Source organism: Amblyomma mixtum, chromosome 7, assembly GCF_055824585.1.
Source record: "Amblyomma mixtum isolate Tamu chromosome 7, ASM5582458v1, whole genome shotgun sequence".
In the NCBI taxonomy this organism is placed as follows: domain Eukaryota; kingdom Metazoa; phylum Arthropoda; class Arachnida; order Ixodida; family Ixodidae; genus Amblyomma; species Amblyomma mixtum.
Genome location: NC_143018.1, coordinates 128,275,223 through 128,347,311, shown reverse-complemented (window position 1 = coordinate 128,347,311; position 72,089 = coordinate 128,275,223). Strand labels below are relative to the sequence as shown.

The 72,089-nt window shown below is 46.7% G+C and overlaps 1 protein-coding gene across 1 annotated transcript; it reads left to right on the top strand.

Annotated features, from left to right (window-relative positions):
- Positions 1-31,591: 31,591 nt before the first annotated feature.
- Positions 31,592-34,381, top strand: LOC149337562 (uncharacterized). Its single transcript, XM_089554457.1, has one exon. The coding sequence runs from the start codon at positions 31,592-31,594 to the stop codon at positions 34,379-34,381; it is 2,790 nt and encodes a 929-aa protein (XP_089410583.1).
- The last annotated feature ends 37,708 nt before the right edge of the window (positions 34,382-72,089 follow it).

Genomic DNA, 72,089 nt, shown 5'->3' with positions numbered 1-72,089 from the left:
TACTGTGCGATGTCAGTGGACGTTGAAGAACTCCAGGTGGCGGAAATTTCCGGAGCCCTTCACTACGGCGTCGCTCATAGCCTGAGTCGCTTTGGGACGTTAAACACCATAAACTAAATAAAACATATCACCAGACTCGTAGGCAGGCGCCATAAGCTCAGGAAGTGCGGCGACAAAAGCACGCCATTGCTTAGAAGTCGGTGCTCAGCCCACCGCACTCTCGCCTTCTGCTCAAAGAGCTTTGAAACCGATATCAATATAATTTTAATAGTATACACATACTATATCAATAGAATAAAGTATTCCTTCTATGTTGACTGGTTCCTGGCACATTTTGTATAACTCTTGTCTTAAACCTGAAAGATCCTAGTACGTTTTAAGGGTTTATTACGTTGCAAATTCTCTCTTGTAAGTTCGGTATATGTTGCAAATTGCCTATTTAATTGCCGTATATTCTGTATATTTTTATTTGCTTTTTAATACTGTTAAAAGTGACCTTCCGGCTTGGACGTAACCATAGTCTGCGGTATGTCCGTAAACAAATAAATAAAATAAACGCACGCTTATTGCACAGAAGCTCTGCTTCTGTTCGTCCTACTGCTCTTGACTGCGTCTACGTCTATGCGGTCCCGCTTTGAAGCAAGTGTATATATACGCTGCTAATGCGTGAGGACCGCGTAGAAGAGGTCAACACAGATGGTCTTATAGAGCCCTCAATTAACTCACACCAAAAAGACATTTGCAACCGAAAAAGAAAGCGCAATGAACTTTACATTGTTTAGAAACTTCCGGCCAGCCCCTTGTCGATGAAACGTAGTTCATGAGATCCTCTTGCTTCTTTTCCATTTCCGGGATTGCGCAAAAAATCCCGTCTTCTTTCAACGTCGGCGGCACATTCCCCGAAGGCTGCCGCTGAGCCATTGTTGGAGCTTGGGACTTAATCGAACTTGGAGTTGAAAAGGAACCCACTGCTTTGTTGCACGAAGTGCTTGCTTTGTTCCGTCAACTCACCCGGATCATTATACTCGGTCCTGAGACTGCGGTAGCATATGTGAAATTAAGTTGCAAGTAGCAGCTCTGACAGGGTTTTTTTTTAGCTATTAGGCTTTTCACAGTAAAGAGCGCTTGGTTTCTTTTGTGAAGAACAGAGGAAAGTGATTATTCTGGATGCTAGATAAGATGTTCCTTAGAAATGAAGTTCCAAGAAAAAAACAATGACAGTATTTTGTTAGTTATTGCCGCTTTTTTCACATATAAAGGCGCCTGGGGTTTTTGTAGTGAATAGTGTGAAGTAGTATTTTGAAGGCTAGACAAAAACCTTCTTTTGAAATTAAGTTCCCACATAAAGAACTGGCAATCTTTTGGTAGTTACGATTCTAACACAAAATTATACTGGGGTTTTTATCGAGTACCGTATAAAGTGATTATTTCGAACGCGAGAATAAAATCTTCTTTTGAAATTAAACCGTTTTGAAAAGCACTGGCAGTGGTGTGTTTTTTACACTTCTTCGCACATAAACTCTCCCAAGCCTTTTTTCCCCAAGAGCAGTGCAAAGTGACCACTTCGAAAGCTAGATAAAAATCATATTTTGGTTTTGGGCCTTAGCGGAAGGTGTGGATGTGCAAAATGTCTGTAGTGTTTCCGGAAAGAAAAGTGAATGCTTTGTGTTGAACTGAATGAAAAGAATAAACTTCCTCCAAGTGTGGGCGGAAGTTTATGCGGTTTTTCAAGATGATACATACTAAAAGGCATGTTGTTTGAATGCCAGACTTTACCCTGATTCACAAAACTACCTTTGCCCCGCCGCGGTGGCTTACTTGTTATAGCACTCGGCTGCTGGCCCGAAGGACGCGGGTTCGATCCCGGCCGCGGGGGGCGAATTTCGATGGAGGAGAAATTCTAGAGGCCCGTGTACTGTGCGATGGCAGTGCACGTTAAAGAACCCCAGGTGGTCGAAATTTCCGGAGCCCTTCACTACGGCGTCCCTTATAGCCTGCGTAGCCTTGGGTCGTTAAACCCTAACAAAACAAACCAAACAAAACTACCAAATTTGAATGCCTAGCTGGCTGTCTACCTGTAGTAGACTCTGCCTGGTGAGCATGTAACCTTTGCGGACCAGGCTAGACTGAAAATTACTAGACTAATCTGGGTTCAGTACGCTGAATGGCCGATCGAGTAACCAGCTGTCTAATCAATCACTACGTTGTTACTCAACACTTGAAGAGAAAACGGCAATTTCCTCGCTGGCGTCCCAGAACCCTCCTCGCAGCGCCGCCCCTCCTCCTCCGCTATCCTCCTCCTCCTCTTTTTTTCTTCCACGGCTGTTGCGCTCTTCGGTCTATTCCTCCCGCGAGTCTGCCTCCGCGCACCGCCACCGCGAATCTGCGCGTCTTCTGGACCACGCGGTCTGTGTTCTTTAATATTTTTCATGCTTTATAGTTTAATTTCTTTTTTATTTTGTTTCTTTTCATACTCGCAATTTTTTCATTCGTTTTATTTCACTCACGAAATCCGCGCGTTCACTAGATCTGCCTTTATTCTTGCTCAAACCGTGTTCGTGGCGGAGTGGCAGCGACTACCCTTGAAGTGCCAAACGCCCTGGTTCGATTCCCAGTCTCAATAAAGTTTTTTTTTCTTCGCCGGAACTCGAACACACTTGCTAGAATTCCCTGCTCACGACAGTATGAGGCATTAAAGGCTTTCGCCTTAATAAAGCGATTCTGCTCGTATTTTCTTTCACAGCTGTTCTGCTCCTGGCGAGCTTCTAGGGCAGCCGGCTCGCGATTTTCGCGTTGCCCTTCGAGCCATTCGTGTGGCTGGCACGTTCCTCGCGCAAAGAAGGCGACTGCGCACGTACTTAAAATGGCGTTAAAGGGCGATTCACACGACGGTCCGTTCGCCCGCTGCCCACGCACTACCTGGTCTCCTTCCGTGATATTCTCTCGTATTACCGAGACAAACGAAGGGAATACGCACCCCCCGTTCCGTCCCTCACCATAGCGCAGGCTGCACATTGGCGACAACTAGAAACCCGGACTGCTCAATACCCAATACTGCTGCATGCCCGATACCCAGACCAATTCTCGTCATCATGCAAACTTTTGCGGCAAACCAGGCGCCCCTACGATTTACATCATTGGCAATGAACGTTTCCACCACCACCTACGTGTTCATGCATCAGCACATTGAGAGGCGCGCTGACCAGGCCGCAGTCCAGAAGACGCGCAGATTCGCGGCGGCGGTGCGCGGAGGCAGACTCGCCGGAGGAATAGACCGAAGAGCGCAACAGCCGTGAAAGAAAAAAAGAGGAGAAGGGAGAAAAACAGGAGGAGGAGGGGCGGCGCTGCAAGGAGGGTTCTGGGACGCCAGCGAGGAAATTGCCGAGAAAACTACCCCCGCCTGACATTCGCCACTAAAAACACAATTCCGCTGTACCTAGATTCCAGCTCGTTTTTATGCATTAAGGCGCTCGATGTAGAGGTGGAAGACCAGGATACATGAAGCACGGCCATCCGGTCCTCACTGCTCTTAGCTCTCAGGGTTTGGTCTGGTCGCTCGTCTACTTAGGCTTGCTCTGCCCTTGGTGCTGCAGGACAGCATTTGGAAGACGCCTAATTGATATGACAAATGGTTACACAGTTAAGCTCATAATATTGCGATTACTTTTATACTCTTTAAAAGTTTTCTTTTTGCACTACACATTATTGTTTTGCAGAAGCTTTGCACATTTCAGAATGGAATCTTTCCTACAAAAAAGACCTGGCATATTTTCAGCGGAAGGCTCTAGTAATGCGTCCCAAAACCCTTTGAAATTGTGATGTGGTGCGTGCTAATTTTTGGAAATAGTGCAAACAGACACAGATGAAACAAAGGAATGAACCAAGTAGCTCTGCAGGATTGGTATTCTTTAAGGGTAAGTAAATACTTGTCCAGGCCACATGCGTCTTCTCCTAATCGTTCGTTCTTTTACTTCTCATTCTACCTTCTATTGTAGAAAAAGATTCACTTTTAATTCGTGAGAAAGACATAATATGCAGCTGCGATGATCTCGAAAGATTTCGCTTCGACCGTGATTCCAGAAACTGGCCCATTATTTCCCTCCTCTTCATCCCCTACCCCAAATGAAAGCCAGTGTGAGGCCTTTGGTGGGTGTTTTTGATGCACTCGCCGGAGAAAAAAAAATTAAAAGAACCATATGTACAGCGCGATGAGCTGAAAAGAACGTCATATTACTTTGTTCTGTGTCCTTCTCGTTGCGCTGTAGTTACGGAATACCGTCACTACCTCAAAGAACAAATTCTCAAGGTACAACTTTGACAGCAACCTTGTCAGAGAAAAGACATGTTAGGAAGGAATTCGAATGCGAGTACAGCCCCTTTCGCACGGTCCTGCCCCCCCCCCCCTCTCCCAGCCACCTTGATGGTATGCTGCGAGCGACGATAGAAATTCGGGAGTAATCCTGAGGGTCCTCGAGAGAAAACGAAACTTCACTCCTGCCGCAATGGTTACTCACCTATTAGCGCCTCCGCGTGGTTGCAGTATGTTGGAGCGACATCTTAGCCTGCGCCGATAAACATTAACGGCGCACTGCTCCCTCACAACCGGGCTTCGAAGCGGCGGAGAGTATGTTGACAGGCGGAAGTTTCGTGCTTGTGCAAGCGTGACATAATAGAGTCCCGTGTTTAAAAAAAAATGGTTTCTAGTGTAATTTCCTCGGTTCCTGGTAAGGCTCCATTTTTATCAGCGATAGATAATAAAATCAGACGGAAAATTAGTTATTTATTCTTGTGCTTTTATTAATCTACCATTGATAAAAAAGCTACAAATTTAAAAAAAGACATCCCCTCTCCCCCTTTATTTCGGTGGCTGTTGGCATCCTTCAGGCAAGGACTCCAGAGTACACTATTTTATCAGTGAAGCTGAAGACAGGAATATTTTTTAATGCGCCTTTCATAAGTGTGAGGAAAATGCAGTCGTTCATAGTATAAGCGAGATGTCACACGCACGTACACACATGCGCACTCGCGAACACGGGGATACACGTGCTTATGAGCAATCGCACCCGCTGCTACACACTCATGCACATGCACGCACACAAACAAACACGCACGCATGCGGCACATAGACCACAGCGTTTCGCCCAAACCGACTGTATGATACTCAGTGCAAAATCGGCCGCTTCTGCCGGTGCTTCAACTCGCGCGAGGCAGCCGCATGCAGTTGCTCAAGGAAAGGCGCACACCTTTGATAACTCCTTTTCTCGCGTGTGTGGAATGAACGATCTGGCTGCGGTCTTCCAGGCTCTCCTTGATACCTCTCCGGGCAAATTAATGAGGTCTCCGCAGCGCGAAGTCATTAGGTCCTCTCTCCCATATTCCGCGTTGCTAAGAAATCGACCGCTGACTTCTACCTTGACGCCTACCGCGACCTGTGCGCACTTAGTTTCCTAGATGTGAGAGGAAAATATCCTCAGTACCACCTTCTTTTTCTTCCGGCTAACGACACCAATCCTTAGTAACGCTATTTTTTTTCCATCCAGTTCCTTGTGCTTGGAGTACTTATGTCCTCATTCAGTTTTGTTGACAATTCTGCGAAACAGCGCATTGTAGATTGCATACAGATACAGGAATCAAGGATCATGAAAAGAAGTTTTATAGTGTGGCCACAGCACAAGTATTCAGAGAAATTTATTTAAGCTGTGACAGATCAGTAGTAGTCTATATGGCCAGAGAAATTCGCAGTAGCTGTGAACCGCGGCTGAGCGATCGAAAGCAATTTCGCAACTTGAGTAGCATTTCAGTTTCAAGCCGAGCTCTTGCAAATATTCATTTTATGAAAACCTATAAAATGAGAGAATTTAACTCAGATGATTAGTTCGCTGGTCACAGTTCGCTGGTGCGTGAAATGATATGCAAAATGATTAAGCAATGTATCATAACAATGATGACGGTTGCTGTCGTGGTGGAGTCCATGGGCAACCATCTAATGACGTGAATGCGTATGATTTCTTTTCAGCCGTGCAATGCTAGATCATTTTAGGTGTTAGTTTCAGGCATCATACATATATTCCTCATCTGCGCTATAGGAAATGCGTGGGTATGTGGAGAATTGATTTTGCACTTCACTACTTGACAAACTCCAAAGCGCTTCACGCATTCGGTGGGGTGGTCGACTTCGCTGGACTGGTTTCGAGAGCAAAGTCCCTTACTGCTTGTGCTTCATGACGTAGACGTTGAAGTCTGCAGAAAAGACGAATGAACCAATTCGATCCAAGCGCTCGTGGCTGGACCTGACGATTTTTAGGATTTTGTTATAGGCGTTTCGAGGAGTTTGCTGGTGTCTTGTTGGTGCTCGGCGCCCAACATGACAACATGACACCATGACAACGACAAAGACAGCATGAGGGGCTACGCGTGAGCTGCGCGCATGATGCGGAAACGTAATCTTTAGCGATCCCCCTCCAACCAACAACGCAGAAAGCAACGCAAGGACTCGAGAAACGAGGCACGATGCGGGCATGACAATACCGACGACAATTTAATACCGGAGCGCTAAGTGAACCGAGCTATCGCGGTAAAAACGACCAGGGAAAGACACCAGGACAACTAAGAATTATGTCAGATTACAGGCGACACATTCTTCTTCTTTCTCCTTGTGTTCCTCAGATTGTTTTCTCTTAATCTCCACGATGAAACATGTCGATGGCATCAGATTCAGGTTGGTTGCGTGGTAGCAATGTGCGAAGGTAAAAGATAACATATGATTTTCCGTCACAGGGTGTACAAGCCACGCTTGTAAAGTAACGATTTGATCCCTGGGGTAGTGTATCTTTACGATGTATGCCAATAAGTATGCTCAAAATAACTTATTTTGAAATGTAAATTTAATTCAGTCGTTGGATCTCGTCGACATACGGGTATAAAGTGCGCTCCCGAAATATTGCTATGTGCAATTCCAGTGGACTGTGCATAAAGGTGACGACGACTATTATTCTGAATAGAAAAGGGGTTAAGTTCCTTTTTGTTTGTTCCATTAATTATCAATAATATAAACACATTTCAATTCATTTCAAACTTTATTTCCAATATTTTCCCCCATCGTTGTTTCTGTTCTGTCACGATATATTTCGAAGGGTTTCCGAGATCTTTGTCTCTAATTATTGAACTAATCACGCTACTGACATCAATTTTTTTACACATCAATATCGATTCATCCCCTATAGGTTACAACCATTCCTTTGATTTCGGCTATTCTGAGAACGCCAGAACGTCTTGCGACACGTTTTGCTGACACGAACTCGCCGACATAGCCAAGGAATGCTTTGGTATTAATAAACTTGGCCTTACAGAGCAGGTGTGCTCCGTGCAGCCTCTGTCGCTAGTTGCATGCAGCCGAGAATCGCTAATTTTCCTGCAGGGGTAACGCTTTCTGTTCTCGATATCCCTGCAACTAGTTTTTAAACGTTGAAGAAAGGAAGTAACGGATTAAGATAGGAGTGTGCGAATAGAGCTTTTCAGAAACCGACCCGAAGGGAATTAGTCCAGCTTCGGTACCGAATCTAATACGAATAGTGCGGTTACTAAACACCGAATCGAATACGAATCGAACATTGAAAGGGCAGAATGGAACCCGAACCGAATAATCAAATTATTATTCCATACTACTGCTCTGCTAATAATCGTATAAACAAAGTTTTGAACCAAAACAGCGAACAGCTTTCGGTTCCGCTATAGCACATGGAATTAAGCAGAAGTTAAATCTGTCGAAGAAAACAACGGCATGCCGGTTTCAACTCTGCGTCGGGCATTTCAAAAGTGTTCGAAAACTTAGATTGTTTTGATGAGGTGTGAACATCTTTGGCATATTTTGCGCTTAATACATTGCAGCGTGACTGAATATAGATTTTAATGAGAAAAAAAAAATCAGTAAAACTTCAAACATGCCATGGGGAAGGGATAGAGGAAGGAGCGAAAGAAGGAAGAGTGAACAACCCACCATATCTGAGGCGTCCGGATTAAATTTTGCCAACTGATGTTCATTAACATGCACTCACAACGCGCAGCACATGGGCCTGCGCTTTCGTAGTGAAAAATCACCATGTTTAAATGCATAAAAAATAAGGCTTGGCGAACAATACATGGGAAACAAAACGCACTTCGGCTCATCTTTATTGTGTGCTAACCGTTCTTTTTATGGGTTCAGACAGCGCGGTTGCTCACTATGAACCATTTCCATGCATTGAAACAGGGCCGCCGCTGCAGAGATTGAAACCGCGTGTTCGGGCTTGGCAGCTGAGTGTCCTGACCACTACGCCACCGTGACGGGTCTCACATTACTCTCTAGATGTGCGCACTTAAGAGAAGGACGCTGTAGCGCACGAACTCTTGTCGCACCAGTTCATAGTTACGGAAAGCAACGCACTTTGTGTTGCTTCTGAGGCGCCAGAGCAAAAGCCCTCAAACATAATATTTCGTTGGGCCGTTGGTGCGAACTGCGCAACACGAGGGGAGTCAAATAAGGGCTCTTTGAGGTTGCATGTCCAAATATCCTCACATGCGCTGCTTGCCTGCAGCCAGACTGTCTCCTGGTTGTTTGTTTTTTGAAAGAAAGAGTTAAATATTACCACATTCGACTCCTGGAAAACAATATTATGGTTACCAAGCAATGTTAGCCTTTGCAAAAAAGTAATCAGTGCATTAAAAAACCAAAACAAAAGAAGATAATTTCAAGCAGTGCCTCGTAACTCTTTACGTGCATCTCTGCTGGTGACTTGGTCGTGGCTCTTGTTTTTTCTCGCCAACTTCTGGCGCAAATTTACGTCCTCCTGGGATGGCGATTAGCCATCGAAGTTTACATGCTTTGTGCGCTTTGATTCGGTGTTCGTTGGTTAACCGGAGTTATAATTCGCTTTCGGCGGCAGCATCGTTGAACCTCCCTGTCCAGCAACGTTCAATAATCTGCTCAAGTCAACTAAAAATACATTTACAGATTCTTTCATCCTGAACTTTTCTGTACCATAAATTTTATGGATCTGTTTGAAAATGTTTGGGGGGCTGTGCTTGCCCTTTACTCCAGCGAAAAAGAGCGCTGAAAATAGCTTCGCAGAGCATGCAGCCATTATTCACGTCTTCGCTACGAGTACTGCAGTGCATAGCGAGGTCTGCATAGCACGGTCAAAACCTCGCCGAACGTTGGCTGCCACTTCTTCACAGTACGTTTCAAAGCTCGTTTCTTTTTTTTTCTAGTTATAAGCGGGTTTAGCGGGGCATAATAGGGATGCTCGGTCTGATTCGCGCCGAACTCGGTATATGCGCAAGTTCACGTGCATTTTCCTTCGCAACGTTTACGTGCTCAATCTTGTTTGCAGCGCAGAAAAACTGCTTCGAACTAAACGTCTAGACCACCCTGCACAGAAGCGCGTTAAAGTCTGCAACAAAGCTGGTGCTATTTCGGGTGATTGTTCAGGAAAGCTTAAAATGCTTTCCTTCATACATTATTTTCCTCTAGCTCTAACACTGCAGGAACTTCGACAAGCTCCACCTCCACAACGAAATAGTGGGGAATCTTGCGACAGTTTTCTTGTTTTCTTTTCATTTCCGACCTACAGCCGCTCCCCCCCCCCCCCCCCCCCCCCCGCCATCTAATGTTGTATAGATTAGTGGAAGGACAAACTTTGTTGCAATGCGCGTGGGACTTAGAGCTGTCGTTCCTTTACAGTCATGTATGCCGCGAGAAGTTCTTGAGAAAAAGTTTGTTTGAAAGTGCCACCTGAACTTTGCTCTACTTCATTTTATTTGTGTCTCCAACGCTTTCCTCTGCATGCTTTTCTTCTCTCTTGCATCATGTCCGAATTGCAGCGGCCCGAATAGTACGCATGATAAGAAGGAACGGACAGTTAGTTTTTCCTGCATTTAAACAGGCAAGGCAGCATCGTGTATGCCCGAGCAAATCCGGAGAGACATGAAAGGAAACAAAAAGAGTGCAGGTAATATTCCGACACAGTACATTTTCAGCCGCTTGCCTTGCACTTTCAGCAACCGAAAAAGGAATCGCGTGAGACTAGAGATTAAATTTTAACTGTTACTGTCCTTTACTTTCTAAACATCTTCAGCGGCGCGGGAATCTCTACACATCTCTTGCTCATTACTGGAAGAAATCACTACGCCATATATGTAAACACGTCAGAATTGATAACGCTGACTGTCATTATTTCTATCTTATCTCCAGCCTTCTTCCTTACGAGGGGAATGGCTGGCCGGGAGTGGAACGCTTAAAATTTCTGAAACTGAACTTTTTCAGAACAATCCTTGATTGCTGCACTTAAGAAGCAATGCCAGGACAACAAAGCAGATATCTTTATTTTGGGTTTTTCTTATCATTCAAATGCAAAATTGATTAGCATTGATAAAATGGCTGCTCCTCTGCCACGTCACCATGACTATCTAAATTCCGACAATGAACTACTCAACAAGGCGTGCACAAATAAGCCCTGAATATTTAGGTTATTTCAGCAATGAGGAGTCGATTGCCATCAACGCCATGTGTACACAGGAGAGCGCGCTTGTCGAGAACGCTTGAGCGGCCCTCTGCAATGTAAACGAATACAAATTTCTGAGCTGGTGCACGATTTTAGACACAATTACAAGTCAAGCGAAGCAGCACAGATAAGCGTGATATTAGTAAGTCCGATCGCTGTTGCCAAAAGAGAGCAGCTGCGCAAATAATTCACTGCGTCCAGCAGCACACCTTTAAAGCAATCTAGGCAAGCCTGCTAATGTCTGTAATAAATACATCTATCAAAGTGCAGCTATGCAGCTAGATAGGATAGCTACAGCAGTTGATGAAAATTGCTTATCCAGGGCACAAACAAGGCCCCACGCCACATTGCTGGAGCAGTTGCCTTACCAGTTATGCTAACTAGGATGTCTTCCTGTTCCCTTATATGAACAAGGGAGGGGAAAACCTCAGGTTGCTGGAGCCAACGTTTCGACAAGGGGACTTGTCTTCGTCTGGGCAAAGCAACCTCCAGCAACCTCCAGCAGCCTGAGGTTTTCCCCTCCCTTGTTCATTTTTGTGATCGCAAAGGACCATCAACGACACCCTCTCTCTACCATGTTCCCTTATATGAAAGTCTACTTCATATTGCCATATTTTTTTCAGAGCAGTGACCTTATTCTTAACCAACTTACGCAGCTTTTCTTCGCACCTTTGTGACTCCCTTAAGTGGTCATTAATGGTATATACTCTCTTCGTAGCATCCACGGGGAGATGCATGGGGTCTAACTATAGCAGTACTGTTTGTCGCAGATAAAAACAAAATATTTCTCGCTTTGGTTTCGGTGAGCATGGCTCGCGGCGATGTATTCTGTCACGTAACATTGCACCGAGGTCACAGGCGATAGACCGGTTGCATTCTTCCTTACCCTGCTTATTTCATTGCTTTCCTTCTTTCTCCGCAAAACGGCATTTTCTTGGAACCTTACAACTCACCGTTCCCATGGATACATTCGACGACAGCACTGGAAATAATTGTCAGAAAAAAAAATCGCTTTCAGAATTGGCGTCATTAAGCCAATAAAACTTTTTTCGTTGCTAAGAGAGCACTGCAAACAGACGTCGGATGACATGCCGCAAGCGTAGATATAAGATCATAGCTGCAACACAAGCCTGGTGCAAAATATCACATACGATCACTTCTGCCTAGCATTTTGTTCAACAAATGCGTATTTCACTGTTCGGGTTCTCTGTATTTGTGTTTCCTATCTAAGTTCCCAGCTGCTCAACCTTGGTGCTTCAGGCTGGAATATAGAACAAGTTTGCAATGGCCATCTGCCTATTCTTACCGTTGGCTACAGTCGATTTACATGGCGGTATCACAGCTTCTAGGCCGCAGCGGGTGACACGAGTCAAGAGCTGTGATTTTTCTTTTCTTTTGAAAAATTTACACTGGTCAAGCTCCTGTGCATCGTTTACTCCAGCTTCACAAGACCATCAGGCTATAATGTGTCCTACTTGCGAAAACACTGCTGCAGGATGCTACGTTCTGCTCAACGCTCATAGAGTGTTTTTGTCAAGCTTTTTCAAATATTACCCGAGGGTGTGGGCGGTCAAGAAGCCTGACAACTAAAACTATGCCGGATGTAACGGGAGAAGGTCACACGCCGGCAGTCATACGCTGATGCAGAAACGTTTCTGTCACGGACGCCCCAAAAGGGCCTGCACGCGAAATTTTACGATGCGGTGATGGAAGTACCCTCAATATACAGCTGAGTCCATTGTCCCAACCCGGTCCGCTGGTGGACAGTCTATCACAAAGCCTGCTTCAGAGCAACGAAACAGGCAGCAGATGCTTTCTTTGCATGCTCCCAGCGGCCTTTTGTACACAGGTAACAAGAACCCAAGATCATTAGAGGTCAGATAGTGAAGGGGGAAGGAAATGGGGGGGGGGAGGAGGAGGCCTGAGGTGTTCCCCAACTGATAGGGCACCCGAAATTAATGACTGCGCCCGTAGCCGCGTGCTCATTTATCCAGCCAGCTGAGATCGCTGCGGGTCCTTATTCCGAGGCAATCCAAGGAGCACGCAGGAGGCAGACACACACACCGCGTGAGGGAGCCGGAAGCTTTTGCCGCTATCGGGTGAACAGCGGACCCGACTGAGGGTTCTGGCGCTGCGGTAAGGAGATTCACTAAGGCGGCGCGATCAAACGCGAGATATGGTTTGGAAACCAGGCCCACGCTACTAACCGCGAAGCGAACGTGAGAGGTATACGCAGCAAGGCGCTGATGCCGCTGGCTGGTTACTTCGTCGCTGGTGCGAAGTTGATTAACGAAGGCCGCATCGGTGTCTTTGTTCTGGCTACTGCCGGTTGGCCGCGCTTTTATGAGCATCGGATACGTGTAGGTCAATCCACTGCGACCGATTATTACTTCACTCCGTGCCGAACAATGGCAGTGTAATGACTTAAGTAGTTTTAATGGACTGGCACTTATAGTAGTCATTCCACGCGTTCAGCCGTTGTGTGACTGAGCCTTATTTTGAGCCTAGCCCAAAAGTAAAAAATTGCCAGTGGTTTAGCTCTGGTTAAACCTGGAGGATTGCGAAAGCAACGAGGAGAGAGAGAGAGGCGACGGAGAGCGCGCGGCAACGCCGGCGGCCCCGGCACGCTAGCTATGCACCGCTACGGCGCATGCGCAACTGGCGAACGCGACGGCAGCACCTCTGGCTCTGTTATACTCAGACGTTCTCGGCGCGCTCAAGCGCGGCGGTTGTGGTCGGACACGTCACGTTGGTCGGACACGTTGGTAGGACACATCCGTGCGCCTAGTTCTTCGCGTTGAGTGAACGTTCGCCTATGCTACCGGCTATCTCGAACCCTATGCTGCTACGGTTGTATGTAAATAATCATAGAACCACCACCTAGTATCATCGGCTTGTGACAGTCATTTCGCTTATTTCTCTCCGTAAGTTATTTATTTATTACAGATACCTGCAGCGCCCAAGGGCATTATTGCAGGGGGGGAAACACAATAACGTCTGCTCATTTGGCCGAAAGATACACGTAATAACAGAAATATAATCACACAACTAATAGATGAGAAAAAAACATGCAGTGAAGGAAGACAACCACGCTCCAGAAATAAAATAACACTAATGAAATGAAAAAGACACGCGCAAGACAACTGCGCGCCACGTCACACATCAGATAAAAATGCGCGTTCAGGTTCAGGATACCTAGTTCAGGATACCGTAGCGAACTCTGGGATAGCATCGGTGAAACATACATGTAAACATATGGCGCAGTGTGACTCTTCTGAAATCGTGGTTGAGTGGACTAGGCAGCATGTGCTCTCAAAGGGATGGAGTGATGATTGTCATTACTTTACCTTCTTTCCCACTGGAGAGACGCGGAAAGTGGGTTTTTTTTTTGGCTATACCTCCGAGTTTACTCAATCTTTTTGCTGCTGCCCAGCTGAAACTCTGTCCTATCTAAGTTTTCTCTGCCACAGTGCTCTTTAAAAAAAGGCTTAAATAGGTGAACGGCATCGAGTGGACAGTCGTTTCGATTCATGAATTAGTGGCTATGCGTTCATGACTTCTAAGCTGCGTGACTCTTGAAAGCGTGTTATGGAATTTTAGAATGTTAAATCTTAATAGCTAGTTTATCAGTTTCGCACCATTGGTGTCGGTGCCGTCCACAACACAGACCTTGCCAGCACGCCAAGGTGCCAAGGCCCAGTGATCGCACGGACAATCGAACGTTCTCGTTACGCATTCGTAACTATACCATTCTTTTTTTCCGTCATTATGACTAGAGCAGCAAATGCAAACACATTGAAAAGTCTGTCCACTTTAGTTCAAAGCTTACGCATGTAACTACGTCTATAAACACAACTAGAGACGATTAAGCAAAAGACGGGCGAAGCTGAAAAGCGAAACAAAATACGCTCGCTGCAGTTTTGTCTCAGCATAATTCCCGATGTTATGTAAATTATTCGCGGATAACGTAAAAGCAGGACTTCAATGAAAACTTCCTTTCTCAGTGGTCAGTGTATGCGGCATTGCTTCGACATCATGGAAACAGAAGTGCAGAGAGTTTTTCCGCTTCCTCTAAAAGCCTACTAGGGAAGAAACAGAAAGAAAAACCTCAATTTCTTTTCTAAAGGACCAAAACAAATGCTCGGAAATGTTCCTGACAGACCATTTAGTGGTCAGCGACACCCGTAGACGATGAACATTTTCTTCTCTTAGTGAAACAACAAATGGCGCCCAGTGCGCTGACCACTGAGAGCGGCATTCAGGGAAGCGTCGGAGAAAGAAGAAGGCAAGTTGAAATTGTGCATAGCGAGAGCCAGGGGGGTAAAGCTGAGCTCGCAAAGCGGTCCACGCATGTAAGTCGCCATCTTGAACGCCATCTTACAACGCACTATTGTGGCCAGCGCAGTTTTTTCTCGCAAAGTCAAGGATGGGTGAAGTTTGAGTTTGAATTCGGAAAACTGCGTCAGAGAAAATAATTATATGTCACCCTTAAGCGTATTTTCAATGTTTTAAACGCATTTTGTAATCTTTAGCATACTGATTGTGGTCATTTCTTTTAATATCTGACAGTTGCGATATAAACGAAATAAACGCTCTCGGAGTTTCGGTTTTAAACTTCTGCTTTCGAACCTGATTTCAAGGCACTTAATTCAAGGAGCTGCATACGACAAGGAGTCACTCGCGCTCTCGTTCACCGCGATGCCACCTTCGTGCGTCAATGCATGGCAAAAGCTCCAAAATGATCGGGCACTTTGCATCATTTGTGAGTAAACGTGGGAAGAGATACATATGCGCATTTCACGACAACTGTGTACTGTAAAGCGTGTGAATGAAAATCTCCCGCTCTTGGAACTCTCTTTAAAGGCGGATGACACCAAGCGAATGAACCTTGCAGCCGTTTACTTTTTCACATTATTCGACTTTCTTAACGCGATTGCCTCAATCTGCTTGACAGAAAACACATTGGCGATAATTATAAAGGATGCAAGTGTTCTTGCTTAAATGCGTTTTATTACGATTTTCATCACGAATGCATGCGGTAATTAAGGTAACACTGTTGAAATTAATGGCCGCGCAACTACAACGGCACAAGAAGGACATGCGCAGTCTACCAACTGTTTATTTTTGCGGAAAAGAGGCACACTTATGAACCTCAGCTCAAGCATCTCACAGCGCATTATTGCTCCGAACACAGCCAGTGGCAGGAAATCGGCATGTAAACAAGATAGCATACATGTAATCGCAGGACTCTTCTTATCCCGTGCGTATAAAGTACTTGCGGCACTAGCTTCTAATAAATGGGTTTTGAAACCAAACAGAGGAATAAAAAATATCTCAGCAAAAAAGCAGTGTCACACATTAGAAGCAAAATCAGTCATAAACCTAAAAAAACCAACTCAAAAATAATAACAAAAACCCACCACAACAACCAACCAAGCACCCACAATTTAATGCGCACAATGCTGGACATGAAACGAAGGTTTCTCGAGCGGTACATGGCGTTTCATGCATTTCTGCCTCCACCTTGTTTCACTCGTTCGTGATGAAGCTCTGAGCGTTGCTGCGTACGAAAAATCCCGTTATGAGCTCGTCTACCGCCAGAAAAGACACGGCACCGTCTTCCTCGGAGACGGTGCCGGAGAAAGATAAAAAAAAACGCGAGAGGCCCGCGGTATTCTAACAAACCTTCGACATTTAATATAACAAAACACTGAACATTTAAAACAAACCAGGCAGAGCAGTTGCTCCATTTACCTCGGGCATTCGTTTCCTTCGCCCTTTTGAGGCCAAAGCAAATTTCCGACGTGTATTTGCACTCGACAACAGAGGACATGCAAAATCCCGTGCGCTCTACAGACGAAATACACTCCAGCGCGTCACAATCGCGGTACTACCCTTCAAATAACAATTCAGAAGTCACAAGCCACCTATATGAAATTACAGTCGGTATGCGACACTGCATACCATTGAAAACGATCCAAACGCGACGATTTTGCCGTTGTTTACAGCACTTTAGAGCAGTCGAGAGCTACTCTGCATACCGCCATCTTCCCACGGACTACGTTGCCAGGTTCCAACTCCGTTCTTTGCCCAGATTTAGAAAGTGACAAAACAGCTGGCAACACACGCAAACCGTTGTGTGATGGCTGCGTTCATGCGTTGCCCACTGGAATGCATGGGTTCAATGGGCAGCTTTCTCTCTAGAGTTGGTTTTATTAACTCTATGGCGAGAGCAGAGAAGGCTTGTTTTTTCTCGGAGGTTCATATGCAGCCGGAAAGCATGGAATGGAAAAGAAAATTTTTCACGCACAAAAAAAAAAATATGCGGTATAAAGCGATCATCTTACAAAGTGTATGTAAATAATTAAAGATGGAGTTCTTTTCCTTTTTCTTCATGTCACTTCAACGTCCGATAGAAACGTAAAGCCCTTTCTTATCATTTCAGCACATTTTGCACACTTTCTTACCTCTATTCTACAGTTATTTAGGTTTTAATGAAGGTTACCTCATCTATATACGTCACATACCTGGGGTTTAACAGAGTACACTGTGGGGCCAGTTGGTCATACATAAACTGAAAGAACAAACGTAGCGTTTAAACAGGACACAGAAAGATGAGGACAGGACGGGGCTACAACTTACAACTGAATGAAATCGATAAACGAAAGACACATCCCTTCTCGAGCAAAGACATGCATGCGCAAACTTGAAACAATCACAAAACTGTGATAATCTAGAAAAATCCGGTGAAAGAAAAAGAGACGAAAATGCAAGGAATAGCCACCGGTCATGAAGACTGTTTACAAACATTAAGTGCGTCTTAGAAAGTTTCTTTCTTTTTCCATTAGATAAACAGATGATGTGCTAATGCACGTGTCACTACCACGTTGTGATATTTCATGAGCTTCCAAGATTTCCCTCGCCAATTGATCTTTACCCCTTCCTAAAATCTTCGTGCGGTTCAAAGAGGGAAAGCAACCTGGGCAGCTCTTGCAATGCTTTGGCAAGTGCTCATCAGTTTGCTGACGAAGCGAAGATGCGTGTTCACTCAGCCTCACGTTTAGGCATCTGCCCGTCTGCCCAATGTACACACTTTCGCAGCGTAGAGGGATCTGATAAACAATATCTGTGGCGCATGAGACGTGCGGCTTCTTGTGTTTTGTTTATCACAGACATTGTTTATCAGACCCCTCTACGCTGCGAAAGTGTGTACATTGGGCAGACGGGCAGATGCCTAAACGCGAGGCTGAGTGAACACGCATCTTCGCTTCGTCAGCAAACTGATGAGCACTTGCCAACGCATTGCAAGAGCTGCCCAGGTTGCTTTCCCTCTTTGAACCGCACGAAGATTTTAGGAAGGGGTAAAGATCAATTGGCGAGGAAAATCTTGGAAGCTCATGAAATATCACAACGCGGTAGTGACACGTGCATTAACACACTATCTATTTATCTAATGGAAAAAGAAAGAAACTTTCTAAGACGCACTTAATGTTTGTAAACAGTCTTCATGACCGGTGGCTATTCCTTGCCTTTTCGTCTCTTTTTCTTTTACCGGATTTTTCTAGATTGTCACAGTTTTGTCATTCTTTCAAGTTTGCGCATGCGTGTCTTTGCTCGAGAAGGGAAGTGTCTTTCGTTAATCGATTTCATTGAGTTGTAAGTTGTAGCCCCGTCCTGTCCTCATCTTTCTGTGTCCTGTTTAAACGCTACGTTTGTTCGTTCAGATTACATACCTGGGACCCATGGCTGGAAGTTGTTATCTGCACTTCCTTTTACATGACACCTCAGATGCCTTTTCAAGTTATCGTTGTTGTCCTCATAGGCGTTTGAAGTTAAAAGGGTGCCGCGCACTTATTTTTCTTGAATTCTCGTTAGGGAACCAAGGAGGATGACCACTTGCTTCTTGTGTGAGCAGATCCCGTTTCTTGTGTTATGTGTTCGGTTTTTTTGGCCAACAAACTCACAGCCGATACCCGACAGCCCACTATTAGTTGAAGATGTTTGCTTGATGCAACTACTGGCTAAGATTCTGAGCTGCTGAAAAAATGCGAAAATGTTGGTAAGAGAGGTAGTGCATATATTTATAGCATAGCATTTTTGAGTCACTTCGTTTTACAAGGTACAAGTTCTAAAAACACTGTACCATGCATTTCATGGCCCCCACGTTTTATACTGCGTTTTATGGTACAGAATCCCCGTTCTATAAATGCCAGAAAGCTAAAATTCATGCTTTGGTGTCTATTAACGAATCCCCACTATACAGGATTTCGTTTTCAAATATATCGATCACAGCATCTCTCGGGAAACATGAATTTTGCCGTCAGTACGCTTTTTTGCGCCTTCAGATTCGCACTGTGTCTGCATCGTTATAATACAGATAACAGGTCTACGCCAATGCATGGCGGTCGTCACTGTAGCCAATGCTAGAGCTCTAAAATCAATTTTCTTGGGTATCCGGCGGTACAGTGCACCTGCCATTTTACGCACATGTTAAACCAACTTACACGCCACTCACAGCATACAGGGCAGGAGACTTAGCACAATACACTGTAGCGCAGCAAAAGACGAGGACACAAGAGAAGAGAGACGAACACCACAGCGCTCGTGGTGTTCGTCTCTCGTCTCTTCTGTCCTCGTCTTTTGCTGCGCTACAGTGTATTGGAACTATGTACCAACAAGCCCAAAAAGCCACGCTACTTAGCACAAGAAGGCCTACTGCAGAGCGCCTAAGCAGTTTTAATCATCCCATGGACCACAGACAATTGGCCTAGTTTTTGGAAATGGACGGTTGTACTTTGGTCCTTTATAGGACCGGCCAGTGGCAATACGTTTCCAATATTGGGCTGATTAGCTGTGCTGCTAGGGATTGCAGTTTCCAGGGAATAACTGGGTTTGAGGTACAAATCCGTCTACACGCTACGAATGCATGCGACATGTGACTAGTATTTGTCAACATCATTTAGTTTTCTTGGTGGCACAGAGACCGCTCACCGCATTTTCAAAGCTCACAGCAGCACACCGGTCGTCTGTCTAACCACAGCAGCAAGACCTTTCATTCGCTGCTAGGTCTGCGCTACCCATGAGTGCGCTTGAGCATAATTTTTCAGGGATCGCTAAGAAAGCTTACCTATTGAAGGCGACCCTCAAGCCAATTACACTGTCCTTACTCTGCGCAGAGTATATTGACCGCAACCACATATCCACGGATGGCACGGTGTCACCGACTAGTTCAGCATGTGGCATGTGGCATGGCCTGCCAGGTAACTTTTAGCAACCAATCTCACACGTGACAAGCTCAACTGAAACCGAACTAGCCGCATTGCGTGCGGCTGCTGTTGAGTGCATAATTCGCCGAGCAACCCTTTGATGGCTTATATTAGGCCAATAATAATTTGCCTTGTTATGTCTAAAGTCAGCCGTAGGTCATGGATATCAATAGAAACTGGTGGTAGAGGTCAGACTGATAAAACACCGCGATCAATGAAGCAAGGTAACGACAACAGTTTCCAGTGGCTATCAGGGCACAGTGAGATTTTTGCGAGGACTTAGCTGAAAGTGCTGCCCGGGTGCTCATAGGAGCCTGAGAATTTTTTCCTTTGCGATGGACACAAGAACCGACCAGCATGACAACTACAAGTGTTTGCTCGCAACACGACTTTGGCTGTCTGGACTATCCCCGGCGGCTCCCTATGTAGTTTGCGTATCCTTGATCCGTTCCCGCAACTGAAACAACCTTCATCTCTCCCCCGTTGTTATGCAGCGCTGGGACGCCTCCTGCGGTCGGGAGTGGTGTTTACAAATGCTTCAAATGCTTACTCCCACTTCATGGGTAAGGAAGACCATCCAGCACGACGGCCCTGCGTGCGCGAAGAGGAAATTACATACCTACTTTACCACGGAGCTAAGTTTGAAAGTTAACGAATATCCTTGGATGGAGTGCTCTAACAGTTGTACCTCCATCCCCAAACGGAAGCGAAAATCCTGGCGCCTTGGCCATCAACCTTCTTCTGAGAAGAAAGCTATTAAGGTGGTCTTGAAATTCTTAAATGGCACCGACTTGAGCAAAGGTTACAGATATTGAATCTGCACCATGTATTCCAAGGAGTAATGGCCTCTACGTGAATAGCCGGTACAAAGCTCTTCAGAGTAACAGCGCGTAAGACGAGCACAAAATAAACGCCAGACAACACTGCGCTCGTGTTTTCTGGTTTTGTAGCGATAGCTACACCACGCCAGCCAATTCGCGAGGTCAGCGTGGCTGCGCGCTGAGCCGTGGCACCACCGCGCCGCCAGCTGTGCGCATGCGCGGAGTGGCGACATTACACGCACTGATGTGCGCGCTGCGTGCCTCACCGCCGCGCCGACGGCGGAGCAGACGCCACCCACCTCGTCAGTTGTGCGCATGCGCGGAGTTACGTCAGAGCACGCAGCTGGTGTGTGCGCCGCGCGTCAACATTACGCTAGCATTTCGAGCCTTTAGCGTGGCGGCGCCGTGGCCACCGTGGCGGCACCATGGCTGGTCACGTGGTTGGTCACATGGTGCGGAGCAGCTGCCGTTTGCGCTGCGTGCCGGCGTAACCGATTGGGGGAATTGGGGGAGCAGTGGAGAGGGGGACACAGTGAATCGCAGTCCAGGGACAAAGATGAAGAAGGAACGCCCGGCGAAACGGAGTGGCGAAAGACCGACTTTGCAATTCGACTGAGTGAGTTCCACTCGGCCAGCTCTAGCTATCGCGTCGCTCCAGGTTTAAATAATCTTAACCGTAGCCAATTTTTATTACGTAAGCAATATTACGCCAGGTCTTAGCCTCTTCGCGTGGGCACGGCGGTATGCATGTTTGACTTCTAGAGCGACCGCAGATGAGGCCGCGCACTTCAAGCCGGCGGGTGGTCGTGGCGGTAGGCATGGCGCGCAACAGATGGAGCGTAGTTGCCATAGCAACAAGACCGGCTGCAGATGCCCCCCCCCCCTCAAGCCGTCGTGTGGTCGCGGCGGTAGGCACACCGCGCTGCAGCTGTCGTCGCTAGCGAGTGGGGGCGCTGTTGCGCTGCACTCTCGCCAGATGTGAGGGAGAAGAATTGGTATAAAGCGCGTTCGCTTGCTTGCTGGATTCATTCGATATGCTACCCGATAAACAGAAAGAGAAGCTACGCCGAATTGCAGCAGCCAGGAAGCTACAGCGGGCCCAAGAGAACAATGAAGAGCGTGAACAGCGGCTTGCTAAACGGCGAGCTCAGGACGCTGCTAGACGGGCGCGATGTGCTTGCGCAACCTGCCGGGTTTAACCAAACCTAAACGTCACCTAATTTTTTCGTTTGGCGTCGTCTTCCGCTCTGTTGCTATGGTTCGCAACCATCTTGCCCAGCTTTCTGCTCTATTAGGCTCTTCTCTTCAGTTGCAATTATTTCTCTTTCGCTCCCTGCATCCCCCTACCCACGTGTAGGGTAGAAAACCGGGCACTGCCAAGCTAACCTCCCTGCCTTGCCTACATTCTCTCTCTCCTGGCATGAATCCAAGTGACAGGATTAGAAGAGTGCCCGGAAGCACACTGAAGGAAACCGAAAAAAGAAACTGGGGAAACAAAATTGCTGGCGTGCGAGGAGGTCGAGTCACAGCGCGTAATTATGTCAACGCAACACTTCTGAACAGGCAGCCATTGCTGAAATGAAGAAAAGGAAGCCGAAAACATGCGAGGGAAAACTTGTGGTGTAGTGCATGCGGTGCTGAAGATCGTTCAGTCCTTCGGCAGCGCAAACTTTTTTTTTGCTTTGCGCAGTCAAGCTTCATAAGGAACCGCACATGAAGGTCTCTGCAAAACTGCTCTCGCTTAAAAAACAACAACAAAAAACTCGCTATGTTTTTTTTATTAATAGCGCCATATTACCCACCTTTCCTCTCTAACTATTGCCGGTGCCTTCGAAGCGTTTCGTACTGAATGCCAGAAATATATTCAGTGCCATGTGATGTCTTCGTCGCAGAACTGTTACCGAAAATAACCTCACACTAACTATGCGAGCCGTTTAGAAGAAAAAAAAACTAACAGGAGCCAGGGCCCAACATAGAGCGAATTGGTTTCAGAGAACGTCTTCCGCACCGCTTCTTTTTTCTAAACTGCAAGGAGCGCAATATTCATTTAGCGAAATTGCGCCGCATGGTTTTGATGGGATCCTATCGGCGGGTGTGGTTGCTTTACGAGCTTCAATAGGGTTCGGCAGATGATCAACGGGCCATAGCGAAGCAAGCGCTCTTTTTCACGGGGCCTTTGCGCTGGGCTTGATTCAAGTTTTTTTCTCCTCCTCCTCTTCCTAAATAAGGTGTGATTTCATTTCATGGTACAGTTCTTCCAAAATGTCTTCCATAGCTTTCCTTGGTCATCATTGCTGTCGCTCTCATTCATGAATGAACCATTGTGCCGGTATGAAGAATCAGTGTGCCGCGGCGAGAGGAAGCAAAACACAAAGCAACATCATACGTACTTCCTTGTTACAGTAGAGTGAAAAATTATCGATATTTCAAACTCCTGTACATGTGTTGGTGGCGTAAGTTATTGCTTCCTAGTAAATGCTCTCCGGCAGTGAAGCCTTAGCTGTACATGACTCGAGTCGTAGATACCATGAAAGAAGTTTTGGAGTCGTCGCGTTTGCTTCCGTGTCAAATTTGACTTCCCTTCATGGCACCAATATAAGATTGTGCGCCTCTTGTTAGCTGGTGTAGACAGCACGAAGATATCAATAAACCTTCCAGAGGCCCCCGTAAATAAGCACCTTTCTTAGCCGCTGCTTCGGTCTAATGGCAATTCTGAAGAATAGTGCTGCCATTGTCTTTAGTCACAGAGAATGACTTTCCGCCCAAACAGAATTTATTCAAAGGGTTGTGTTAACGTGCTCTAGCTCTTCAAAAATTCGGACGAGACACTGAAGCTCCGTCTTAAGGGTATGACGCGAGAGGGTGATTGGATTAATGCATATACGGAACTAGTGAGTCTCTGAACCTGATGCTGCTCATGCTACGTACGGTGAAACGGACGCGCGGAGTGGCAAACCACGTAGAAGCGTTGATGGGCGCCCAGGCGAAACGCGCGGGACTCAAGCTGCAATCGTAGTTCGTCGGCACATCGTTCTCGACAAACGCGATGCCACGAACGCCAGCATAGCTTCCGCTCCGAACGAGCGGGCAGCAAGCCGCAAGCTTCGTATTGAACGAGCCTTGGATGTGCGCTGCGTTGTTTACAGCTCACCGTGTGGTTCCTGCGTCCCCGCACGGCCCCACTGCGCCGGAACGAGACGAGTGGGAGACGTTATCTGCTAGGGAGTGGCGTACATGGCGAGGAGGAGGACGAGGGAGTGGTTTTAGTGGGCGCCGTCTGATGGCGCTACGGGCGCGCGAAGCGAAGAGGAAAAGTAGCGGAAACGTACTTTGCTACTCGCTTAGCTGCGACTTCTGTAACTTCCATGCTCATAATTACTAATATACACCACAGTACATGTCTCTAAAGCACCCTTTTACGACAACCCCGTATTCACTAGACGCGCCTTTGTTCATTCCGAATCATCGAGCTGGCGTGGAGGAGTGCTTAGCGAGTTCATCTCGCACTCCGGAGGCTCTGATTGGATTCCCCAATTTGGCCAATTTCCTACTCGGTTTTATTTATTAATGCATCTTCGATTTTTCGCTCACGGCCAACGCCGCCGACGATGACACCGGCTCTTCTGCTACACGGGGCCCTTAACGCTATTGCGTTAATAATAAAAATTAGACCCCGGGTGGCATGTATTCCTCGCATACTGAAATACAATCCTCCTTTCTTGAAGCTCAGTCCCGTCATGAATTAAAGGGTAATAAGTTTGCTAAGCGTTACAGATAATGAAGTAAACTCCTCATTAGTGGGTGCTTTTTTTTTCATCTTCTAATTGCATCTTTTTCCATCTTATGTCTCGTATTTTATAAAAAAGAAGGCAGGACACTTTGTGGCTACCTCCTGCAAGACATAAACGCATCTTCTTGAAACAGGAAGGTTTTGTTGTGGTTATAACCGGCATCACTTCGAATCTATCTACCACCACTTGTGCGCTTAGTAAAACTTAGTTTGCCTCAAAGATGATTGTGCTGTGAGAAAGCCTGACCTAAACGAAATGATTTAAGGACTTTTTTTCTAGGCACCTCTATGACCCACAAATACAAGCTTAACGTCTATAAATATTCTTGATTTAACAGGCTGTCCTAAGCACAGTTCCTCTACACTACTAGACCAAGAAGATTGAGCAATGGCGAGGCTCTAGTGAAACCGTGCATATACTAGCAAGTAAGCTGCACAACACTTAACAACTTAAAATAAAGAATAAAATGCACCATTTAAAAGCCGTTCAGCAAGAATAATGAACAAACAACGGTTAAAATATGTAGAGTCTGGAAGTTGCAAGCTGTTTCTTACGAAAAGAAATTTTAACGCTCAAAGTTTCAAATTTTTTTCTGTATCGCTCTTGAAATTGCATAAGTATGGAAGTACATGCGAGTATGGAATCAGTTTTAGCCCGAACACAATTAAACAAATAATATTATGCCGTGTCCGAGTGGTTTCCTCCAGAGATCGTTCGATGGCAGCTTGAAATGCTGGCATTGTTCTTCACTTGTAAATTCTAATTTGAGCTGAATTATCAGCTCAAGAAAACTTCAGTTTTATCATTAGTTTCGCTGTGGTGTCTAACAGGATCTAGCGATAAGTGGAGCTAAAAACATTCTATGATCTGAAGGTGATGATCTGTTCAGTATTGGTTAAAATAGCTAATGGAGTGAATATTGCAACCGCGCAAAACGACGAGGGACGAAGAGAGGAAAGCACAGAAAAGCTCGTCGTTTTGCGCGGTTGCAATATGCACTCCACTGTCAACCACCAAGTAGCCCGCCTTCGCTTGTTAAAATAGCTGTAGGCTGTCATAAATGGGTGAGTTTATAGCGAAACATATGTCGAAAAAATACGGTTTCGTTCAGATGCAAGATCAAAGTTTCGTAGTTCAATATGCTCAATAGAACTGTAGAGCACACAACAAGAACAAATATGAACGAGTTCCTTTTTTTACATCTAGATATTTTCGGGATTCGCAGAACATCCACAATTTAAGCATCGCGATGCTTCTTTAACTACGTGTATTGAACTCCGGGTCATCAGCATCCCAGTAAGATGCAGCGGATGTCGAAAGCACTCGTATTCACCATTCTCGTCCGTAAATCCCCGGGGTTCTTAGGAATCAGTGGGATGAATTGATTGCTCAAAGTTAGCGAAACGATATGAGTGCACAATTTCTTCAGTAAACGAGCAATAGCGCCTCCCCGAGCTAGCTCTAGAATAATTTCTTTCACAATGTGTTCATAGGAGGATTGATAAGCTACATGTGTTGTGTCCTTTGAAAACAATACAGACTCAAGAGCAAGAGTTTAAAGAAAACACTGGTTAATGCAGGAAAACCAACCATTCGCGGCACATCCTGCCCTTCTTCACGACTGGGGCTGATCCCACAGATTCTTTTTCAATATGCAGACCTTTAGACATATCTTATTTGGGCGCACACTCAGTTTGCAAGCTCAAGTTTGGTTAACTGAATTGTTCCATCTCCTTCGACACATGCTTGCGGTGTTGCTAGACCCCGTTTAGAAGCGGAATTCATCAATTCGGTGCAAGAAGGCTGTTTAGAGGAAGCTCGCGACACGCGAGTTTACTATGTACTTCCAAAGAGAGCTAGGCACATCTAATTTTGCGATAGGGGGCCGAGAAGGTTCAAAAGTGGGAGGGTAAGATGTACTCTGTGAGAAAGCCTCCCTTTTATTCCAGCAAAATGAAAGCAATAGGCCCATGTCAAGTTCGACAGAAGAGTTCATTACAATGGATTTGTTACTGAGATGGCGTTCAGCTTGTCAGGTTATTCTATGCTGGAAGCTGAAAAGGTCTAAGTGATACAGGGCCTTGAAAGTATTCGGGAAGGACTCATTTCTCTAATGTATTGAAAATGAAATCATTGGCTTGAGAGCCATGAATAACGTTTAGTGCAGTAGTAAAGCTCTTTCTTTGCTTCCTGAAGGACCTGTGTTCCTTCATAAGTAGGATGGTGAAAACCGCGTCGCTACGCACCATATTACGAGCGTTCGAAAAGGGGTGAGCCGGAGCGAGAAGTTTTTAAAAAGAAAGCAAGTCGACTGGCGTGCATTACAAAAGTAAAAAAAAAGCACTCTTCAGGACTTGACCTCATAGTGCTAGGGCCACCAACACGTATGAACGCACATTGAAGCATAGTGACAGAAGCCAACAGCCACAGAAACCAAGGGGCACAGGGGATTTTTTTTTAATTAATTTTATTTATTTTGTGGTGTTGATCAATTTAGAATATTACTGGATATGTTATCGCTTAAAGACAATTGATTAGAAAAGCAGAAGAAAAAACAACCACATGCCGCCGGTGAGATCCGAACCCACGACCTCCGAATTACGCGTCCGGTGCTCTACCTCTGAGCTACGGCGACGGCTGTCAATTCTTCTGCTTTCGGGGGTATTTATGTTTAGAAGTAACCTAACCTTGAGAGTGTTCATCAGCGCCACCCACGTTCATAAGCGGCGGACGTAGAACGTCCTGAGTTACCGCAGGTGTGACGTAGAACGTCATCGAACGGAGAGGGTGGAAGTTGCGTGAGAACCCTCTTATGCTTCCTATGGCGTCAAGGCTGCCAGAATCGAGGCCCTCGCTAAGCAATTAAGCAAACAAGGGAAGGGTAATGAGGGGCTCGTTATAAATATGACAGAAGCCAACAGCCACAGAAACCAAGGGGCGCAGGGGATTTTTTAAAATTAATTTTATTTATTTTGTGGTGTTGATCAATTTAGAATATTACTGAATATGTTATCGCTTAAAGACAATTGATAAGAAAAGCAGAAGAAAAAACAACCACATGCCGCCGGTGAGATCCGAACCCACGACCTCCGAATTACGCGTCCGGTGCTCTACCTCTGAGCAACGTGTGCAACGAAATTTTCTTGTGCGCTTGCGAGATTTCATGGTTTTCTCTATACATGACAATTTGCAGTACAAGACTATAGTTAGAAACCCAGTAACAAGTCTTTCAATCAAAATTTTTAACCAAAATTATGATATCATAGGCATTTGAGCATGGTCAAAGACCTATTCCTTGCTCGGGACTCTAAACGACACATATGCCAAATCACACAGCTGTGCCTTCCATCAGCTGGCATGCATCAGCTTGAAAGTACTCCTATTAATGTTGGTCAAATGGCTGCGCTTGGGTGGATGTCAATGAGTAATTACTTTCTTACTACTCCTATTAACCCACCGGTCAAATGCGCTAGTAGGGGTGTGCACATGAATGGTGATTCAGCCTACCTGGAACATACTTTCTTTCACTAATTTGTACTCGTGCGCTGTTATGCTATTTGTGGGGCGATAATTCAGCTTTCCACAATAAATATTGCATTGGTGCCCTTATGAACTCTGATGTGAGTGAGAAAAATTTTTTGTAAGCTTCGACTTGGTTCATAAATATTTCAGCGTTTTTAAGTACTCAGCACACAAGTTCATTCGCCCTAAAATAAAGCCCCAACTAAAATAAAACCCAGTTCTCAACAAAGCCCCAGTTAAACTTTTCCTAACGCGTATTGAAAGAAATACTCTTCACTCTATCGCAAGCTCGCTTCTACCGACCGCCCATTTTTGGAGTGTGAGATTTTGTTATTCATATTTTCTTTGCTTTTCCTGAATGACCGTTATTTCACTCTACCCTTTCCTGTCTTTCCATTGTGAAGCAAGGCGCTACACCTTCGCACACAAAAGGACAGGTTGAAAAGCGATGGCGCCTCTCCTTGTCTTTCTGGTTTATTGCGTGTCAATGTAGCGCCTTGTTTTACATTGTAGCAAGCAGAACCAACAAGGCCGGCAACATACCTTACTATGTTTGTTTTCTCTGATTCACTGACATGGCACGAACGTGCTCTTGTCACTGCAGCGTCTTTGGCTTTTGTTGCCTTTCTTATTTTGCAATCCTCCTTCTTCTGAGCGCGGATCAATGGTTTTCTCACCCGAGTGCTCTTTACTTTGGGGATTTGTCCGCCGCTATCGCTTTTGTGTGCGTTGAAAACCCTCGGCGCTTCAAGGGTTACTTCTAAGAAGGCGCACATTTTCCAGTGTTCTAGTGATCCCTCTTAGCCAGATCAGAGCCGCCCTTATAGCGTTAAAGCTAAGCGTTATCAGCATAGCCTTTTTCTTTCTTTGAATTCGTTTGCATTGAGTTCAGAGGCTTTCGGACCGATCCGGGGTTCTTAGCGCTTGGAGAAGCAAGTGCCGGACGGTCTTTCTTATATCCTCTCGTAAACAAAAGCAGCAGAAAACGACACAACAAGACTTAAAGAGGCTGCCGTGTTGTGCCCTTAAAGGGCGTCGCCATGGGGGGCGCAAAGACTGCCTTTGTGTTGAGCCTCGGCTTCCGTTCGATATACCGATAGCGGCATCATAACTAGAACGAAAAAAAAATAACAGAACAGACAGCTGAAAAGGAAAGCGACGAGACCCACGCCTGCCATCAGCTGAAGTGTATTGCACAGTAAAGGAAAGACTCATGATTCTCATTATCGCATGCTCAAAAATAACGGCTTTTGAAACACTTTCTTTCCTAACAAGGCGTCAAGCAAACACACAAAAATTATAAGTGTCGGCAGGTGCGTTTTACCAGGTAAGCAATCTCTTTCATGTTGAGGCGTATTAACAATGTGCTGAAGCATTTTACTTCTGCTTGCGAACCGTTCCAGAACTCAACTGCAGTGGAAGGAAGTGGTAAAGCATTTTATCTCTGCTTTCTCACCAACAGTGTACCATGCCCGGCGGTGCTTATCAATTTCAAATCATCCTTTGATGTCGCGTTCCAGTTCTGTGGGGAGGTGGCTGACATCTTCCACATGGTTTAGGCGTGTTAGTCAAACCCATCTATCCCCCCAACCCCAACCCCACCAGAGAGGACTGGGAGGCGGCACTGCTCGGCTCTCAAGATCTCAAGACCCAAAAGGCCTTGGTTCAATGGACGCGGGCGGCGTAGCTTGCCAATGGGATCAAGGCCATGGGGCCTTGCCATAGCGCGCGTTGCTTGCCAATGGGGCCCCGGAATAGGGGCTCCGCCTAGTAATGCGAGGGGAAGGGGCCAATAGGGCCCTGCCCCAATCAGCTCTCTGTAATTGGTGATTTTTTTTAAAGAATTTTCGGGACCCCCCTCTGAAGGTTAAGGAACTTTTATACTTCACTAACATCAGACCAATTATGAAGTACGCCAGCGCAGTCTGAGTCCTTCGCGTCGGAGCCTATTGTGGTGTGCTGGGCGCGTTCAAAATCGTGCGGCGCAGTTTGTCATCAATAAATATTGTTTGAATTATCGAAGCAGCAGTATTAAGCAGAAGCTGAACTTGGACTCTCTGGAAGAGTGCCGTTTACGAATAAATTTAGAATTCCTTCGCCGCAAGTATTTAAAGAAAACTACTATTAACCCCGAAACTTGTTTGCTGCCGCCTCATTTTGCATCCAGAAGGTGCGACCATGACTGGAAAATACTTGAGATGAACTCCCGTACTAATGTGCTGAAATAGCCTTTCTTTCCGCACGCCATCAATGAATGGAATGAGCAGCCTCATAGTAATTTTTGAATGCCAGTCTGAGGCAAAATTTCGAGCACTGTTGTTGGAACTGTGGTGTGAACGGATGCTCAGCTGCTGTTTTTCTGATTTTCCTCTTCTTACCCTTTTCCCGAACAATTCATTCACGTGAGTGCTCTGTTGAAGCTCATTCTCATCATCTGCCATCCATTCTTAATTATACTGCGCAAAAAGTTGGCACAGGCTCTACGATTAATTGTGTATGTATCTATTACCCCCTGCAATTATGCCTTCCTGGCGCTGCAGAAATGTAAATAAAGAAATAAATTACTAAATCGTTCATAAATGTTTTTCCCCCCATCACCTCTGATTTTTGCCTACTATACTAGTTTTTCACTTGTGAGTGACCGATTGCTCTTTAGTAAGACATTATGAAGCACCGCTCACTTGTTGAGCAAAGCACAATTGGTCGCGAGCACAGCTCACACTATAGCAATCGAATTTTTCGCAGACTTGTCTTCTTAGTTTTAAGCAAGACACATTTACAGCCCCCTTATCGGCATACAAAGCCTAACATCACCCGGGAACTGCGAACAACTACAGGCTGAAGATGAAGCCGAACACAATCTCCGGAGCCACACTCGAATCTTGTGTAGAGCATTCATCCTCAAAGCGGCTTAATCGGAATACTTCATAACTAATAACCGGCTGCGGTGCTATCGGTTCGGCGGACACTCCTATTGAACGCTGCAACTGACTAGTGTCGGAGACGAAAAGGGGTACAAGATGCGGCGCCATTCGACACGCGATTTCCTCGGTCAAGGACCCCTGTACATGTGTGTGCGCGCCTGTGTGTGCGTGTGTGAGTGTGTGCGCGCGAGCCGACCAGGTGGCAGGCGCCCGAAAGCAGTCTAGGTGGCTTTGCCGAAAGGGGCTCCCGTGGCCGTCCCCCCGCGACCGTCCCTGAACCGGGCGGCAGGCTTTCCGGGAATTCTACTATCCAAGGTCGGAGAGGCGGGAGCGGCGGCGGCAGAAGAGGAAGAAAGGAGGACTCGGCTCGGCATCGAAGGGACAGTGCTTTGTGAGACGCTAAACGAACAGGTCGTGCTTCCAATCTCTCTGTAAAGTTTTCTTCTTTTACCATTCGGCCAATTAAACCAGTTGTTAAGTTTTACCGCAGTTCCTTCTTTGGGAACGAAACTAACGAACGCGTACGTAGAGCACGTATTCCCTCACGTACAATTACAACACAAAGTTTGGTGCCGAAACCCGGGAGTTCTGCTGTGGATTTTGTGAGATCATCGCTACATCGCTCCAACGCTCACGCTCAACGCATCCACTTCAGGTACGTCTCGGCAACGACGCGGACTGATGTCATCAATCCGGTAAACTAATTGGCTCAACGAACCTTACCAGAGAATGGAGCGCCTTTTAAAGAAACGAAGAGCATTGCGCTCGCAAATAACGAAGCTCATCAACAAGACGGAGGAGAGCCAAGCGTCCCTCACAAGTACAGAAGCTGTGTCGTTTCACGCTCGACTTAGCAAGCTGCAACAACAGCTAGAGCTTGTCAACGAAGAAATTGAACCATTGGTACCAGAAGAAGAGGCTGAAAACGAATACCAGCAAGTGTACGACTATCAAGATCGTGTCATATCCTGCCTTGCTGGATTGCAACTTCGAATGGACAGCGGTTCATCAACAACGCAGACTGCCGTGGATTCGGCGGGTAGTGGCATTACCATCCAAACGGCCACGCCAGCCAACTTAACGACCACGTCAGTTAAGACGAGAGTGAAGCTGCCTCGGATTGAATTAATCAAATTCACTGGGCGGCGCTCGGACTGGCAAACCTTTTGGGCAGTGTTCCAGCAGCTAGTGGACAAAAATGAAGAGTTGACTGACACAGACAGGTTTCACTACCTGCGAGCATCAGTTACAGGCGATGCAGCAGCTGCACTGGCGGGCCGTCCATCAACGTCAAGATGTTACAACGACGCCATCCAACTCCTGTGGAAACGGTTCGGCAACGAGGAACTAATTGTTCAAGAACATCTGAAGAAGCTGATTGATTTGAAGCCGGTGGGTTTTTCGGAAGATGTCCGTGGCCTTCGCCGTCTCTACGATACCCTGGCGGCGCACATCAGAGGCCTCGAAACGCTCGGACGGAAGTTGGACTCCTACAGTGCAATGCTGCTTCCGATCGTACAACGAGCAATGCCACGGGACATCTTACTGGACTTCAGCCGAAGGTGCATTGCCGACACCGACAGCCTTGCCAGCGAGCAACGAGGCTCCGTCTCCGAAACTTCGTCACACCCTACCGACGACAACGAAAAAGGTACCGTCTGCTCATTTTCGAAGTTATTCTCCTTTTTGAGAGTAGAGGTGGAAAGTAGAGAGAACTTGGCTGCATTGCAAGGCATGGACGAGGAACAAAAACCTAGAGAAGGCATGAAAGAAAGTCACAAGCCGCATGGAAAAACGCATTACAAGCATGTCCGATCCGCAGCGATGCTGCATCAGAGCGCAACGCCACTGAACTGCTTCTTCTGTGATTCCAACGAGCACCAAACGCAGAACTGTAACGCCTCAAAAACGCTAGCAGAGAAGAAACGACTTCTGCGTTCGTCCGGCCGTTGCTTCAGGTGCACGAAAACTGGGCACCAGTCACGAGCATGCCGCGTAAACGTGCAGTTCAACAAATGCCGCAAGAAGCATGCCAGCACGATGTGCGACCCGACGTACTCTAGTAGCAGGCCACCCGAAGCGAGCCGAACTGTGACGAGTGCACAAATCAGCCTCGAAGCGACAGCCACGGGAGATTGCTCCACTCACAAAGGAACTGTTTTGCTGCAGACCGCGACTGCGTTGTGTAGTGGAGAAGCTTCCAGCGCTCAGGTGCGAGTTTTGTTCGACGGAGGCAGTCAGCGCTCTTACATCACCGCTGACACCTCGCAGAAACTGGAATGCACGCTTCTCGGGCATGAAAGGTTGACCGTCGGTGTGTTCGGAGGCCACCAAGAGGAACGCGAGTACCGAAGAGTCCGAGTTATGCTAACCACAAAGCGCGGATGCGAACGCGAACTCGAAATGCTCGAAACGGAAGTGATTTGTGACCAACCGATTCCCTCGCCATCGGGAAATGTACTGCAGAAATTAAGCTCCCTTGGGTACGAGGCAGCGGACGTCTCAATTGACGACGGTTCGAAAAATGTTGAGCTGCTCATCGGATCTGATCACATATGGGATTTAACGACAGGCAGATCCGTCAAACTGGGAAAACGACTAAGGGCGGTGGAAACATCAGCTGGATGGACCGTTCAAGGGCTTATTGAGGACGGTGCCGAGCAGACAAACTCTCTCCAAACCGTGGCACTGCGAACCTCAGTAATTGGTAGAGAAGCAACAGATTTTCCTCACTCCGAGATCCAGCTGCAGCGAGACCTTTATGTAGATGACCTGCTAACGGGTGCAGATGACGAAGAGGAGGCCGTGAAGCTTTACACCGAAGCCAACGCAATCTTCCACGCCGCCTCGATGAAGCTGCACAAGTGGTCATCGAATAACGAGAGGTTGCGCCAGCTATTCGGGCAAGACTCTAACGAAACCCAGCCCCTGGGATTTATGTCTGGCGTACTCAAGGTACTAGGGCTGACATGGGACCCCATTCTAGATCGCCTGACCTTTGCGCCGTGCGTTGCGGGCAACACTGCTACACCAGACACCAAACGATCCATGCTACAAACTACGGCACGGATTTATGACCCGCTGGGATGGCTGTCACCCTTCATCGTGCGGGCCAAGATCACGTTTCAGAATCTGTTGCGACAAAACGTGGATTGGGAAGATCCCCTACCAAGAGATATAGCCGAAAAATGGATCGCATGGTACGGTGAATTGAAACACCCTCCTGAGATACAGGTGCCACGGCACTATGGAGCGGACGTCGGCGGGCAGGCACCAAAGAGGGATCTACGCATCCTTGCAGATGCCAGTCCAACGGCTTACGGGGTGGTCGGACACCTTACCATCTCATCAGAAGATGGCCTAACTTCAACTGTAGTATTGAGCAAATCGAGGGCGGCCCCTCTGAAAGAACTCACTCTCGAGGGAATGTCATTTCACGTGGCTTCCCCTGCATTAATGGACATTCAGCGCTACAGCTCCTTCACAACACAGATCAGAGTCACAGCTTGGGTGCTTTGATTCGTCTCAAGGGTGAGACGACGCAACGACGAAGTCGGAGCTCTTACCGCAGAAGAACTGTTTCAAGCTGAAATATTTTGGATCCACAACGAGCAGGGGGAGAGCTTTCACAAAGAGTTGAAAAGCATTCAGAACCAGCAGGCTGTACATTCTGGAACTTTCCGGCTAGCAAATGACTTCGTCATTTCGGGGGGGGGAGTGTATCGGAGACGAAAAGGGGTACAAGATGTGGCGCCATTCGACACCCGATTTCCTCGGTCAAGGACCCCTGTACATGTGTGTGCGCGCCTGTGTGTGCGTGTGTGAGTGTGTGCGCGCGAGCCGACCAGGCGGCAGGCGCCCGAAAGCAGTCTAGGTGGCTTTGCCGAAAGGGGCTCCCGTGGCCGTCCCCCCGCGACCGTCCCTGAACCGGGCGGCAGGCTTTCCGGGAATTCTACTATCCAAGGTCGGAGAGGCGGGAGCGGCGGCGGCAGAAGAGGAAGAAAGGAGGACTCGGCTCGGCATCGAAGGGACAGTGCTTTGTGAGACGCTAAACGAACAGGTCGTGCTTCCAATCTCTCTGTAAAGGTTTCTTCTTTTACCATTCGGCCAATTAAACCAGTTAAGTTTTACCGGAGTTCCTTCTTTGGGAACGAAACTAACGAACGCGTACGTAGAGCACATATTCCCTCACGTACAATTACAAGAACTAGATCGACCGCTGCTCCGTCTTAGAGGAAACATGAAACCGTGCAGCTACCATTTTCTATAGTATGCTCAGTAAGGAGAAAATGCTATGAATGTAACGAACAAGGACGGCAGAGAGACTGACAACAAAGGCGTTGACACGCGCTAGTCAGCGTGTGTTTTGTCGTTCTCTTTGTCGTCCTTGTTCGTTGCGCTGCTTGGCCTTTTCGGAATCAGTCAGCCAACTCTTTCAAATTACCACTGAAACAAGTTCGGGGGAGCGGTTGGGTACCTTTCATTAGCCGCATGGAGGGCGGCTGGCGCTGGCGGCTCGGATATTTAATTATTTTTGCAGTGTCGTTCTTCGCAGCTAGCTCCTCAGTGTTGCCCCGTCGGCGTCTGGAGTGAGGGATAGTAGGAAAAGGAAAAGGGTAGAGAAAGATAGATTGCTGGGAATGGTTAGGTAGAGTGGAGAGGGAGTACGACTTGTCAAGCTGTGATTGTTGGATTGCATGATTGGATCTGCAGAGCGAAGCGACACCGGCTTGCTCCGCGAACTTCGCAACGAGCCAGGACACTGCTGTGGTCTGCTACGGCCCTGTATACAGTGGAGCCCATTTATAACGAACCTGACGATCAAGCGAATTGTCTCCATTGCATCCGATGTTCGTAATAAGTGGACTTTTCGTTTTAAAGCCTGAAAAATGAAGCCCAACAAAACTGGCGTTTCTTTGTAAGCACAGCTTGTTTTTCGCGTAGGCTTCTTCAACGGAGACCGTGTCACGGCCTTTTCTAAGTTCTGCAGAGGGGTCTCACGCATCTTTCTCGCAGATACATAGCAACAAGCTGCTTCAAGAGCACGATTTAACTAACTTCAGTGAAAGCGTTGAAGGCAATCGGTGGCTTGTCGGCCTCATCGTCATCAGATTCTTGGCAGTAGGGGAGTGCTCATACTTCGCGTACAATGACTTTTTCAGTGTACCGATTCGCAATGCCTGGGTCACGATCCCGACCTCATTGAGTCCTCCTAGTGGAAATAATGTCTGGCCATGTGTGCATCAACAACGCGGTGTTGGAAATCTGCAAGTGTCATATCACGCAGATATTGAACAGTGTCTTCAATCGTTTATTGGTACATTAACAATGCTTTACGGAAGGAATTCCCGAAGCATTCTGCTCGTATTCACATCCACATGGCGTTAATGATGTACACAGCAACGAACAACAATATCTGAACCGAAACGTCGTCACCTGTTCTGTCATTCGCCATAAGAATACACTCTATGTAGTGCCGATGCTAGAATATTTTGAGCGCGTGAATGAGGCCACGTCCGACGGCTGGATGTTGCACTTTTCATTTGCTGGCTAGAGTCAGAGAAGGTAACACGGGATCTGTCGCAAAGTTGTCAAGGACTAGCAGCAGCTCCTACTTTTTTCGCTATATTGTGTACAACGCAACGAGACGCTTGATCAAAAAAGGTGCATCGCCCTTATGAAACGTGTGCTAGGCTGCAAGATTTTCGGATAAAAAACGTGACTCATTGTGTAGGCATTCGTGTTCGGCCTGTAGTGTATGAAAACGCACCTCCCAAAGCATCACAGTTTGCTAGATTTGCCTTTGACAAAGGTCGGCCGTCGGCCGCAGCCGTTCATTCTTGCGCACCGAAGCACGTTAACGCGAAAGTTTGCGACAGCACAGGTATAGCCTTGCAAATCATTTTATATGGCCCTATTTGGTTAAACGGTGCCGTTTTGCAGACACTGTCTCACCTTTCTAATGGCACGCTTAATTCCCAAGTTCTTACCGGAGGGCTCGTGTCACAGCGGTGTTTGGAGGCGATCTTCAAACTCCGTGCTTACCGGAGGGGCGGGATTTTCGACTGCGGGACCGAATTTACTCCGCCTCTCCATTCATTATAACGGAGTTACGCCGCCACGGTTGTCCGCTGCAACTAAAATGTAATCCCATTTCCCTAATTCATAATATGACAGTAGCACCGCCTTCGCATTTACTAAGCAAGCGTTCATTACAACTGCGGCCGTCATGAAGGTTCTTTAATGTATGTGACAAGAAAGCCGGCAAGTCTGTACGGAAGTGGCATGATGCACAAGGCGACGTCAGTTGAAGTGCATGGGCTCGAGGAATCGAGCGAAACCTGGTAGTTTAGGTCAGGATAATATACATATTGTCACGGACTGGAAGACTAAAAAGTGGACAGTGGTGCGACACGGAACACTCGCGCTCGCCATCGGTCATGTAGTCGTGCCTTCATCGGCTTGCCGTCACGTAATAGTTGGTGTAGAGGGGGTATCCGGCGGAATCATGGCGTGTTTCTGGTCAGCACCGCCCGGCTGTGCCCCAGCCCACCTGGGCAAAACCGACCTTTCCACTCGCCCCGGCCCCGTTCTCGGCGCCGACCACAAGACGCAGGAAGTGATCATATCGACCAGACCCTACGCCACCCGAACGATCCTAGACACGTGCGCATACAGCCCCCCTGTCCATGCCGTTTGGCCCGATCGCGAACTTTATGATGGGCGTTGACGATGTGAAGCACGTCATGCCGATGGGCGTGAAGGTATTACTGTCTGGAGAATGGAAGAAGGTTAAGAGGTTGCCTACCCAGTAGATGCGAAGACGATCCGGTGAGCCCACAAAGCGTGCGGGACACAGGTCTGCTGGAGACGACGGCTGAGGCACGTAAACGCACCACAGGGCATGAGTTCGAGGGTAGTCTTCTAACGAGTAGGCGGCTTCTCAGGTCGGTGTGGTGATATGAAATGGACGCGGTGTCGTTGTCAGTTCGTCGTGTCTTCTTACTGGCCAGGCGGGGGACACGGCTGAGTTAAACAGTGAGGTCGGTTCTGGTCTGGCGGGCTGGGGCACAGCCCGGCGGTGCAGACCAGGAACACACGGCCGACGACTACGGGAGACTCCAGACGCCGTACCTTCAGTACTAGGATGTAGACGATTCCCCGGCACCTCACATCAAATGTTGTGTGAAGGCAAGCCGATGAAACTACGTCATGAGAGACGGCGAATGCATGATATGGCTGCGGGCCTAGAGCGAGTGCTCCTGCCAATTTCTTCTTCTGGTCCGTGACAGTATAATCTTACTGTGTTTCGTACAGACAATTAAGTTCGGTTTGATTCCATGCACTTTTCAGAGCATTGGGCTTCCCCTACAGATACCACAGCGCATCTCTGTCTTGTTACACTAGGTAGCACGCATGGTTCTTCTGCTTGTAAACATGTGTTTTTCTTAATCAACTTAGAATGTCGGCTGTTTGATTCCTTGTGCTGAATGTTCAGAGGCAATCTTAAACAGATGCGAATGAAATGAACAAAACGGGGTACAAAAATCGAAAACGCGAAGAAAAAAAAACAGAACAAAGGAACGCCATCAAAATAGGCTACTAATCTTTTGCACCTTTTGCACATTGCGCTTCCACTCTCAGAAAAAAAAAAAACTCGTCGCCGCGAACAGCGGCGCCGAAAGCGCTGAAGCAGAACAGCCTGCGTGAAGCGTGTGAAGCGTTCGGTCCGGAACGTTCCAATGTGGAGCACTGGAGTCCCTGTGGAAATATAGCAGAGTTGCGTCGCTCTGCGGCAACGATTCCCGCTCTCTGCTTGCACGGTGGACAGTGCACACGTAAACCTAGAGCAATTACGGTAATGGTCGCTGTGGTCCCGGCGCTGCGACACACTGATTTCCATTCAGAGCCGTGGGCACAGACAGCGAGCTGCTAGTGTAGAAGCCTGAGGTGCCTAGTGGATCTGCTTCCTCTACAAATCACTTGACTCTGAGCTACCTGGCTCGCAATGCGCAATTAGTTTTTCTTTGAAGACACCGCATACTGGCTTTGCGGCACGCTGTAGTTAAAGGTTACATATTTGGTTTGTGCGGCTTGCTTTATTTTTAATGAAGGCTCTGCTTTTAGGATGTTATACTTCATCGTTATTTGAAGCATTGCAGTCTTTGTGGCAACAAGCGAATAGTGTAGAGTAAGTTGTAGTCATTATTTTATTACCCTTCGCCTCCAAACGTGTCACTTCTTCACAAACAGAGAGAAAGATGGAAGGATGGACAGATAGACAGAAGATAGACAGAAAGAGAGACAGACAGACCGAAACAGGTATACAGGCAGGCAGACCGGCAGACCGGCAGACCGACGGAGAAAATGAGGTAAGGAAAGACGGACGGATAGAGAAACAGATAGAAGGAAGGGATGATAGACAGGCAGACAGACGAAATGACAGGTGTACAGACAAGCAGACAGACAGACGGAAGGAGAGACGGTTGGGCAGACGGACAAAAAGGCAGACAGACAAAAGGATGAACGGACGGACGGACGGACGGACAGACAGACAGACAGACAGACAGAAAGACAGACAGACAGACAGACGGACGGACGGACGGACGGACGGACGGACGGACGGACGGACGGACGGACGGACGGACAGACAGACAGACAGACAGACAGACAGACAGACAGACAGACAGAAGTGTGGATGGATAGACAAACAGACCGACCGACCGGTGGACAGGCAGGCAGGTAGATAGGCAGACCGAAGGACAGGCAGACGGAAGGACGGGCGGATATATAGACAAAGAGACAGACGTGAGGACGGACGGATAGACATAGAGACCAACAGACAGGCAGACGAAATGAGGAAAGGATAGCCATACAGGCAAAGAGAAAGACAGACGGACGGACGGACGGACGGACGGACGGACGGACGGACGGAAGGACGAACGGACGGATAGACAGACAGACTTACGGGCAGGCAGACAGAACAAAAACCGCCTCTTTCCTTGTTTGTGTGGGTATCTGCCACCGAGCGACTCGAGGAGCTAATTATTTCATTGGCCCCGAATTTCTCTTTGGAGACAATGGCTAGCGATACTCCATATTTCCTGCCAGCGTTCTCCGTTTACCTTCATATCCATCACACGTGGGAGCGCTCCTGAAAGGTTGAAACGTGCGAAAGCACGTTGAAGTAATTAGTGAAGCATTGCCGCTCTTTTGCACCTTGATGAGAATTGGCTCTTGAAGTACAATTTTCTTTCTCTCACTGTTTATTCATTCGTGCAATAACGCGTTGCAATCAACTATCAGAGGGTCACGCCTTGTGAGTACGCTGGAGTTGAGACCTTTCTCCGATGAGAAATGAATATCACCTGTCGACCGATGCATCACCAAGCTGCGTTACGCTAGGCACAGACACTAAAGACGGAGAAGGCACTTAGTGTGGAAGCAAGAAATTTAGAAGGCAACAGGATAGAACAGTGCTACCATAACAGTTTAAGAGGAACTTCTCAAAATCTGGAGACTAATCCTCACGCTCTGTTTCTAAGGTTTTAAGGTTCTAAGGTTTATGGAGGTTTAATGTCCCAAGGCGACTCAGGCTATGAGGGACGCCTTAGTCAAGGGCCCCGAAAATTTGACCGCCTGGGGTTCTTTAACGTGCACTGAAATTGCGCAGTACACGGGCCTCTAGAATTTCGCCTCCATCAAAATTCGACCACACCGGCCGGGATAGAACCCGCGTCTTTCGGGTCAGCAGCCAAGCACCATAACCACTGTGCCACCGCGGCGGCTGCAAAGCTTTGCTTCTAAGGGGCAATTTTTAGGTGTTACAATAAAGCCGTGGTTATTTAGAAAAATTCTAATAATTGCTTTGAAAGTACGAAAGTGCGCAAGAAACTTTTGCTTAACTTTATGGTTACAGTCTCCTCTTTAAAACCGCTGACAGCGTTTTTGTGGTTCCGCTATTACCGAAACCGGTGTTTACCGAACCTGTTTACGTTAAAGCTCATTTCCTTCGTAAGCAAATGTATTATTAATTTATTCGCCTGGCTGAGAAGTCAGGAAAATATGCTGAATTGGCATTATAGTCGGAGTTTTGCGGTGAATTCTAATCTTACGGTGATCTGCTACACCGCTTCTTCTCTTAACGTGTACTTAACGTGACCTTATGTTTTGTTACAATTGCTCCAAATGTCTTCTTTTCTTGGCACCTGCACTCCCAGCTTCTTAGCGCCTGGAACGCGCTATATAGAAACTAAACACGTCAGAATCGCGCATTCGTAGACACAAAAATATTTCGCTTAATCACGAACGTGTGCTTCCTGCATGTAATAAATAAGGGTTTAATTTCGCAATAAAAGTTCACAATTTATCAAGCGGAGTGTAAGGGATCGTTAGTGCACGCGGGGTCATCGGAACGCGGCTGGGGGCGCTCTAAGCGAAGCGTCCTTTCCAGGAACGCGGCCGCTCGCTAACGCGCCGGCAAGTACGGGTGTCCCCCCACCCCGCGGAACCGATTCGCGCACGTGCTGGCACGAATGTGTATTTGTGTTTGTTTTTATGTTTATTTAGTGGTAGAGAGGGTGGTTTTACCTTGTTGAAGCCGGAGGGCTGGTCATGCCCTTGAAGAACCAATCATGTTGAGAGCACAACATGATTGGAAGCTACAGATGTGGGCCGGGCCTTTAGGGCTTTAAAACCGGGCCCCGGAGCTGGAAGCGGGGTTCTGCGCTAAGGTGAGATGCTATGCATCTTCGGCTATGCCGAGTAGGGGCCTCCCCTAGTATTAGCCAGTTCCAGCTTTTTGTTGTTTGGTTGTTTGTCCTTTTGCCGTTGTATCTAACTTGTATATTTTGTAAATATTTGTATATAAATCTTCAGTTATTCCCTTTTTATCCCTGCGTCTCAACTCATCGTGAGACCGTCTCTGGCGGGGCACCTCTGGTGCAAAGAAGAAGAACCTGATCTTTACTCGGAGAATGATGCTATAGTCGGATGACGCTTTAAGATTGCTTGTGCATGATAATTGTTTATTGTGGAGAATAATATGCTCTCAGTCTGAAGCAGAAAAATAGCCCCTTGGTAAACAGGTACTCTTCAACTCTTTTACTATTTGATTTAATTATGTAAAACTAGAATAGTTCATTTTTGTCTCAATGCGGCATAAACGCAAGCCGCTACTTTTCACGCTGAAGGTGAATTTCTCTGGCAGTTATTAGTAGTGTGCGCTAAGTATTCGAAGTAACTGAAAGCATTCCTGGAATTTGGAGAAGCAACAAGCAAAAAGAACATTAGCATTTATATCCACAGCTAAAATGCTACTCTTGCCGGTTCTAACGAACGCATTTATTGCCGTTTTAGTAAGCTACAAGCTAATATGTGTAGTACTGCAGAAGTAATTCTCAAAAGCCTCATTGAAAGACTGGCTTTAACGAATTTTTTCAGTCATACGTCATATTCACTCAGCGCCAGGCCAATTAATTTGATGAATGGCATCTTAAAGTGGGTGACCTGGACATGCGGAAGTTTATATTCTTTGATATATTTAGTGTTTTGACAGTTTCGTTTTTGTTATTCCTACTCATTGCCCTAGCCGCGCCAGACTCAATTAGGCCGAGAAAGCTCGAAAACTATCTCTTTCTTTCATGCTTCTTTAAAGCTATGCGAACGTTACAAATGAGAAAATGACAGTGATCAATGGATGCCTGAGCTGAAAATTAATTCGGAAGCCCTCAATGCTAAATAATTTTTTTCACCAAGTAGGAACTTCGCAAAACTATTGAAGCAGTCGTCTAAGACTGCTAAATATAAATGATTATTCTTGTTGAAATGTATGCGTTGAATTACCGCAAATTTTTATAATGGTATGCAGACGAGCCTAAAAGACCAAACCCAGCTTCTCACATTTCGCCGAGATTCGCAGCATGGTTCTTGTTGTCGCACTTAGTGCGGCTATAGAAGTTAGCACCTCTATCGCCCTCTGGACAGCCGATGCGACGACTGGGTGAAAAAGAATCTTTATGGCTGTAGTCCGAATAGCAAAATTAGGCACCCGAGATCCTACATGCTTGCTCGTTGACGTCTTCTAGCCCATTTAGCTTACATTTATCGCAGTTAAGATAATGAAAGGTCTTGTTGAAGATTTGCGGGGTCGCAGCGGAGCACCGGAGCAGGATGACCAGCGTGGCAGGCTTCTAGTTCCGAACAGCCCGTGCCGGGCGTGCGCTGCGAGCACGCACTGTCCATCTTTATTTTCCTCTATCACGGGCTGGTAACGCCGATCTCAGCGCCTGCGCTTTATAGCGTCGCCGGGCGCTATAGTCTTTTGAGGATTCTCCAAATAAAACAGACTGAGCGTACGCTATGCTGTGTAAGTCGGAACGCTCATTAAAAGCGAGCATAACTGTATACTTCTTTTTAGAGCGATAGTACTAAAGATGCAAAATTCGATCTGCGTGTTGGTGCGATCATTGACATTGACTGACCTTTATAAACCGTTTAGCTGCAGTCTTGAGTTAAACGTCAGACGCCCAACCATAACTGACCGTGCCCATAATAATGGCGACCACCAAATCTGGTCCTGGTGATTTCCGAAATTTAGCGCGGGGCACCCTCGAATTAGACTGCGGCCGATTTAAATAAAAACCGAAATCCAGCCATAACTAAGCGTGCCATAAAAAACGGCGACCTCCAAATTTGACCGATGTGTGCCAGAATCAATGTTCAACCATAACTGACAGTGCCCAACACGACGCCGACTTCCAAATTTGGCCTCGGTCATTTGGAAAGATTGGACGGCAACCCTCGAATTTGTCTGCGACCGATTTGGACCAAAACCGAAATCCAACCCCAACTTAGCAAGCCTCAAATATCGGCTACCTCCAAATTTGGCCCTTGCCGCTCCCGAAATTTGACCTTGACCGATTTGGACCAAATTCGATGTTCAATCATAATCTAGCGTGCCCGACACCATGACGACCTCCAAATTCAGCCCAGGCCAATGCCAAAATCCACCATGTCGATTTGGGAAGGCTTTTGCACTAGAATATGCTTAACAAAGTTAAAAAACCTATGGTGTGCCATGTCTACGAAAGGTACACGAAGGTGTCTCATGTCCAATACGGCGGCTGGTACTTTCATCCTTGCTGTATGACCCTCGACCTTTGGCCTTTACATTTCACCTTAAATGGGTTTCGTCAAAGTGGCGCTAGTGTCCAGGTCACGTGACGTGACGTCCACGTATGGCGCGTATATAAATGTTCCGTAGCTGCTTTATTAGTCATGCAAGAAGAAGAGTTGGGACCGTCTGCCTCTCCATCCCAGAGCGGTCGCTCGATCTTTGAATATAACCGTGGTTAAATCGTGCCCTACTTTTTTCCGTACAATTTTACAACTTCTTCAAAAAAACTTCTTCTTCAACATTCACTTGAAAAACTTCAACTTCTTCAAAAAAGAGACCGAGAGGCGTTTCGAAATGTTTGGCGCCGTGTTATGACCATGCGTCCCACCCGATGAGAATGAAGGTGTCCCCAGCCACTAGGTGTTGTCTTCATGCGTGGGGTAATAGCCTGATCGCGGGGAATAGTTCCAGGCGGTCTGCAGTAGCTATGCGGGAGTGGTGGCGAAATGTGTCCCACAAACCGCATTCTCTCCAATACTCGCACGACGCTGAAGACCGCATAGTACGACGACGACCGCAGTAGAGTATCTAGACCTTGCGGCGGCAGATCAGGCTGATTATTACTTTGCAGTCAGCACCTCTTTGGAGTACGCGATGTTGGTTCACCCGTTCTTTTCGTCCAAGATATTATATCCGCGCATTGAGCAATCCACAATACCAATCAGGGAATCTCATGTCTGTATCATTTCTTTTTGAAATACGCAATTTATTGCGCTTAAGAAAATACGCAAAACACGGAACACAACAAAGAGCGAAAATTTGGGGCTTTTCATTTCAAACAACATTCACAGATATGCCGCAGTTCCTGTAAACATGCTCTTAACTTGTAGTCAGAAGCTATTTCTGAACACAGTTCGTCCTATATGGCCGAAGTAGAGAGGGAGGACTAATCTGCCTCGCGGGCTTTTCACAAAAGCGGCGTTGAATATTCAACAACCCCACCGCCTGTTTTACCTGAAGGTGCGGGAAAGAAAATGATGGCGCTGTATATTCCTCACATATCGTGTGTTTACCTCTAAACAGGGCCCTGAATTTTCATGTTTTTTTAAGATCCGTTGTTTAAATTTAAATTTGACTGGTTTTGGAACAAACGTTAGGTAAAGCATCGAGGTGATCCTGTATTTCGTGTGTGCGAGAGATCACACAGAACCTATATGTCAAACTTTTCGCATTAAAAGCTCATTGTCAGCAGTGGAAGTGCCCCTAGCTAAGAGCTGCCCCAAAATCCTGATAACGCTCATATCGCTGTTTAGCTTTCCGATATATTTGTGGAGAGGTTACTCTTCTTAACAAACTTTGGAGGCTCTCGAAACATTCTGAACTCATGTAAGGGAACGATAGAAAGGCGAATCAAAGTGAAGGTAAAACGCGTCAACGGCTAGGTGCTAACTGCGGCACAACTCCGATATGGAATATGGCTGCTGTTGTACCGGATGCGTATCAATTATGTTTGCTATGTGTAATAATGGCGACCCGACGTTTTGAGAACCCGAGAGCCGCCCACCCCCGACACCCCTTCGTCGCCTACCTTCCGTGAACATCGGCACGCCTGTTCGTGGTCGGTCCAAATAATTCCCGTCACCGCGGGCCTGAGCGCTGTCTGAGGTTTCATGAATATCAGTGTAAATCTTGTGCTCACAGAGTGTGGTCGTACTTTGAGTTCACGAGGCTTATTCACGGCGGAGCTGCTCGAATGTAACCCCGCTCACGCCTACAGGAATTTACTTTTCATAGCACTTTTTTGATAGGGGCAAAAAACACGTTAAGCCCAATAACATTTCTTCGTATGTAATGCTTATTCCTTATGAACTAACTCCTACTTCTTCTTCTGGCCCGCGGCGATAGCTCAGTGGTTACGGCGCTCGGCTGCTGGCCCGAAAGACGCGGGTTCGATCCCGGCCGCGGCGGCTGAATTTCGATGGAATCGAAATTCTAGAGGCCCGTGTACTGTGTGATGTCAGTGTACGTTGACGAACCCCAGGTGATCGAAACTTCCGGAGCCCTCCACTAAAGCGTTCCTCATAGCCTGAGGCGCTTTGGGACGTTAAACCCCAATAAATGAACTTCTACTTGACAGGATACGTTGTGCTTAACATGAGCATTGTTTTTATGCATACACCAACGATCGCTCTGTTCGGTGTGCGTAGGTATGTTTTCCTTCGGTCTTGAAAACAAAACGCGTTTCCTCGGGCTATTTGGGCAGTAAGCAATGCTCCGAGTCGTCTCATCAAACTTCCATGACCGCTTCCAAGAAACTGGTGCTGTAAATTACATATCTCATTTACTTTCGTTTTTGTTGAAGCGGCATCCCTCGTTCACCAAAATCCCGATAGCCCGCATGCTTCCTGAAAAGGGATCATAAATTTTGATGAACGGATAGCGAAATGGTGCGTTATTCCTTCCTCAAAGGATTCGTATTTCTTCGGCACCGGCGGGATAAATCTTGGAGCCTGCCGAACTTTTACATTTCCCTGTTTTTGTGTACATCACTTTCTGGTGCAGATCTAAAAGAAAACCATGGAATTTTTACTGCCTTGAATGAAGTACATTCGTGTGCTACGGATGAAATATCCAACCAGTGTACTCTACGTTCCAAGCTGGTACTGAATTCAAAGGTGCACTTGACGAAACTGCCTTTGTTTCGTGCTTTTACGTTCTAAGAAGCACAGCTTTTCTTACCTGTCGTACGGTGTGCGCTTTCATAGTTCGGCCATGTCTCAGTGGACGCCATAAAACTACTGCAGGTTGAAAGAGCGAGCACTTGTGCATTTGGTTTAAGACTAGTACTCCGTAAACTGAAAGGGTAAATTTCGGCAGACATGCCAATGCCTGCTTTCTACGTCAATTCCCAAAAAGCTCTTGGCCGAAGGCACCCATGTTTCCTTACTGAGAATAACTAAACACTGCTGCTGAAACTGGCGCTCCGAATGCGTTCAAAGATGGTAACGACATACTTTCTTTCCGTAGGTTTCTATCTTTTTTTTCAATAGCGAATGTGATAGCTCGCGAACATGAAGCCTAATCTCCAATGGGTACATATTTTTATGGCGGCTGTTATTTTGAAGGAATGAACCTGAATTTCAGTAATGTAGCCGACGTTGTGGCTCGGATTGCTCTGTGCACCCAAGATGAATTTTGTAATTTTTCGTTGTAATACGTTGTTTTCATACTTTTCGCAAAGCGCCTGTTCACAGCGTTCATGTCCAATTGGAACTCTACAAGAATGCACACGCTGCTTGGTGTGGCAGAAAAATGGTTCACGATAAATTTCTTAAAGCATTCTAGGACCAACACGGATGGCTGTATCATGCTCTATAAGTAGCTTGCATTCCTTCCAGTGGCACTGAAGGCAAACTTTTTTTTTCCTTTACAGAAGTCGTCTTGTGCGTTTTTCTCCTGAACATGTACGCTTACGCGACTTTCGTCGTTCGTTACTTCCATGAAATCGGCCCAATATTGGAAATGGATTGGCAAAGGCCTGTCCTACAATGGACCAGAGCGAAACCATCCATTTGCAATATTGGCCCAATTGCCTGTGCTAGTTGGCCGATGTTGTCTATGCACGTTGACCCGTTTGCGCTTCCAGTGGGGCTCGATTTTGACAACATTTTGGGAAGAAATATGGAGCTACTCTCCTCACATGCTGGCGTTTCTCCCTTTGCAGTGTTTGCCAAAGGCCTGGCTTCGATAAAAATGAGAAGCGTGTCCTGTGTTCAACGCCGGTAAGTGACGCGCGGAACGTAGCTTCTCGGGGCCACCATCACCGCAATCGGTGTATCAGACGCCGCCCGGAGGCTTGATTACCAGCCACTTTCTTGGTTGGCCTCACTCGCGTCACACACACCGACTTCGTCAGAGCAGTTTCTAAGCAACAGCGACAGAGGACATGAGTGCACAGGAAGCGAGAACTAGTATAATAAAAAAAAAAGATCGAAACAAATTGAAGAAAGCACGGGACGAAACCTCTATTGACTGGCATTTCTCTTCAAAGGCGTACCGACAAAAATGTCGCCAAAGCAAGGTATCTTCGGGAAACATCGAAGGCGGAAACCACAGTGGAGAGAGAACGGAAATGAGCGCGAGCAAAACAAAGCGCAATCAGCGGCAATGACAGAGCGGAACAAAAGCCAGGAGAAAACAAGGTTAAGGCAGTTATTTTGCAAGCCCACCCGGGAATGGTAGGGACGGCGATAAATTAGGCGCAAAAAAAAATTAAACCAAAAACCACAGTTCCAGAAAGTTAAGAACAGCGATGACTAAAAGAACAATGCACGGAATATGGGAACCGAAGAGAGGACTTATATTAGTCGACACAGTAACTTTCAAAAGGCATACCAATATGCGGCGCTTATGGCCTTTCATCGTCCAGTTCCAGTCGAATGCCTGGCGGAGGGGAGGTGGGGAGGTGGCTCCCTTATTATGGAGTCTATGTAGGGCCGAGCGTAGGCACCGACGCACAAAGTCGAGTCTTGACCTCAGAGATGCGAGGCGCATGCAAAAGAAAATTCAGCGCAGAATTCAAGCAGTACAGGCACAACGTTGGAGGTCATTCTGTGAAACGCTTGATCCACGGAAACCGTTGTCACGCATCTGGAATGTAGTTCGTGGCCTTCGAACATCCCCACACCAGCTGCACCCTTTCAAGTCTCTTTCACTCTTCCAACGACGTGGCGAGGTCGAGGTAGCTGAGGATTTCTGCGCTAGGGTAGCAGGACCATCTTCCCCATCTGCGACGCTGCATTGCAGCGATGTTCCTGCTTCTCGGGATTCTCGGATGGACCTTCCCTTCTCCGTGGAGGAACTTGATTCTGCGCTGGCTTGTTGCAGACGATCATCATCGCCGGGACCCGACGGTGTGCCATACAGTGCACTTGCGAACCTTGGACAAGAAGCTAGGCGTGCCCTTCTGGAGCATTACAACAAATCTTGGAATGAGGGCACAGTCCCAGACGATTGGAAGTCCAGTCGTCTAGTTCCGCTCCTGAAACCAGGGAAATCGCCTCTTGACCTGACATCATACCGTCCAATTGCGCTGGCTAGTTGTGTTGGCAAAGTACTGGAAAGGATGGTACTTACACGCATTGAGTGGTACCTGGAGCGCTACCGCATATATCCGGATATAATGTCCGGGTTTCGACGCGGACGCTCTTCAATCGACAGCGTGGTCGACCTAGTGTCATCCGTCCAGCGCCAAAAACATTTGAAGCGCTTGACCGCGGCGTTGTTCCTGGATGTAAAGGGCGCATACGACAATGTAACCCACCAGGCTATTTTGGACGCTCTGGAAACTGCCGAGCTTGGTGGCCGCGTATTCTGCTGGATACGTAGTTATTTATCCAACAGATCTCTCTTTGTGCAGACAGAGGAAGGCCCAACATCTTCTCATTTCACTTCCCGTGGAGTCCCGCAGGGTGGAGTGCTCAGCCCAACGCTGTTCAACCTTACACTTGTCGGGCTTGTCGATATACTACCACAGTCGGCGCAACTCTCAATATATGCGGATGACATCTGTATCTGGGCATCTGGAGTTACGCGCCCACAAGTTCGAGCGAGACTTCAAAAGGCGTCAAGTATTCTTGCTGCCTACCTTCGCCAGCAAGGCCTACAGATTTCAACCGAAAAGTGCTCGCTGGTTGCCTTTACACGAAAGAACATGTCTCCTTATACCGTATGCATAAACGGCACAGCAATACCCTACGTAAAGAGCCATCGGTTTCTGGGAGTAATCATCGACCGAAATCTATCATGGACCCCTCATATCTCATACATGAAAAAGAGACTGACAGCGATTTCTCACGTTCTCGCCTTTCTTGGGGGAAAGTCGTGGGGAGCGTCGGTGCGGTCGATGATGCAGCTCTACAACGCCTTATTCATGGGATTTCTTCGCTACAGCCTCCCTGTACTTGGAAATATTCGAAAAACAAACATACGAAGTCTGCAGAGCGCTCAAGCTCAAGCTCTCCGGACTTGCCTAGGATTGCCAAAATGTGCCTCTACGGCCGCATCTGTACTTATCGCCCAGGAGCATCCAATCCCTACCTACTTAACAGTTGACGCACTGAGGGCACATTTCCGGCACATTTCCCGGGTTCCCTCTCACCATCTTGCCAGTCTTCTTATTACCAGGCCGCGCACATCGTTTACAGACGTCATTGACGCACATCCCGCCATTCTGCCGTCCCAGTTTACACCTGCCTCTAGACCGTCCTCGCCACTTTGGAGCCTGCATAATCCCCGTGTGCTTCTTTCGATACCTGGCATCAGGAAGAAGATAGACTTATCGCCGACAGAACTACAACAAGTCACCCTTGAATATTTACATGAGCACCATGCAAACCGGGTGCACGTTTACACCGACGGCTCAGTGAACCCTATATCTTCTTCTGGCTCCGTCGTCATACCTGCAAGCACTACAGAAATTAGAGTTAGGACAGGTCACCGCACTTCTTCGACGGGTGCAGAACTCACCGCTCTTCGTGTCGCCATTGAATGCATCAGTCAGCAGCGCCCTCAGCGGTGGTCTATTTTCACCGATTCGAAAGCTGCCCTCCAAGGCTTACAAGCTGCTCTTCGCCGTGGAGCCCATGAACAACTAGTCGCAGAAATTCGACAGCTACATAACTCTGCCATCAACAAAGGGCATGACATTATCTACCAATGGCTACCGGGGCACAGCGGCATAGCAGGTAATCACCGCGCGGATGAGGTCGCGCGAACTGCGCACGACGACGGCGATTTTGTATCGATCCCCATTTCGAGATCGGATGCAGCGAGCAGGCTTCGCGCACTTGCGCGGGACATCACGCTTGCCGCGTGGAATTCCGGCCAATTTTGCAATTCCCGTTTACAATCCTTGGACCCAGACCTGAAGCTCCGGCTACCATCAGGCCTACCACGACGAGAAGAAACTTTGCTGTGTCGCCTCTGGCTTGGTGTAGCGTTCACCAATCACTACTCCTTCTTAATCGGTATGGCTGATAGTCCTGCATGTTCCATCTGCGGGCAAGACGAGACCATAACCCACATTCTTTGTGACTGCCCTGCCTACACCACCGAAAGGCAGTCTCTCAGCCGTGCGCTGGAGCGCCTAGATACACGCCCTTTCACGGAAATGAAGATTCTCGGCCCCTGGCCGCGGCGGTCGTCGGCGGAGAAGGCCTGCAAGGCACTGCTCCGCTTCTTGAGAACTTCTGGCCTGCACGATAGGCTGTGACTTTAACGAACAGTGACGTTTTATAGTGACTTCAATTTTCTGTTACTCTCCTTTCTCTTTCTTTTTTTTATCCCCTCACCCCCTTCCCCCCGTGTAGGGTAGCAAACCGATTATTATTTCGGTTAACCTCCCTGCCTTTCCTCTTCTATATCCTCCTCCTCCTCCTATGTGTGGCCCTATTTGTCCGTTCAGAGGCCATCTCGCTGCCCGTCGAAGGGAGAGCATGATAGTCCGGTAAGCGCGCAGAGTAGAATTCCACGGGGCTAGGAAGGTCAGCGCAGCTGGTGCTGACCTTGACCATCGATAAAATTTGGCCATTGTTTTTTTCTCCAGCCATCCTCGGCTGAAATGCGTTCTCCCTTTGTCCATTTTTTTTTCCTCACATGCTGGTCGTCTTGTCCTCGTCGCTTTTGGTGTCCGGCGACGCTTCCTCGCTAGAGTGGTTTACATCGTAAAACACTTCAGTTTGTCCGCATCGACCGCTTCTTCATAGAAGCGCTGTTTTCGTTGGAACCCGGGAAAGTCTTGCGTTTTGTGCTTGGTTCGGAGGTGATATATGGGCATCAGCAATTTCTGGGACAGTTGCGTGGCCCCTCTGTTGCAGCTGGCTTCCTCTCGAGAAACACAGTGTTGCCTGCTTGGTGACTGGGCCCTTCATTAGTCGCTTGTTGAAGTTTTTTTTTCTCCTTGTTTTATTTTCTGTTTGTTTTCGACTGCCTTTCCTATGTCATGCATAGTTTGTACTCTGATGCTTTAAGTCATTACTTCAATAAAAAATTATTTAATACTTTTGGTCAATTTTAGTTCTTGTTTAGTTGTTTTTTAGTTGTCATCCACGCGTTTTCTGGAAGAGGCTGTGCCCGGTATAGGAAACTGAAAGGCCAGGGCATGCACTTACTTTCAGACACACGTTTACTCTCAATGCATGCATCTTTTCCTCCCTCACGTTCTTTCTCAGATATTTTTCTGCGCCAATCCTCCCTCATCTTCATCTCACGGAGGGAAGCGCTCATGAGGTGAGGGTGAGGACACGCTCTTGAAGGTACACTCTCATGAGAGTGCCCACATGTAATGGCGACGGGTGAAGCTCAGTTTGAGTGTAGGTTAGAGCCAGCGTGTAGAAGGTCGCAGAAATGCAGCGGACATTGCGCTTGCGATACCATGTCGCATGTATTTGCTTGGTTTCCTCCAGTAAATTCCTCAGCACTGTCAGCCGTACGGAGACGTTTATATATATTTTTACACCGTGGATACAAACCCACATGAACTGTACTCAGTCTTTCTAGACAATGTCTAGTCTCAATTTCTGAATTTTGCTTTCTTTTGTGTACACTTTTTTCTTCTTTTCAGCCTCTCCCCCAAAGAGATGTCTGCACTGAGTTAAACAGTTAGCCTACTTTCCCTCTTTTGTGATTCTTTTCCAACTCACGTTCTTCAAGGAACAGAACAGACAAGAAGCCACGCAGACAGGATCACAGCCCTTATTTTTCAAAGACAAAAGGCTTTCAGGTACAAGATACCACATCCCTGTTTTGGTCCCAAACTTTGCTACAACAATTGAAGAGTAAAAATTTAATCAGTGTGCTGCTGAAATTGCTGACACGTCATTTTCGCCTATTTACCATTTATTTTGGTTTCTTCCCTTCATGTTCTATTATAGAATCATTATAGGTGCTGAGGAAGCATTGTTGGAGTAGGTTAAAGGGACAACTAAACGGACTCCACCGAACGCGAACCCGCTAAACTCGCGGTCACAAGAAAACCACGTTTTAAAGGATGGAGAAAGCTGGCTCTATGGCCCTCCCTCCTTTCCTTTATGCTCTGCGCCTGAGCACTGCACGGCGAGGCCGAAGAAAACAGAAACAAAGAAATGAAGGCCAACAAAGTACAGAAAGACTGATGTTTAGTTCCGTAATTTCCAGTCATGCTCCACGCCTGCCTTTGTATAAGCCAGGCAACAAAGGGCAAACAGGTGCTTCATTTGGGGGCAACCGCACACTTAATTAAGGCGGCCCAGGACGGTTTTTGTTCGCCTTGGGGCGCTCTTGATTGTCATCGAAGCGCGTCTCCGCTCTCCACTGGTCCCGAATAACAGCAGGCAAACCCTTCTGCGCTGCCAGGAGCTCGGGAGCTCGCCAAGCAATTTAGAATTCGCTGCAAAGCCCTGAAGGCTAAATGAACAAAGGGGGAAAGGGGCTGGAGGCTGTTAGCTTTCGCATGACTTCAGCGTCAGTACTGCATGCACTGATGCGCCAGCAGAACATCGCACGATCGAAACCGCTCGTCTCAATTGCTCTGAAATGCTTCAAAATATTGATCACTGAATCCTGTCTCACAAATTACGCACAGCGGTTGGCAGCCATACGGGCATGTAGCGACTTATTCTAGCTTTAGAGAACTTCTTGTTGGGCTAGTCGTGTTTTAAAGGTGCCAAAAACACACACGCGCACACACACGCGGACACACGCGCGCGCACACACACACACACACGCACACACACGCACACACGCGCGCACACGCGAACGTGCGCGCACGCACACACACACACACACACACACACACAAAATACACGAGAACGGGACAGAGCGCCTCTATCCCATTTCCTTGTCTTGTGGGTGTGTGTGGTTATTGGCGCCTTTCAAACACGATAACCTCTTCTAGCAGCGACTACTTCTAGAGCAGGGTGGTTACCTAGGGAGGATAGCTTTACGGCACGTTTGTGAAAGCGCTGGCTTCATGATCGTAGCTTTCTCTTCATTGTGAACAAATTGAGCGATGGCGTAAGTCTCTGCCATCCTCGTAGCGTTCAGTGAATTATTTTTGTAAACATGTTCGCTCTTCCGTGGAGTGTTTGTCGTGGTGATCGCGAGACGGCTTTGATGGACGTTCAGCGTCGCTGATTATTCATGGCCCACGCTGTACTGAACTTGAACGATAAATGACACGATCAGGAAGAGAAGACACGGTCTTGAATACCTTAGCATTTGACCCTTTCCCCTGCCAGCTGAAGCGGCAATGCCGAGAGCAAGGTCTAATACATGAAGCTGGTGCTAGTTAAGGGAAAGCCACTTGAGCGAAAACATTTGTGTTCTTTTCGTGTTAACTAACGTCTTACAGCAAGTAAAAAAATTCAAGGGACACTTTGACGATCTAAAGTGCGCGAGGCGAAAGCCTTTCCACGCAACTTGGATTGGCTAGTCATGACTAATTAGTCATCATTAGTCATCAGTAACTAGCCATTAGTTGATTACTAACTAGTCATGATCGGTTAATGACTAACTAGTCATGACTAAATAGTTGGTGGCTGATTAATGACACGTTAATCATTACTTGTGACTAGTAATGACTAGTTATGACTTTCATTTCAGATGGACGGACGAACAGAGTCATGGCCGCGAGTATGTGTCATTAAAGGCCTTCGCTTTGAAACGCAAAGTTTACTTTAACAATTCGCTGCATATTCATGGTCATGGTGAATGATGGTGAATTCGTAAGGGCAGTACAATTTCGACTAAAAAAAGCCGCCATGGCTTTGGCTATATTGACGAATATCCTGATCAATCTCTGCGGTGCAATAGTTTCTGCTTTGGCGAAGCGGCGCCTACAATAGCGTCAAGGGTTAAGTGCTTTGTATCATAGCACCGAGTCATTGCAGTTCGTGCACTCTTTCTCAAAACATGGCGGGTTACCTACAGCGATGGTTTATAAAACACTGCCTGTGTTTTTTTCTGGTACAGCAACAAAGCTGCCGTAAACTAAACTTTTCTTCCGTCAGTATGATGAAAGCAGGAGGCAGTATTTTGACGTCGTAGTCACTCGTTATCCAACAGTGATTTCTCTGCGTGCGTGCATGCGTGCGTGCGTGCTTGAGTGGGTGCATTCAGGTACGTGAAAAACAGCTTCTGTTTACTGATTACTGCACTGTGACTAGCGTGATGGCTTTATTAGTTCGTGTCATTCGGTTGAAAGCATAGCCCTAAAAAACAAAGACCTAAATAACGAGGTTACTTCTGTGGCAGCAGGAGCTCTAGAATTAATTTTCTGGTTTAAGCAATGGACTTCGAACAGTAAGTACTATTACGAAGCTCCAGCATCTTAAGCAATTCATTTCACTCAAGCGCAGGGAATGCAAGCCTGCAAGAATGGCAGCCGAGCGGTGCGCAGCGCTTCTATGATCGATACCCGCATTATGCTGGAAAACGAAGGGGAGAGTGCGGCGTATATTTATTGAGCGCGCTAACAGCGTCGCTTGGCGCCAAATGGCATCCCTTGTGTCTCGTCCCCGCTACCTCAGCTGGAGTGATGTGGAATAAAAAAAAACAAAATGCAAAGACTAAAAACTCACTCGTAAAGCGCAAACCGATACCGCAATCCGGGCACAAAATAGAAGGTGCAACCTTGGCAGGGTGGGAGAAGTGTCTGTAATATGTGAAAACCAGTGCTTTCAAAACACTATGATAACAAAACAAAGTGAGGAGAAAAACACATGAAAAGGAATGTGAAGTCATCGTTTAGTGGCATACCGGTTTTGACTGTGGCGCGTAGACTCATCTGCACCAACGTGACGTCGGCCCCAACGAAACGTGTTCATTCCAGTTTAAGATGAATCTTTTTTTTTTATAGCGAGAGCTCTACTCTTCGGGGTACATCTTCCAATTCTAATGTGGATGATACAATGACCTTCAATGCCTCACAAGGTCCAACCGATATTAACTGTGTGGCGGTATGGTCAAAGCTATGGTAGTATGACCACGTGACCATACAAATATGACTACAGGGTAAATGACCTTGACTTTTGACCTTGACACTTGATTTCCGGCAGCGGAGACCACGCTTTACAGAGCTTTCACTCGTATAACTAGGTTCAAGCCATGTTGAGCCCCAACAATTTTTTTTATTTTGTTGTCTTGGGCTTTTTTTCTCTTTTATGGGAAATGAAAAGCACCAGCGATGAAGAGCATGCTGTCAGTTGTGCCTGATATAATCAAATCTTGCTTTTCTCGCTGCTGCATTTCCTGCCTTCAACTCAAAGAGATGGAGAGGGCGCAAGGGCTGCAGAAAAGAACGAACGCTTTTCAGTGACTTCTTATACCAAACTTTTACACAAGCGAAGACTATTGCGCAATCGTTTTTGCGTTTATAATACATCTTAAACCTTCGACCCCGGTGGTGTCAATTGACACCACAACACAAATATTCCCCACGCGCCTCAGTAACGGAAGAAAAATATTAATTTTTAATAGGATAGTTCCTGCGGGATCCCTGTTGCTATCGGCATTGCTGTTCATGCATTTCCATTGAGCTTTGCGGTCTAAGGAAGCAGAAGCAGCAGCATGGTAGACATGTGGTGAGGAAGCCGAATAATAGCAGATTCGTAATTTTATAACCTCACTAACCATTTCTTCTTTCCCACTCTGATTTTTAAATGTTTTGTGAAATAGCTATTCAAGCTTATATTCGAGTAGCCAATATTATTGAATCCGTTGGGGCTGCGCTGTAACAAGTTTTTGACATGTGCGATTTTGACACCACCAGATTCCAGCGGTAGCGAGTGGTGGCCATTGAGTGAAGACAGGAATCTTTCTAGAGAAAGTTCCGGTAGTCTTTTTGCTGATGCACCTAAAATGAAGAGTTTGTTTGCTGGTAACAAGAATATAGCTCGCGTAAAATAGACGAATTAATAAAACTAACTTTCTGATGAAATGCAAAACAAAAATTATCGCTTTCGTAGAAATTAAACGTTTGGATCGAGCCTGGAAATGACAATGCAAATGTCGGCGAACAGCAACCGGAGCAAAGGAACAGTGAGAATAAACGGACGTCTGACCTTGGGCTTTTCATCCTTTTTTTTCTACCGCCCTCCCCCTTCTTTGATCATCGGCAGTGAGCTGCAAGAAGCGACCGGGGTATTCACACTGCAACTCGCACACTACCGCTCTTGAAGTGCGTGTAGCGCACCATCGAAGCTTGGAGCAATATAGCGTGTTTTTCTACTTTTTCTTTAAAACACGTATTCGTCACGCTATTCAGCAGCTTCCGCTTCCTCTCTGGCCGAAAGATATCCGCGCATCTGGCTATTTTTTATTATCACCTGTGCAGAACAACATTTGGGCAAGATGCAGAAACGACAGATTATCTTCCTGTTCCTGAATTGTTTTGTAGTTGACAGCTGGTTCGGAAACAGATTCAAGCCAGATGCACTGTGCCTAGCGCGAACTGAGAACTTAGATGTGCTGGGTTTTGAAGAGGGCGTTACAGATTAAGAGAAGGCCTTCATCTTCTCTAAAGTCACCTTCCATAAATGCTGCGCAAATTTTGAAAATGTGTGTTGTTGACGTGACATACTATCAGCTGGAGTACACGATTGTCAGCGACAAAAACGAGAAAAATTGATACAAAGCGCTCGTTAAACAGGAGAGAGCGGCACCTTTTGTGGCACTTGCAAGACCCATATATCCCTTACGATGTAAAAAAAAAAAGCTTCTGTTGAGTTTTGAACACTGAAAAATAAGAAACTATTATGATTTTATGTTTTGAATTGCGGTAACCAAAGCGGTCCCTTTAGCATTTTACGCCCACTGAGTCCTGGTGTGCGATTTTGACATCCTAACTATAAATCAATCAGTACTTTCAGCACGGCTTTAAAATTTTACTGTATAATTATGGAAGCAAAGCGAAACAATCTGCTACCAAAACAAAAAATCTAGGGCCCAAAGGGTTAAAAGAGAAAACTACCATTTTACTCAAACGCCCAGCAACTAAGTTTTCTGTGTTTTCAAAACACACTTTATTGGCGTACTTCTATACCCATGCTGTGAAAGGACAGCTGCAATCCTGTTCCGACAAATGAAAGTTCTATGAGTGGGAGCCTGTGGAACTAAAACATATTCTGATTGAAATAGATCCGGTCTGCATATACAACGAGGTCGACGCAAAGACCAAATATTTTCTAAAGTAATCATAAATCCCGGTTGTATGCGCATTTAAGTACTGTCTTTTCTACCGTTCTCTTAGATCCATCCGGTAACCACTTTCACATAGAATTTGTAGCAAGCCAGCTGATGTGTTGTTCGTGTATAAGGGTGGCTTTCAGCCATCAGGCGACTTTGTACTAGCGATTCATTTTCGTGTTTTCGTCTTACTTTTCTCCTTTGGTGAATTTCCTTAAGCCAGCGAACAGGATGTTGAGAGGCACTTTATAACACAACCAATAGCAGAGTTGCCCTGTTCTTAATCCTAGTATTGCGCGAACGCTGGCTTGGCTCAGAAACATTCTCAAAGACTTTTTAGGAGCTTTTCTCATTTCGCTGAAACTTTTATTATTTATATTCAAAGGTTAAACAATCGGAAACTGTGCAATCCATTTTCTTTTAAATTTTTCTTCCTGTCTACGCATTGCAGGGTATCCATGGCTATGAAAGTCAGTCTGAAAAAGAGAATGCGCTAAGAATCTGCTACACGCATGTAGAGAGATGTGCACATCGCTCTTGTATCGCAAGAAGCTAAATGAATCTCATATTCCCGTGGTGGGAGAAAGCGGAAGTCACTCGTAAGTTGGGAAATTGTTTTCCGTTCTTCCTTCCCATTCTTAGTGGAGCAACGGCGAACGACTCTCCATGTTTACCAAAAACGTTGCTTGCGCAATGTCTCTTTCAGCCGACGCCAAAAGTGATATTAACGCTACCCCGGCGGAGCCTAACGGGAGTAGGTGGTACATAGGCTTTGGTGGCGGAGTAGCCTAATCAGATTACGTAGGCGTCCGGACCCACGCATACGCCTTTTAGCAACGGATCTGGACTTAGATTCAGAGGGCGAGTGAAAACACCCGGCAATTTTTGCCTCCGAATGTAAACTTCAGATAATTCCCTCGCAGGGTCTAAGCTTAAACAACGCAATCTGGCAGTACATAGCATGAAAGTAGGCAAGCATTCAAGTACTTTTCTCCTGTTTCTTTGAGAGCTTAAGTGCAGAGTGAGCGGTTGGCTTGACAGAAATATTTATTATTTAAACAAACGTTCATATTCGTGCCTGCAGTTTCGCAGCGCCCAGCGGCAGCTTAGGACTTCTGTCGAGCCTGTTACCTTTTCTCCATTGCCTTAAGCAGTGCTTAGTGATATTGCGGTAGCGAGAAGTTTTTGCTTCTTCTCTAGGAATTATGTGGTTGGGGTATGAAAGCCTGAGATACTTCCGGGCTTTGAAAGAGGGGGTGGGAGAAGAAAGAGTGCACCTTGGCGGTCATTAGCGTGCCGAGCGCATTTCGCTAGACTAAATTCAGCCCGCAGATCCTCCATTCCTGGTTAAGGCGTCCTTGAGGAAGAACAACAAAGCGGGCTCTTGTTCGGGGCTAGCTCGTCCAGCCTTCTTTACGTCCTTACTTCGTGCGTTCCAGTCGTGTTATCTTTGCATTTTCTCACTTCCATTTCGTCTAGCTGTATATTCTCGTGAAAGGCGCGCTCTGTGGCCTCGCCTAATCGCGGCCGTGATTAGCTCGAGCGTGTGAAGGTAGGCGGCAAACGTCATGAAGAGCTTCTGCAGTTTACGCATTTTTTGAAGCGGAGAACATGCAGCGAATGTTTTTCAATATCTTCAACTATGCACACGGCATAGGCATGAAAAGGATAAAAAATAATCCCCTACCTGCACCAGTGGAACATAGCAGGCTTAAGCCAATTATAACTGTAAAAGAACACACCTGAGTGAGGAGGAGAATTGCTGTTTGGTTAACCTATAGGTAAACACTTGAGGGGAGACATAAGCTCCGCATTAAGGACCTGACGAAATAACGTTATAATGCCTCCCATCAGCGGTCTGGGCTCCTTTTTGCGTACCATTTCGGCCAGGTTCCGCCTACATGCCCATATAGCACCAACGTACCGGGGCTCGGCACTGAGATTTCCGCACTGAGAGAGTGATAGTGCGCCAGTGTTATTTTATTGGCTTTTGAATTTTTTTCCTGCTTTTAAAGCCGGATACTGCGTAATCAGCCGTACCTCTCGAGACTTCTCCCGCTTCTGGCAAAGGAAAACGCGGGCTGTGGCAGGATCATAATCCATAACTACAGCGCAAACGACAGGACAGAGATGAAGAAGGGACACCACACAGCGCTGTGTGGTGTCCCTTCTTCATCTCTGTCCTATCGTTTGCGCCGTAGTTATGGATCATCGAAAACACCAACTCGCCCAACAAATGCTTTTGTCGAGGATCATAATGCCATGGAGAATACGCTTACGCTCCAGCTTATATGCTAATATTACAGGGAGGGCCCAGCAAGCCCACCCCTACCCCCGACGTTGCTACTGGACGCAGCAGGTTGACGGACATTTACTCACTGCCTCTAATAGGTTGGATGAGCCAACCATCTATAGAACCAAAGACTAGTCACGATTCAGAGAGACATTCTTCTAGGCAGCTCATTGCCCCGTGGTGTTTGGTGGCCCAGAAACATCCAGCAGAACATTTTGAAGGTGTTCAGGCGAAACCGGTGATCAGCTGCAGCTCCATTCAGCAATTCAGCTCGTAGTGCTCAGATTCCAAATGCGGCTATGTATTAACTTGCCAGGTTCTGCCTATCTAAAGCCTTCTTCGTCACCACCGTTTTCATGTATGGTGGTCTTCCACATAAAAGGTAGTTAGGTAGCGGACGCAAAACTCTGTCAGGTAAAAACTCCCTGGCGCCATAGGTGCAGTACCACTACACGTTTCAACGCACCCAGCAGCCGCTGTGCACGCAACATTGCGTGTCATTTGTTTTAAGCGCCAGTTAAATCCTCTGCTTTTCATCAAAGGGTTTATCGCTCTCTCTCCAGTACATCGCTATTTTCTCTTCGCCAAAGCAGCCACCCTTTCCGGGCGCGATGAACCATGGGAACATTTTGAAATTCGCACATGTTTCGAGCGCCGAATGGACCTTAATGAGAGCAGCTGGGTGTTTCCAAAAACGCAAACTAGACGTTTTGTTCATTCCCTATGCGAAGTACCGACTGTGGGGAATTGTTGTGTTGTGTTGTGTTGGGTTTAATGGTGCATAAGCAACTAAGGCTATCATGCGCCAAGCTCAAGGTATAGGATATTTCTTTTATGCAGATTTTTGCTGTTATGTGAAAAAATGGTGTACAGGGTCTAAAGTTTTTTGTACCGAGTAATAAGAGAGGGAAGAAATTTTAAAACTATCTACAAGTAAAAGCTTTTAGGCCGGGTAACCTCATCAGCGGTCCTTGGCTGGGCAAGGAAAATGAGGTTCCCAGCCAATCAAATAAAGACCTCAGACTTCTTCTCGAGGATGAGAACAAGGCTGAAGTGTATTATATAAAAAGCGACGCAGTGGTGGATTAAAATTTAGTTTCTCAAGAACACCTGCTTCTTTTAAAAAGGTAAAAACACAAGACGAGTTAACAATGGCATTTTCACCTAAGAGCAACTCAGGGTGTAAAGGAATGCATTCATTATAAAACTTAATAAAGTGTTTCTTCCTTAGTTTTCCGCGGTGTGAACATGAGAGTAAAACATGGTTTATTGTGAGCTCGCCTCCACATCTTTCCCAGAGTGGTTTGTCTTGTCTCGTTAGTAAGAAATTATGTGTAATGTGTGTGTGTCCAATGCGGAGACGACATAAAATTATTTCCATAAAGTGTTCCTGGTGCCTGCAGGTATTCCATTCACCAAAGACGGGCTTTACCAAGTGCAGCTTGTTGTTAACCTCGTTGTCCCATGAAGCTTGCATTTCCCTCTAAGTTTATTTTGAACCAACCTCATGCTGTCCCTATGCGGTATGTTTACTTGTTTTATCTCACGATTGCGGGCAAGTGCGGCACATGCATCAGCTCTCTCGTTTCCGCTGATTCCCACGTGACTAGGAACCCAGCAGAACTGTATTGTACGTTCTTGTGTGTGAGCTTTTATCGCATTGTGTATTATGTTTGCTATTATGCGTTCGACTGCATTCTTGGGGTTTATTGCTGTAATTACGCTGAGGGGGTCAGTGTAGATAACACTGTTCTTTATGCTTTTCTTCATTATGTGATCTACAGCTACAGCAATGGCGAAGCATTCTGCTGTGAAAATGGAAGCGCACTGAGGCAGCCTGACTACTTTCTCCCATTTACCTTGCACTATCGAACTCCCTACATATAGTGCTGTTTTAGAACCGTCTGTGTAGAAATCGGCATAATTCCTGTATTTTTCTCGTACTGCACAAAAATCTTGCTGTATGTATTCCTGCGGTGTATCCCTTTTGTGAATGTGTGTTAGTGTGAAATCGCATACATCAGGAAACATGTACAAAGGTGGCAACGGCTCAGGTCTCCATGTAGCATCGGGAAGTGCGTCTAGTATGTTTATTTCTTGACATTTTTCCTCGAAGCGGAGCAGGAGTGGTCTGACAGCTTGAGGTTTATTTGTAAAGAGTATTCTGGATGGGCATTTAGTAACTATGGGGTAACACAGATGCTTTGGCAACGACCTTATTTTAAGTACATAAGCACAGGTAAGCATTGTTCTTATGTTGAGGGGTGGCTCATTTTCTTCTACATGAAGACTATTTACAGTGGATGTTCTGTACGCCCCAGTTGCGAGGCGCAAACCAAGGTTCTGTACTGGATCTAGTTTTTCAAGGTACGATGTCCTCGCAGACCCGTATACTATACATCCATAGTCTAACGACGAGCGCACTACTGACCGATAGATGTGCATTAGGCACATCCTATCAGAGCTCCAACGTTTTCGTGACAGCACTTCAAGTATATTCAGGGATTGGGTTGCTTTTTTTAGGGTGTTTATTTGCAGTAGGAACGTGAACTTTTTGTAGAAAGTTAGGCCTAAAAATTTATGTTCTTGTTTTACTGGAAGTACGGCTCCATTTAAGCGGAGGGTGGGATCAATCTGCAGTCCTCTTTGGAGTGAGAAAAGAACGGCAACTGTTTTTTGCGGGGAAAACCTAAAACCATTTCTGTCAGCCCAGATTCCTATTTTGTTTATGGTAAGCTGTATTTGTCTCTCACAAGTTGATAAGCTAGATGATGTGCACGAAATCTGTAGGTCATCGACGTAGACTGCGTACATAATGAACTGCGGAATTATTTTGGATAAAGAATTTATCTTTACTATGAACAATGTAGTACTTAAAATGCATCCCTGAGGCACACCATTCTCCTGGATGAACTTCTTCGAGAGGGCAGAACCGAGGCGAACTTGGAATGAACGGTTCGATACAAAGTCGCTTAAGCATTTTAGCATTCTCCCGCGGATGCCAAGCTCTGCCAAGTCACGAAGAATCCCGAACCTCCATGTTGTGTCATATGCCTTCTCCATATCGAAGAAAACAGCAAGGCAGTGTTGTCTGTGTATAAACGCCTCTCGGACCGTGTTTTCAAGGCGGACGAGATGGTCAACTGTGGAACATGCTTTTCTAAAACCACACGGGTGGACATCAAGAAGCCCACGAGATTCGAAAATAAACATTAACCTAATATTGAGAACACTTTCAAAAGATTTGGCTAGACAGCTTGTAAGAGTTATAGGCCTGCAACTGCCAGGGGAGGTTGGTGGTTTTCCTGATTTTAGCAATGGAACAATAATTCCTTTTTTCCAAGCTGCTGGCATTTTTCCTTCCACCCATATTTTCTTAGAAAATTGTAGCAGAACTTCTACAGAGGGTCCAGATAGATGAGACAGCATTTCATGATGAATTTCATCAAGACCTGGCGCAGTTTGTTTACCTATAGACAGTACTCTCTGAATTTCCTGAAGTCTAATCAAATTATTGTAGGGTTCCTTTGTGCTGCCTGCCGTAGGGAGCCTTTGTTTTTCGATTGCGTTTTTGTATGCTAAGAATGACTGTGTGTAGTATGATGAACTAGAAACTGTTGAAAAATGTTGACTCATAATGTCTGCTTCTTCTTTAATGCTCGTCTGTACACAGGGGTCTGTTAGAAGAGGAACTGCGAATGGGGAGTAGCTGCCATTTATTTTTCTAACCTGCTCCCACATTTTTTTTATGTTATTGTGCTGTTTATGGAGGACACGTGACTTTGCCAAGAAGTTTTTTCAGCGTTACGACGTATATATCAGGCTTTAGCTTTTGCCTTTTTTGAAACTTATGAGATTCTCGTTCAGTTCAGTTCAGTTCAGTGCATTTATTTCAGTCATGTACAATGGCTGAGGAGAAAGGAAAAAAAGCCGCGCACGCAGCTTGACAAAGCTCCCATCTCCCGTAGCGGCTTGGCACGGCGATGACAGACAGCAGTAAAACAATAACAAGAGAATGCATGAAATAACAAATATATACAATATCTTCATAACAGATCACCAGAATAGTCTCGGTACTGTTACACACACGCAAATGATAGTTTAATCACAGCACATGGACACTTTGTTTATTTTACAGTTGGATATGATTCATTCTTTTGTAAGAAGATATTTCTGACAGCGTTATATGAAACGGAAAGAATGGATTGATTAGTGAAAGCGTTATTATTAAGGAAAGATGGCAACACATACCTGAGAGTTTGAAAACCGTAATTTGTGCGTGGACAAGGTACATACCAATATTCGTAGTGTCTTGTGTTGTGAACAGCGGTATTTTCCCGTAGATTCGCAAGGTCAGCAAAAAATGTGGTGTCACTATGTACCTGAGATTTGTACTGCTGAATTACACGGCACTGATGAATAACCCTTGCATCCATAATGCGGTATTTTGCAAATAGAACACTCGTATGTGCTAAGTATGTGGCACCCGCAATTTCTCTGACTGCATTTTTTTGTAAGGTCAAAACCTTCTGAATATTAGTTTGCGTCGTTGTACCCCAGACCAAGTGGCAATATTTAACATATTTAACGTGACTTGGATACCTTCGAAAAACGCCCCAGGCTTTATTTTGATGTTTTTTCGCTATCCTACATTGTTCTGTCCACCAAGCCATGTCGTACTGGCGCACCATTCCTGTGGACTGGGGAATAGCTAGGCGTGCAGCATCGATGATACACTTCGTGAGAATTTCATTTAGTACGTCTACGCTAAGTGTGTCTGCGAAAATGCTTTGTAAACTGGCTTTTTCACTGAATAATGCCCAGTCAGCTAAATGGAGCTTCCATCGTCGTGGTCTAGTTGGGAGGATGGCAGGTGAGGATGATAGGCTAATAAAAACTGGTAGGTGATCACTCCCATACGGGCTGTCTAAAACATCCATATTTAAAATCGTTAAAAACAGATGGTGAACTAAAAGACAAGTCTAAACAGCTAATTCTTCCAGACGTTGGAGAATAGTACGTAGCCTTTTCTGTATTTAAAAGACATATATTATTTGTGAGAATAAAATCTTCGATCATCTGACCCCTAGCGTCACAGCGTTCGCTGCCCCAAAAAGGGGAGTGAGCGCTAAAATTCCCGACTACAAGATATGGTTCTGGCAGTTCATTGATGAGTTCCTGTAGGTCATGGACTGTTAATGTTATATGCGGAGGAAGATATACAGAAAATATAGTTATGGTTTTGTAGCTGATAATGCTAACCGCAAGTGCCCCCAGTTTTGTTTTGAGTCTGATCTCTTGAGCAGGGACGCCGCTCTGAACAACAATCGCGACGCCTCCTGAGAGTCTATTTGTCTGCTCGCGATCTCGTCTAAATGTTTTATAATGTTACAGGATATTCATGTGTTATGGACCAAGATTTGTTTCCTCTAGACATATAGCTACAGGCAACATTGACGCTAAAATATCTGTTATACCAGTGTAATTCTTCAACAGTCCTCTACAATTCCAGTGAACTAGAAAAGCCATGTTTATGTTTGGGGTAGGAACGATAAAGGGGTTACTTGTTTTCTGGGCCCGTTATGAGGGCCCTGTCTTTTTTTCGCTCAAGAGAGCTGTTCCGCCGCTGTAAAGCAGGCCGGCTGGGGGTTAGATCCATCACCTCGTCAGAGGTGCTGGAAGACTGCGGTGAAGCCGCGGATGTGTGGGTTTCAGGCCTCCCCCGACGGGGGGAAGACCTGCGGGATGCCAACCCATGGACCGGCGCTCTCTGTTTTGAAGATGGCAGGGCAGCCTTCGCTGTCCCTTCCTGGGGCGTGGATGGCCCTGCCCTAGGCTCGGTGAAAGTGGCCTCGACAGGTGCCGGAGTGGTGCGTAGTGCACCGCCCCTGCGCACCACATCAGCAAAGTTGGATTTTGCTGTGAAAGAGAAAGTGTTCGTGAGTGCGAATCGCTTTCTTGCTTCTCGAAATGATATATTTTCCTTTGTCTTTATGGTGATTATTTGTTTCCTTCTTCCAGGACGGACATGCCCTGGAGTACGCAGCGTGGTCTCCTTCACAGTTAGCGCAGCGTAGATCTGCGTCACATTCCTCAGAATGGTGGTCCTTTGACGCGCATTTCGCGCAAGTTTTGCGGCCGCGGCAACTCTGTGATCCGTAGCCAAACCGGTGACAATTGACGCACCTTCGGGGGTTAGGGATGTAGTGCCTTACATTTACTTTAATGTCTCCAACTCGATGGTTTCAAGTAATGTGCATGTGTTGAAAGTGAGGACCAAGTGTTTAGTATGTACTTCTCTATTGTCCTTACGGATTTTGATGCGGTACACATCTATGACAGTTTGATCAGACAGTCCTTCCAGCATTTCTTTCTCTTTGAGATGTAGAAAATCATTTTCTGAGATGACGCCACGGACAGTGTTGAGTGATCGGTGTGCAGTGATGGAGACAGGAGTGTCCCCAATAGACGCTATGTTACAGAGTTTGGTGGTTTGGACATTGTCTCGGAGTTCCAGCAATAAATCGCCGCTGGTCATTTTTGATACTTTGTAGCCGGGGCCCGAAGCTTCTGTTAAGTATTTCGATACCATGAACGGAGATAGAATTCTGGCCTGTTTATCTTGAACTTCACTGCGGATGACATGAAATTTGGCAAATGTTGCTTTCTTTTTCGAAAAAAAAGTTATCTGCTTCGTTCCTCCCTCTTTTGAGAGAGCGATCAGGTTTTGAAAGGGGGGGAGCCATAAAACATTCAAGTTCTTCGGTCATGGTGCAAGCCACCCACCATGGAGCCCCACAAAGGGACGGGACAGGAACTTGCAAGCAAGTCCTGCCCACGCAATCTGTACACCTTAACTATAGCCAAATATGACTCAACCCAGGGTAGTTGGTCACACAAGGTTAACCCTAGCCGCCTATGATGAGTGAAGAAAAACGAAGAAAAGAGGAGGAGACAGGAGAGTGGTAAGAAAGAGATAGGAAAGTGAAAGATGGAGGCGAGGATAGGTAAAGGCGACTGCCGCTTTCCCCCGGTCGGGTCAGGCCGCAGGTGCCGTCTACAGGAAGCTGGGGCCAAAGTGGTGTGTTGTCTCCGCCGAGGGGCCTTACAGGTCCAAACGCTCGGCATTGGCTCAACCACCAGGATCCCCTTTTCCTCGGACACGGCGATGCCACGCACGGATAAGCGCGGGTTCTGATGGTGAGCGCACTGCTCACCATCATCCCCCTGCGGGGATGTCCCTGCGGATGCTCAGGTACCCGTGGCGTCGCCACTCACCATCGTATGCATGAATCAGACGCCCCTGCAGGGAGACTGTGGGGAATGTCTTTCTCATTGCTCTCGTTTTATGAACCTGTTGGAAGAAAAGACAGGCTATGAACAGTTCGTGGTCTCAGTTCAAGTTTAGCATGCCTTTCAGTAACGAGAAGCAAAAAAAATACCAAAAGTGGTGTTCTGTGTGTGGGAGTAACTTGAAACATTGGTTTGGTAAGTTTGGTTAACGAGGTTTAACGTCCCAAAGCAACTCAGGCTATGAGGGACGCCGTAGTGAAGGTCTCCGGAAATTTCGACCACCTGGGGTTCCTTAACGTGCACTGACATCGCACAGTACACGGGCGTCTAGAATATCGCCTCCATCGAAATTCGGCCGCCGCGGTCGGGATCGAACCCGCGTCTTTCGGGTCAGCAGCCGAGCGCCGTAACCACTGAGCCACCGCGGCGGGGCTTGAAACATTGTTGCAGGGCCTCATGTTAGGTACTAACAAACTACAGTTTGCGTACATAAAGTTCGATGTTAACGCACGGGGTAGGTTGCACTAAATCACTGCTCTCGACTAGGCCTGTAAAGGGAATGTGGAGGTAAAAGTTCCTATCGTGTTACAAGCAAGACAAAGTACCTTCAATAATGTTTCCGGGAGACTACCCTACTATCGCTCAGTTGTCAGAATAAACTTTGAAGTCCATGGCGCCATATATTCGAATAAAGGGACCGTAATACTGTTGACAGAAACGGCAAATAGTTCATTTTAAACAACACAATAGTGGCGCACAGTTGATTCAGATGATTATTGAATACTCTCCTTTATTCGCGTAATGTGCTGAAGTACCACGAATCGCCGATCACCCACCGAACGAGGGATCACATTTTAAAATTATTTTTTTTAGCTGTCGATGGCGTGCGCGTCTGCCTCGCTAGAAGGATGCTACGGATAACGCCCAGTGATGCATATTTATATGCCAACTTGCTGACATAAACATCTTGCTAGCTTGCACCTATCCTGCACAGCCATCCTATAGTTCCGCTGATATTGTTCCCAGCAATTTATTCAAAACACTGCTTCGCGAAGCCACTGTCTCGCCTCACGATAGTATCGTCAACTTCGACTCAACTGATTGCGTGTCATCGCCGGAAGTTCTGATTGCGCGCGTGAACGCATAAGGCCGCAGTTAAACAAAACTTATCGAACAAAAAACTTCAAGAAAACTAGGTCTGACTTGACAGGAAAAAAAAATTGAGTTGGAAAACTCCGTGAAAATGTTTGGTGTTGTTGGCCGGGTAAAATCCCTTGGGCGGCTCTCGTTTCAGAGCTCCGCCTTGGTGTCGGCAGCACATTACGACGTCTGCACAGCAGCGAGGCAATTGCCATCGCCAAGCCCCGCTCGCGAGTGTCCCCGCGGGACCGATCTTCGCAACTGAGATAAGCTTGCGGGAAGGAGACGAAGTAATTCACAGCTTATAGCTTAATATTTAGACGCATAAATTTTAATTTCTCATCACAATTTACAAACGTTAGTAAGCAAATCGTCTCTAAAGAAGGAGTTCCTGCACTCGCATAAGTAGAAACCTATCGCAGTTGAGATGATGATAGAATTTTCTTTGCGCTTACTTTAAAATAAGTGAAAACAAATATTTACTGCATACGTAGTGCACGCTTTAGGTCTTACTTTTTTCACGGAGAGAGCGGTAATTGCACAACTTTTAATTTTATGACCCCATTGGCGATATTATGAATATGAAAGATCCGGACACCTGTGAAATATATCATCGCAAGTATAGCTCGACACCACTTTAAAGAGAGTAAGCGCGTTCTCGTCAAAAGTTATGTCGAGCATCTCGCCGTCGAGAGTAGGCGGAAGCATCAAATTGAAAACAGGTAAGGCGGTAAGCTCTACAGGTTGACTCATAGCAGGTGGTGGCCACACTCGAGTATTGCCCGGGGGGTCATTTGGGTGCTGTCCGTGCCTTTGCTGCAGCCCCTTTGCGTCCTCTGAGCACTGCAGCGCACATCGTCTGCCTGGCTCCTTTTGCAGCCTGAAGTGGCTCCACCTTGGCTTTTTTTTGTTAGCTGGACAGCACGCTCTGCTTTCTTCACCAATTTTGATGGTTTAAGTGCGACAGCGTTCAGCGTCTTGGCTACTTTCTGCTGAGCAGCCGCCCTAAACGTACCGTGCTGTTTCCGATGTTTCATATAGAAAAATTGGCTGTGGTTTAGCTCTGGTTTAACCTGCAGTGACGAGGGAGCTCCGCCCGACTCCCTCCAATCCGGCTATTCCACCCATCCCCAACCCAACCCGGGAAGACTGGGAGGCGGCCCTGCTCGGCTGCCACGACTTAAAGGCCCAACAAGCTTTAGTCCGGCGCGCCCGGGCAGCGACCACTGCCACTGGGGTCCCAAACTAGGGACCTCCACCTAGTGCTCGTAAGGATCGGTGCCTTACGGGCTCATCCAAACATATCTCCTGTTCCTTCCGAATAAATGTTTTCACCCCCACCACCACCGCCGAGCTGCCTTCTTATACAGCTGCGACACCGCTCCACTCCCCCCCCCCGTCCCCCCCACACGGAGCATGCGCAGCAGCCCGGTTTCGCCGGCGCGCCACGCCGCCGGCAGCCTCATCTGCTCCGCACCACGTGACCAACCGGCTCAAGGCGATGGCGCCGCCACGGAGTTCAAGGGGTGCCACGCTGAAGGCTCGAAGAGCTGGCGTAGTGTAGCTCTCGCTACAATAGCGGTCACATTCCCGTTGGCCTAACTACGCGCTGGGCTACCGCGGCCGGCCTTTCACCGTCTTGTGCGTCTACACTCAGCTGCCCTTGGTGCCACTAGCCGACGTTTCTATCTCTACTCATGCGGATCCACTGCACTTCAACGATGGCAGCACTACTGCGTCGAGTGTTGCGAAACGTAGACGAAACGGACAAATTGTGATGACAATTGAGCTGCTAGCAAAGCCGCATGTCGGTCAGACACTTAAAGCGGGGCGCTCTGCTGATTGCCCTCTGTTCTGGCAGAACCTGAAATCAAGGCCCTCTATTTGCACAAAACAGCGCATTCTTCATTTGCCAATTATTGTTAGTTCCAGCAAAGTTTATAGTTTTTTTTAAATATGAAGGCTGTTTTTAACTGATGTGCCGTTGCGCCAATTGCGAGATAGCGCTTGTTATTGCGCAAACATCCTTCGACGAGCGGGTGGTTGTTTTAGTTACAGATTTGACGGATTTCAATAACCAGGACCGCATCGCCGATGCATCGTGTTCAAGAGTTCAATAAATGATCGCAATTTTTAAGGGCGCTTCTCTCTGGACTAACTTATTTCCACTACAGCTTTAGTGTGCAGCGCTTAGATCGTTCGAAAAAGTCAGCGTTTTCGGTTGCGTTAGTGGGTGCCGTGAGACTGCATCATCGCCAGACTAAGAGTACGACGGGACAGTGCCTGCCTGCTATTCTCTCGGCGTTTGGAGCGCCTGATATTTATGTTATAAATTGAATATATTTGTTTTTGTCTAACCGCCGGGCTTTTTTTTTCCTAAGCATCCTTCATTCTTCCAACAAGCTTCCGGGCAATTTACAAGTTCTCCGGGTCCTGAAAGCAAGAAAAGTGTTCGATAAAACTAGCAAAAGAACTCAGCGCATAAAGACACTAAGAATGAAAGTCAAGGCAGTAGGCTCCATTCACAGCGCACCAAGTTTCTTTCCCTGAGTCTGTACATTGATATATAAATCAGCGTGGAGTAGGTGGAGGCCAGCAGAGCCAGCCTCTCTCGAAATACCGAAATGCATCTTTTATGACAGATATGCCTTTTATACTGATGCAAGGTTTTTTTTCACACTAGTGTCTTAGATTGTATTGAAAGCGGGCTCAGTCCACGGAAGATATTGTCGACTACCGGTCCCAGCTTCAAGCGTAAATTGACGACTGTCAAGGTTGTCATGATGCATTTCCACAGACAGCACAGTATAACAGCAAACCAGGGAAACAAGAAAAAGCGCTGAACAGACAGGCTTTGCACTGCCCTACTATTTAATTAGACTGTCGTCTTTCTGAGTCATTTATTAGTAACTTAGTCCTCGACCACGGTACCTGGTGCGCTGTGGTGGAGATGAGAGCTCTGTGTGGCGCTGTGGAAAGTGTGACGCCAGACTTGCCGGATCCAGTGTTTCGCAGCTGTGGTTTTTTGGCGGTCAGCTCTACCATTAATACTTCCAACGCAATAGCGTTAGGGAGATCGTCTCACATAAAATCCGGCGTCGTCGTCGTCGACAGCGTTGGTGTCGTCGACGTTGTAGGCCAGGAGAGAAAAATTTCCTAAA

Bases quoted from the DNA above. Each gene is read 5' to 3' on its own strand.
- LOC149337562 (XM_089554457.1), top strand. From the start codon at position 31,592: ATGGAGCGCCTTTTAAAGAAACGAAGAGCATTGCGCTCGCAAATAACG.